The sequence below is a fragment of the Wolffia australiana genome, chromosome 18 (genome assembly GCF_029677425.1).
Source record: "Wolffia australiana isolate 7733 chromosome 18, ASM2967742v1".
NCBI classification, from domain to species: domain Eukaryota; kingdom Viridiplantae; phylum Streptophyta; class Magnoliopsida; order Alismatales; family Araceae; genus Wolffia; species Wolffia australiana.
The window spans coordinates 5446205-5518293 of NC_135852.1; the positions used below are offsets into that span (position 1 = coordinate 5446205).

The window sequence follows — 72089 nt, forward strand, 5'->3', positions numbered from 1 at the left end:
AGTGAAAAATCTTAACTTTTTATTTAATAAATGTAATTCAAAACCTTCTCATCAAATATAAAGTATCTTAAGTAATGAATATTAAGTTCAATGGCTCTGTAATGATAAATCAGATTTGTATTTCTTAATGAATTACTCATCTTTTAATTTTAATTAAAATTGATTTTTGGCATCTCTATATGATTTAATAATTTTAATGTATATATTCATAAATTTCAATTTTACAACTTTCCTCAATAAATATTGCAAAGTTAAAGTATTTATCGCCCAGGTTTGTTAGGACAAGGCTACTAAACAGAAATTCGAAGGATTACTTTTCAACTTACATACTTCTTGCTGTCTCCTCTATGTGCATTTTTATACATCCTTGAAATTGAATAATTATTCACTAAAATCAATGATACTCCTACTTAATATTAATTTAAATTATAACACAATTTTATGAGAAACCGCAGAGCTGAAGTGTGATGAGCCCATAATTTACTATGTTACTTAATAAGTTAATAATTTAAATACATTACTAAAAAATCAGTATTCTTGAAATTCGCTATTATAAATTATAACGTAACGATTCAACAATTTAGTAACAATCCTGCAAATTCTAATAAATCAAATCATCACATTTTAGTATCCTTAGCTGTACTATATCAACTAGTAAGCCCACCTCGGCTAGAGTTTGACAGTCCCGGTCTGGTCCGGTTTTCTGGCATGGACCTAAACCTTACCTGAAGTTCGGTCTGGCTCCGGTCCGCTTTTGTTCAGTCCCGGTCCGGTTTCGGTACGTGGGGTGGCAGAGGAGCACGGGGGTGGCGGAGCCATTGTGCGCGTGGAGCAGTGGCGATGAGCGCTTAGGGCGGGTGATGGGAAGGGCGACAGGAAGGGCGACGGGGGGTGGCAATCGGTCCGGTCCGGTTTTTTGGCATGGACCTAAACCTTACCTAAAGTTAGGTCCAGTTCCGGTGTGGTCTGGTTCCGGTCCCAGGTCCAAAATGTCAAAGCCTAAACTCGGCATCTTTTCTCAAAATGCAGGGATGGGTGACAGGACTGGGACTGGTCATGACTAGGGAAGGACACGGTCTGACCGAAATTCGGTCAGACCGGACCGAACCGGACCATCGGTCAGAGTTTTTAGGGCTGACCGGACGTTCGGTCCCGGTTCCGGTTCGCCTGCTCAGACCGGACCGAAGACCGCATCCACTGCCTCTCCCCCTCTCTCAATCTCTCCCCCGCTCTCAGTCTCTCCCCCTCTCTCGTTATCGTTCTCTCTCCCTCTCTCGCTCGCCTTCTCTCCTTCTCTTCCTCGCTCCCTCTCTCTCTCCCGCCCTCTCTCCTGCTCTTCCTCTCTCCATCTCTCGCTCTCGCCGTCTCTCCTGCTCGCTCTCTCCCTCTCTCCACGTCACCCTCTCTCCCATTCTCTTGTTAGTATTGTTGACTTTTCTAAAACTTTTATGTCGGTTACTATGTCGGTTGGAACATTAGTTCCTATATATGTACTTAGTTTGAAAATAAAAAAGTAAGTTTTACATTTCATTTTCTGTGATATGTGTTGTGTTACATATCCAAGAGAGTAGTGAGTTTTGTTCTCAAGACCCAACAGATTGGTATCAGAACTAGAGTTTTCATAAGGATTGTGGAAGAGAAGTAAAAGCAAAGCTCCATGAGAAGTAAGATAAAGTTGAGCTTATTTTTAGTTTTGATTTGGTGTTGTTTTTCTTTTAAATGGCTGGGAAAGCACCTTGGGAAGGGTCTATCATTACTGCAACTCCTTTTAATGGAGAAAAATATTCTATGTGGAGTTCCAAGATGAAGTCCCTACTTAGAAGTCAAGATTTATGGGATATTGTTGAAAATAGTTTTATACCAGATGAAACAAAGAAAACTGAATTTAAAAATTTGAATAGAAAAGATGCAAAGGCTTTGTTTATTATTCAAGAATCTGTTACTGAAAAAGTGTTTACAAAAATTTCTGAGGCAACTACAGCACATGATGCTTGGTATATTTTCAAGAAAGATTTTCATGGAGGTGATAAAGTAGCAATGGTAAAATTATAAACTTTGAGAAGAGAGTTTGAATCTTTATCTATGAAGGTTGAAAAATCTGTCCAAGACTATTTTACTAGAGTTTTCTTAATTTTGAATCAAATGAGCAGATACGGAGAAGATATTTTAGAGAGAAAATAGTGGAGAAGATCCTATGAAGTTTGCCCACTAAGTTTGATTATGTTGTTGCTGCAATTGAAGAATCAAAGGATTTTGATATATATACTCATGATGATTTGATGAGCTCTTTGATTGTTCATGAAGATAGAATGAACAGGTCAAAGGAAAATTCAATTGAAGAAGCATTTAAGGCAAATATTGATTTGTCTAAAAAAGTAGATCAGGCTATGTTGTCACGCTCAAGTCCATTTCACAGAGGAAGAGGTAGAGAAAGATCGACAAGAGGAGGCAGACAACACAATAATCAAGGAGAATATTTTAATCAAATGAGAGGATTTGGAGAAGGATATGAAACAAGTTTTAGACGCAGAGGTTTAAGCCGCGGACGAGGTCAAGGTCGAGGAAGATATCAATGGAATAGAAGAGAGGATAATGCAAATCCAGAAGGAAAAAGAAAATTTCAGTGCAATTATTGCAAGAGATATGGGCATCTTGAAGCATACTGCTATTCAAAACAAAATTACCAAGCCAATTATGTGGAAGCTGAAGAACATGATGCATTTATGTCTAATATTACATCTTATTCTGATTTGAAAGATCTATGGTTTCTTGACTCAGCTTGCAGCAATCATATGGTTTTCAACAAAAATATGTTTGTTGAATTTGATGAGACACCAAGAGGAGAAGTTAAAGTGGGTGATGGAAAGAAAGTAAAGATTGAAGGAAAAGGAACAATTGAAGTTCAGACTTTAGGAGGAAAGAAGAAACTGGAAGATGTATATTTTGTTCCAAATTTTCATCATAACTTATTGAGTTTGGGACAACTGATGGAGAAAGGTATGAAATTTCATTTTGAGCATAATACATGTATTGTTAAGAACCAGATGAAGGAGAAGCCAGTCATGTATATTAACAGCATTGGAAAGAGGATGTTTCCTGTGAAATTAGAAGAGTTTCTCAATCATGCAATGATTTCAGAAAAGATGAATGATACATGGTTATGGCATAAAAGGTTTGGTCATTTGAATTTCAAAGCATTAAAAGTTTTAAGTAAACGAAAGCTTGTAGATGGCTTACCATTTATTTCTGAAGAAAATAATATTTGTGAGGGTTGCATTTATGGCAAGCAGAAGAAGAGAAATTTTTCAAATGAACATCCATGGAGAGGAAGAGCACCCTTGGAGTTAATTCATGCAGATGTATGTGGTCCTATGAAAACCTCATCTTTGAGTGGAAGTAAGTATTTCCTACTATTTGTTGATGATTACTCAAGAATGTGTTGGGTTTATTTTTTGAAAGAGAAATCAGAGGTATTTCATAAATTTATTGAATTCAAAGCAATGGCTGAAAATATGTGTGGACATACTTTGAAAATTTTACGTACAGATAGAGGAGGAGAATTTCTTTCAAAGCCATTTGAGGATTATTGCAGAAAAATTGGAATTCGTAGACAATTGACTGTAAGAAAGTCCCCTCAGTAGAATGGACACTTGTTGAAGCTGCTAGGAGCATGATGCATGAAAATCATTTGCCTAATGAATTTTGGGCTGAAGCTGTTGCTGTTGCAGCTTATATTCAAAATATTTCTCCCACGAAAGCCGTAAATGATATGACACCTTTTGAAGCTTGGTATGAGAAGAAACCAGTTGTTAGCCATTTAAGAGTATTTGGATGCATTACTTATGCTTTAATTGATCAAAGTGAACGTGGGAAGTTGGACAAGAAAAGTGAGAAATGCATTTTTGTTGGATACAGTAATGAAAGCAAAGGTTACAGATTATATAATCTTTTTAAAAAAAAGGTGATTATTAGAAGAGATGTTATTTTTGATGAGGAAAGCTTTTGGGATTGGAATGAAAATCCTACATATCAAGAAGGAGAAAGGAATTCAGAAATACAAATAATGAAATGGAGAAAGTATGGTTCTATCCTTGATTCAGATAGAAATTCTGAATCAAGAGTAATTGAAGATGAATCTCCATTACCACAAACAAAGACAAAGTCGATAAAAGAATTATATGAGACAAATATTTTTGCACTTCTGTCACATGATGAACCAGTAAGCTTTGAAGAAGCTAAAAGCAAAAAAGAGTGGAAGAATGCAATGGAAGATGAAATTAAGTCTATCGAGAAAAATGACACATGGGAGCTTGTGGATTTTATATCTTCAATTAAACCTATTGGAGTAAAATGGGTTTACAAAATCAAGCATGCAGCAGATGGGAGTATACATAGGTATGAGGCAAGGTTAGTAGCCAAAGGTTATGCACAAAATTATGGAATTGACTATTTTGAAACATTTTCACCTGTTGCAAGACTTGAAACAATAAGAATTTTGTTAGCCATTGCAGCTCAAAAGGTGTGGAAAGTATATCAATTTGATGTTAAATCTGCTTTCCTGAATGGTATTTTGAATGAAGAAGTTTATGTTATGCAACCTGAAGGATTTGTGATTAAAGGAAAAGAGGACAAAGTTTACAAGTTGAAGAAAGCTTTATATGGTTTAAAACAAGCACCAAGAGCATGGTTTGGAAGGTTACATCCTTTTTTGATAAAGTATGGTTTTCAAAGAAGTGAAAATGAACATACCTTATACATCAAGAGGAGCAAAGGTGATATTATGATTGTGAGTATTTATGTTGATGACATGATTTATATGGGATCGTCTGATTCCCTTATTCAAGAATTCAAGAAGCTAATGATGTCTGATCTTGGTTTACTTCATCATTTCCTTGGTCTTCAAATATTTCACGATGAAAAGGGAATATTTATCTCTCAAGAAAGGTATACGTCAGAAATGTTAAAAAAAATTAATATGATATCATGCAAGTCGTGTACTACTCCTATGAATTCAAATGAAATTTTGGTCGATGAGAAATTTTACAGAAGCATGGTGGGATGTTTAATGTATTTGACAAATACAAGACCAGATATTATGCTATCTGTGAGTTTGGTATCAAGATTTTTGAGTCATCCTTCTACCCATCATTTTGGAGCAGTGAAAAGAATTATGAGATATATATGTGGAACCAAAGATTATGGATTACTATATGATCGATCATCTAATCTTCAGTTGAAAGGATATGTGGATAGTTATTGGGCAGGAGATAGAGATGAAAGAAAGAGTACGAGTGGATATATTTTTCTCATCGGCTCAAGAGCTGTTTCATGGAGCTCAAAGAAGCAAGAGACAGTAGCATTATCTTCTTCAGAAGCTGAGTATGTAGCTGCAGCAAGTGCAAGTCAACATGGAATAATGCTCAAGATGATTTTGAAGGATCTTGATGTAGATCAAGAAAAAGCTTTTATTTTGTTATGTGATAACATGTCAACAATTGCTATGGCCAAGAATCCAGTATTTCATGGAAGAACCAAACATATAGAGATAAAGCATCATTATATTAGAGAACAAGTCAATGTCGGAGCAATTATTATGAAACATTGTTCATCTCTTGATAAAGTTGCAGATGGATTTACCAAGGCTTCGGCTCAAGGAGGATTTGAGAAATTTAGAGATCATCTAGGAGTCAAACAGTCAACATTAAGGAGGATATGTTAGTATTGTTGACTTTTCTAAAACTTTTATGTCGGTTACTATGTCGGTTGGAACATTAGTTCCTATATATGTACCTAGTTTGAAAATAAAAAAGTTTTACATTTCATTTTATGTGATATGTGTTGTGTTACATATCCAAGAGAGTAGTGAGTTTTGTTCTCAAGACCCAACATCTCTATCTTCCCGTCACCCTCTCTCCTGCTCGCTCTATCCCTCTCTTCCTGTCACACTCTCTCCTGCTCTCTCTCTCCCTCTCCCCCCGTCACCCTCTCTCCCGCTCACTCTTTCCCCGTCACTCTCTCTCCCGCTCTCTCTCTCCCTCTCTTCCGTCACCCTGTCTCCCGCTCTCTCTCACTCTCTCTCTCACCCCTCAACCTTTCTCCATATCGTTCTCTCTCACTCTCCACCTCTCGTTCTCACCCTCTACCCTGCTTTCCCTCTTCTTCTCTCTCACTCTCTACCTCTCTTCTCAACCTGTATCCTGCTCTCCCCCTCCCTCTCCTTCTCTTTTACTCTCTCCATCTATCCTGCTCTCCCTCTTTTACTCTCTCCATTTCTCCCTCTATCTCTCTCACCCTCTATCCCGTTCTCACTCTCTCCATCTAGTTCTCTCCCTCTCTCTCACCCTCATCCATCTCGTTCTCACTCTCTCTCGCTCTCTCTCTCTCTTTCCCTCTCCCCATCTCGTTCTCTCCCTCTCTCTCATCTGCTCCTTTTCTCTCTCTCTCCTCTCACCTGCTGCCTCTCTCCCTCTGGCAGTCCCTTTCCTTTGCACTCTCTCCCTCTGAGTTCCCCCTCTCCATCTTTAAATCTCTCACTTTCTCTCCCTCTCTCCTCTTTCAATCTATCACACACTCTCTCTCCCTCTCTCCTCTTTCAAAATCGCACTCTCTCTCTTAGTCTCGCCATCTCGCTCACCCTCTCACCCTCGTCCTCTCGTATTATCTCCATCTTGCACGATCTCAGGCTTACTCTCCCTATCTCTTTCTCCCACTCTCTCCTTGTCTTGCTCTCATTCTCTCCTTGTTTCGCCCTCTCACTCTCACCCTCTATCACTCTCACATTATCTCCCTCTCACCCTCCTCCCTCTCTCCCCTTCTCATTATTTCCCCTTTTACTGTCTTACACTCTCATTCTCTCCCTCTCTCCTGTCTCTCTCTCTCTATCATTACCAAACACTACTTCTGCACCTGAGCTGACATTCACATGGAGTCTAGTTTGATGCAATGAGTTTACCAAGTCAACCTGACATTAAATTTCACCTTGGCTAGTCAACATGACCGACCGGGGACCGGACCGAGACCGAGACCGGACCGAACCGAGACCGAGACCGGACCGAACTTCAGGTCTAGGTTTAGGTTTTTGACAAAACCAGACTATGACGGGACCGTGTCCTTCCCAGTCATGACAAACAATGGGACAGTTTCGTAGATTGTCATCCGTCCCGTCACGTCGAATATGGGGCCTGACGTTCCCCACTAACTAGCAGTCCAAGTACGGGGCGGAGGCTCTCGCTTTGATTAATCATAATTCATAAGTAGACCTTAATTACGCTTTTTGGGGCGGTCTAACACGTGGGTTTATCACGTAAATAACACGAAATCGGCGCCTCATTCCGAAAATTCAAACTGGAGGCCCCTCTCTAGCGCGCCAATTATACCGCAGGCCACTCCCCCTATTCGCTTCATCTTCTTCAGCGAAGAATGCAAGCCGATCGCCGCAAATTTCCCGGTAAATCTTTCTCGCGATCGCTCTTCCTCCCCAAGAATTTCGTCGAAGAACAACTTTCGCGGTGATTCATCCTCGCGATCGCTCTTCCTCATCAAGAACTTCGCCTTAGAACAACTTCCCCGGTAATTCCTCTTCACCATTGCTCTTCCTCGTCAATAATTTCGCCGCATGACAAAATTTCCCGGTAAATTTGTCCTCGCGATCGTTCTTCCTCGTCAAAAAACTGGGATTTTTCACCCTCTTCCGATCGGATCAAACGCAGATCGAACGCGCAGAGATGCCGAGCCGAAGATCGGCGTCGCCGCTGCTGCTGAGACGGCCCGCCACGGGCTGGCCGGTCTCCTGGTTCCGCCACAAGAGGGATGAGCCCAAGCACCCCATCTTCGACATCCCAGCCGTCGATCTCCTCCACAGCCCGAGCCATGAAGTCGATCCAACGGCGGAGTCGTCGCCGGACCTGACATGTCTGCTCTCCGACGAGCTCCTCCAACGCGTTCTGTCACTTCTCCCTGCTCAAGCTCGCCACTCAGCGCGGCTCGTCTCCAGAAGATGGCTCCGGCTGTTGGGCCAGATCACACAATCTCTCACTCTGCTAGACTGGTCCTTCCTCCACTCCTCAGCCAAGATGACAGCCCAATTCCCTGCTCTCGCAGAGGTGAACCTCGTCCCTGCCTCCTTCAACAGCCAGCCCCTCTCCGTGGCCGCCGGCATCGTCGTCGTCGTCACCCGCGGCGCCATCTCTGTCCCCATGGCACCTTCCCTTAGCCCGTTGACCCCATGGCCCGCGGCGGCGGAGACCGTTGACCGGGGCCTGGAGACCATTGCCCGGGGCTGGCCCAATCTGAGGAAGCTCTCCATGATGGCCGTTGGATCGGAGATGGGGTTGATGAAGCTGGCTGAGTACTGCCCCACCCTGCAGGAGCTTGACCTCCATTGCTGCACTGACCAGTCCCTTAGAGCCATCTCTGTCTTCCCCAACCTCCAAGTGCTGAGGCTTGGAGGTGCAATTCAGGGACTGCAGGCCAAAGCCGAGGTCACCGACGTCGGGCTGACTATCTTGGCGCACGGCTGCCGGCGCCTGGTGAAGCTGGAGCTCGGCGGCTGCGGCGGCGGTTACGAGGGGATCGCCGCCATCGGCAGGTGCTGCCTGATGCTGGAGGAGCTCACCGTCTCCGGCCACCGGATGGCCCCCGGCTGGATAGCCGGGCTCGCCGATTGCGCCAATCTCAAGACCCTGAGAATTCAAGGCTGCCGCCGGCTCAATGACGAGCCGGAGACGAGCGCGGCTCAGCTCGGGTCCTGCCTTGCCATTGAGCGGCTGCACTTGCGGATATGTCAGCTACGGAGCAAGAGAGCTCTCGCGTCTCTGCTCCTCGTCTCCCACACTGCAAAGGAGATTGTTTTCCAGGACTGCTGGGGCCTGGACGACGCCGTCTTCGGCTCCCTGGCCGTTTGCAGGTGCGTGTTTTGCTCTGGTGAAGGCTGCTTGACTTTGCGCAACTGCGCGTATCCATTTTCTCTAAAGGCTGGGGTGTGCAGGAGAGTGAAATTGTTGGCCATGGAAGGATGTTCCAAGGTGACGACGGCGGGATTGGAGGGGGTGGTTCTGCAGTGGCCGGATCTGGAGAGGCTGAGGGTCGCCTCTTGCAACAAGATCAAGGACGAGGAGGTCACCCCAGCAATGTCAAACCTCTTTGCCCGTCTCAAGGAGCTGCAATGGCGGCCCGACTCCAAATCTGCCCTCGCAGGAACCGGCATTGGAAAGAAGTGTGGCCGACTCTTGAGACGCCTCTAACTTCCAAGGTCCCCCTCTCTGTCTGTCTACTAATGGGTATCTTAGATTATCAAATTAATATACAAAATCAAAAACTTACACCTCGTGGTTTGTTGGTCAGAGGCTGGGGTCAGGAAGTGCGGCGGTGGTGCCCATGGCGTCTTCGACGGGCTTGGGACCGCCACAGGACCTGGCCACTGACTCAAAAAGCTTCGCAATCTCCGGTACACTGTGTGTGAAGGACCTCTTCCAGAAGGCGTATCGTTCGTTCTACAACCACCACACTTATCAACAAATTATAGTCCCAAATAAAAGATGAGATGTTTATGATGGTGGATGGATATATAACCTTGATGAGCTCGATGAAGGTGATGAGCAGGCCCCAGGGGTGGGGCCTGTTGACGATGAGCCTCTCCAGCAGCACCCTTGTGATCTGCTCCTGGATAATCTCCTGCATAAAAAAAACCAGGTGGTAAGAGAAGGCGAGACAGACAATGAGAGACAGAGAGATGACGACGATGGAGTAGAGGGAACCTGCTTGGCCTCATAGAAGAGGAAGAGGAGAACGAAGGAGAAGTAGTGGGTGTGGTTGTTGGGGTAGCGGAGCTGGTTGGCGACGGCATTGATGAAGAGGTAGCGGCCCTCTGTGTCGAGGTCTACGGCGAGAGTGCGGAAGACATCCATGGCGACACCCCCCATCACGGCATCGGCCGGTCCCGGGTGACTCGTTGGCGATGACGGCACGTGCTGTGGTGACTTGCTCTGCAACTGCTGGATTGCCTGCCAATAAATGCATGGTTTCAGTTGAAACACAGTCATATGATTGATTTTTTTTTTAATTAAGAGAAATGAGAACAAGAGATGTTGGCAGCTAGAGAGACATGCAGATGAGAACACAGATGGAAGCGGATAGAAGAGAGACAGCTATAGATGCGAACAGCGGAGAGAGAGGCATGGAGATCAATCAAAAGAGAGGCATGGTTAAGATGGTAAGACGAGAGATAACCAAAGATGAGAGATATGGGGGTACAGATAATAAATAAGTTGTGAGTTACTGGATAGAGGCACAGAGAGGAAGTGGGGGAGAGTTCACCTGAACACCGACATAGAGAACGAGGGAGTTGATCAGGGGTACATTGTACTGGGTTCCTGCCAGAAGAGCTTCACTGGGGGGGAGCAGCAGCCTCTGCTTAAGCTCGGATAAGAAGGTCGACCCTTGCGGCCTCGTCTGTAAATTTCACAGGGAATTATCAATTGGGAAAAAACCAGAACGATGAAGAGTCGAGGGGAATTTAAGAAAGAATAAAGTTTTATCTTATCCACCTTGAGATACTCGTCCACGTCGGCTTTCATCATCTTTGCTTTCAGGGCGCCGTCAATTTCAGAGAGGATGCGTGGTGGCTGGCTGATCTCCGCCAAGAGATCAATCTGCATGCACACAAAAAGATAAGCATGATGAAAAAATTATACATCATTAACAAATAAATTGATTCATCAGGAATAGAAGAAAGCAGTAAAGGGATCCGTGGGGGTCATGCATATTATTTCATTTTTGGAAGATCAAATGGGAGAAAATAAAGAACTGTAAAAGACCAAGATATCTATAACAAAAATATATTTCTTATTTTAAACTCCACAGAATAGAAAAACAATCGATCGATTATTCCCGGAATTAATGAAACCAGCAGAGAGGTTCCAACATGCTAGCGCAAATTAACCAGTTGAATTGGGAAAACAAGAGGAAGAAAATAAAGAAGAGTCAGAGGCCAATTATCGAGATCTATGTTAAAAGTAGAACTTAAATTGGTAATAGATACAATTTTAAGCAACCAGAAATAAAAAAATCAATTAATTTTTCCAGAGATAGATGAAATCAGTATAGGGAGTCATCGATGGTCATGAGAATCAATGAGATGATTTGAAAGAACAAGTGGAAGAAAATATAGAATAATCAAAGGTCAGCATTGAGATAGCTAATTCATATTTAAAGCCCTGTATTGATGTAAAAAAATAATAGAAAAATATTAGAACCATACATGGAGAAAAGAAGTCGAAGAGAGATTTAATACAACAAAGACAGAACCAATAATATACATATACAAACCTTCAAGTTGGGGGTAGAGGGATCGGGCAATCTCATCTTGGGAGGGAAGGCGCTGAGAATAACGTTGCGCATCTGAATGCAGCTGGGGGGGATGACATCACAGAAGCTGAAGTGATAGTCGCACAGGAAATCCGGGAAGTCATGGAGCAGCACAAGCAATACTCTCAACGTGCCCTTGTACAGGAAGCGAACCTGCACCCAAGGAAGCCAAGTAAGCCATTCCAGGCTGAATAAGAAAACGAAAATACCCACTGTTAAATCAAGACACCTCTTCCAGAACCCTATTTCACGCTAAGTGAGAGAGGAGAAAAGAGATGCGAAGAGATAAGAGAGAGAGAAAAGAAAAGAGATAAGGGAGAGAGAAAGAGGAGAGGAGCGAAGAGATGAGAGAGAGAGAGAATAGAGAGTGCGAGAGAGACCGGTTCTCCGAGTTCTGCATTTCTCAAGCACGGCTCCATGAATTTGAACAAATCAATGAGTAGGCGATGGAAAAGAGTCCACCCTTTGTTGGCACTGCCGCCAGACAAAAGCCTGGGCATGAAACTCCTGTGGCTGATCAATTCCAGCCATGCAAAGCTGAAATCGCATGAAATAGTAGTCAGCAGCAATACGAGTTGGAAATCACATTAAAAAAATATATTTCAAATTTCCAAAACCTATTTGCTGACCTGAAGCCAGGAACCTTCAACGGCTGAATCGCGTGGAACGCATTTGCAAAAGAAATCAACACCTGAGGTAACCAAATTGGAAAGAGTCAACGTACTGGTCAACGATCAGCAGCCATCGAATCCTTAATTACCTGATAATTGATTGTTTCAATGATGTCCGTGGAGTTGAACTCCCAAAGCCAGTAAACAAACAGTCTGAAGTATGGCCTCGGATTGAAGCCAGACTTCTTCTCCTCAGCATCCTTCTGAATAATGTTCACAACGACAGACAGAATCTGCGAAGACGGAAATATTATAAACCAAAGAAATCATATTACTAGGGAGGGAGGCACTGAGACGATAACCTTGGCCAGAAGAGTGACTTTACCGGGACCCTGTTCCAGCAGTAAGTACTGTAAAGAGTAATAATTGATACATTAGAGGGGCCGAAAGTACGAGGACAAATGGATATTATAATATAGTGATAGGAAAATATTACTTTGAAGAAAATATAATTTCCCAAAGAGAGAAATTACCTTTAGAAGCAGAAGAACAAGCTTTGCGCACGCATCGATTGCAGAAAATGACAAATGCTGCATCTGGTGAGGTGACTGCATAGACAGTTGGCCTGTAGTAACTGTCTGCTCGCTGGAGAGGCAATGCGCTACAGATATTTCCTGCACGAGAAGGAAGATTAAAATTAGAAAAATGGTAATGAAAACAATAAACAGGACACGCTGAGCCGCCACCACGGTACACAATGACAACGGATAGAAGACAATGATGAGTCATCATCCAAGACTAGGACGACAATTCAGCGAGCTTCTCATCGGTGCTCGAGATGAGGAGATGACAATGACGAATCATCCTTGTCATCTGTCATCATCGAAGACTAGGAGGACGATACAGCGAGCTTCTCATGAGAACTCAAGATGACGAGAAGACATTGACGAATCATCCTTGTCGTCTGTCTGACAGGATGACGAAATGATGACAAGATTGTCATCGTCCAGAATAACGATGACGAAATTGTTGTCATCATCGTCACACAAGCTTGAGACAATGCCAAAAAAGATGACAATTTCTGGAGGGCATTGATGACTTTGTCCTGGGAGGGTGAACACTAACCGTAATAATGCGGAAAAAACTCTCTGTTCGTTCATCCCCCTTGAGAAAGCCATTTTGCTGAAGCTGAGAGATAAAATGGGTATATGCCGCATCTGTTGCAGGGAGATCATTCAGCCTGAACCATTCCGTAAATAGAAGAGACACCTGGAGAGAAAAAAATCCGCATAAATTAAATTAAAACACAAATTTCAATCCAGAAAAAAACTGGGCCGAGGGTTTTAGGGATAACCTGGTCACGGAAACCGGGAGGATCTACCGTCATAAGTTCCACTGCATTGGCACCATCCTTGCCCGTGACTGGGCGAATAGGAACACTCTGATTGTTTCTCAAGTAATATTGAAACATTAGAAACCGAAGAAACCCTACCGATGTTCTGAAATAAGAATTTAAAGTTTACAAACCTTTTTCTCTTTCAACTGTCTCAATTTTTCTTCCTTGGTAGAGATAATACCAGGAATGGATATGTTATTGTTGTTTCTTAGGTTGTCAAATAACTGAACTAAAGACTCTGGTGATCCTGGCCGTGTCAAAAGCTGTAAAGCATCAGAAAGAAAAATAAGAATAAAAAGGAAAAAATAAGTCAGAGAGTAATGAATAATTAAATAAGAAATGTGAATACCTTGGACAATGCGTCAATAGTGTTATAGAATTCCGCGCTTAATGAAGATTCTTGCGAAACCAACGTCTGAACTAAAGCTATAGCGAATTCTGTCGCAGCTTCTGCAAGAGTGTAAAGACAAAATTAGTGACTGGAGCATAGGAATATGACATGAGTATAGATAACTTACTATTCCTCCCTCCATCAATAAGTTTTGCAAGATGCGCGTTGTACTCCGCCAAATTGAGTAATTCTGAGTATATCAGACCAACAGCAATATCTTTATTCAATTTGCGTTCCTCATCAGAGTAAATTACCTGAAACAAACAAGACAGCATTGATTAAAAAGGTGATAAATATAAAAGGAGATAAAAATAGATGAATCCAAGGATGTGGTCGTACCCAACTCGTTAGCTCCTTGACGACCAGCTTGCAAACATCCCGAATAGCAGAAAGAATAGCAAGGTGAGAAGTAACATGGAGTTTATTGGAAGCATTCTCGTAAAGACCTTTGAAAACCTGTCTCAGGCACATGCAGAGTCATTCAAGGAGGCGAAAAATCTTTCAAAAATGAAAAAACGCAAAATACAGGATAGCTAGAGGTTGACCTTTTGTGCGACAGCTAAGGCTGCTTCATCTCGACTCACACATTTAACAATGATCTCAGGGACCTCAGCGATAACTCCCTAATCAAAGAAGAGGGGAAAAAGAAAGAAGGGAGAATAAATAATTTCCAACATGAAAAAAATACTGCCTGTCACTATTAGACTCGCTATTATACCTGAATATCTGACTCCCTGGCATTCTTCGCAATCAAAGATTCGAGCTGAAAAAATAAAAATATTTAGAAATAATATATACTGAAACGTTCCAAGTACGACATTAAGGATCAAGGCCAATGAACAAGGTTTCTCGCCACACGTTGTAGTTTTGATCTATTGAATGAAACCATTCATCGATAACCAAAAAGTCAGAAACCCAACAAATAACCTATAAACAATTGTTTCGGTGTCACTTTATCTTGCACTGTGTTTTCTTTTGTTTTAGTTGAGAGAATCATAAGAACAAAATTGACTAAATACCCCTACATAAGCAAATCCTACAGAGATATATTAGATCAGATCACATTTGATTTAAAAAATCAATCCGGGTAAATCAAATTCAGTTTCTAAATCTTCTACGTCTCTTCTCTTGGATAAAAACTACATCTAATTGGGTATGCTACTTTATTCTACTAATATGGTTATTGAGTTGATTTTTTATTTTTTTATTTAATCATTAATTGATATTTATAGTAATACAGAAGTATTTTTAAAAATGGAGGAAGGTCATCCGAGAACCTCCCGATATGATTAATTAGTTGAAAGGTATAAATATACCCTTGACTAAAGGAGTTCCCATACCCTCCGTTCACATCCCTCTGAAACACACAGAGACTAAACTCTCCACATCGTGTACTCAACCGACCAGTAATACAGAAATAATTAAGATATATTTTACTACCATAATATCTAATATACTCTGAACTTAGTACTAATGTAAGGAATTTTATAGTAATTGATTAAATAGTTTATAACTTCATTTGACCAGAATCTGATAATATTGAATAAAAAAATAGAATCAAGCAAGTAGCTTAGTTACCTTCTGCGCCAGCAATTGGTATTTCTCTAACGCATCTCCGGTGCTCAATGGCTCAGAAATTATAGAAGTCAACCGATCCGCAGGAGTTGGTGAAGGTGGCACAACGGCACCCATCTCCTGAAAAGACTAAAACGACCTCAGAATTAGGCATCCAAACACAAGCTCAACCCCAATGAAGTAACAACAGTTTCGCACTTTAACAGCAAGAGGAGGTGAATCCACCACATGCAGTTCAGGCGTCGCTGAAAAGGAAGAGCTGAGAGCACCGACTCCAGCATCAGTTAATGGCCCATGGGACGAAGCACTGAGTAAAACAACAAATAAATCATTAAAATCCCGAAATTCAAAATTAAACAGAAAATCAAAGAATATCATCAGCAACCTTAGCTCCATTTCATCGGAAATCAAGTCTAACTGCTGAGCTGATTGTAGACCAGGAGCAGAAGAATATATTTGAGATGCAGCTGCAACAGGATTAGCAGAACTGATAGAGGAAGAGGAAGGCTGCATGGCGCTCGAGCTCTGACTCGGGGGACTCTGCCAAAGAAACCTTACAAAATCCTACATTTACAGAAAAACAAGTGTCAGCCCGGCAGTGTTCAACAGTCTCTCAGGGTCTCTTTTCTTTTTTATTTCCGAGTAGTATTTGTTAACCAGAGCCTCGTTTTTATGTTGTGTTCCGTTCTCTTTATGTTACAGTTGTCTTCGTTTTTTGCACCTTTAGAACCCTATAGTTACTGGGCATGCCCCATTACCAATGTAACCTGTATACATACAGGTTACATTCTGTTCTTACTCTCCCAAAAAACCAAGCCGCCAGGCGTTAATAGAGAAGACAATAGGATCCAGCAAGGATCCTGGCAGTATTATCTATTAAATCCTACTTGCTCATATCAGCAGACTCAAAAGCATTCTTGCAATAGGTTCGGTCCGACAGGGATTGTAACCTATATTTATACAGGTGTTGGGACCATAAAGCACTGAATCTTTCTCGCAATGAACCCTAGTGTGGCAGTGCGTCTCGCGGCGAGAATGTTGTCTCTCTCATGGTATCAGCACACAGGAGTCACCTGAGGACCTGATCCTTTCCCTTCCTGCTTCCCTGTAGACCCAACTTCCTATATTTTCTGCACGAGTGGTCTTCATGGAGAAGAGTATTTTTTTGAAAAACCTCATTGAGAAGAGTTACCAACAGTGTTTGTGGACGAATGGAATCAAGTCAAGAGACCCAGGACTCATCCCATGTGATCTCCCAGATTTATCCGAAGAGACCGCAGTTATTATTTGGTGACAGTGGGATGAGGTTGTGCTGGGAAGAGAACTTGCCGACCACCTGACTTAGGAAATGACCGATACATCCCACCCTCCAAACGTGGACAGCAAAAGAAGTGTTGATTCATGGGTGGGTGCTGAACTTCATGAGAATGGAAATGTATATAAACTTCCTGTTCATCGGCTCAGTCAAGAATCTGTGGAACCAGAACCAAAAAAAGACTGAAAAGAAGCAGAACGTTCGGCCAATCTATGGATTGGCAGTGAAGGTGGCTCAACTGTCCAAGGAGACAAATCTATAACAAGGTATGCATGTGCCCTAAAGGTAGTGTGGAGTGAAATTGGCCACCACTGCCCAGTGAAAAACCCTCAGAGTGTGGAACGCATGTACACTCAATCTAATATGATTTCTTTATGGGACTCGGGCCAGAGTTTGAACGTATTTGAAACCAGATCTTCCATCGGTAGAATCAGAGAGGACGATATCAGCCACCAGGCAATGAAAAAGACAACTTAATTCTGTTTTGTTTGAAAGAAAAGGTGCCACACCAAAGGGACGTTACAAATTCCATCCCAAGGAAGGGAAGGTCTATATGGCAGTGGCTCAGACGACTGAAAACGATGATTCACTACCTTCTGGCACCAACGAAGCTCCAGGTGCTACACCGAAGGAGCTGAAGAGGCTAAAGAATGTTCAGCACTACATCTCTGGCCTGCTCAGGTAAGCAAAATATTTTCCTAGGTTCTGTTAAATCTTTTGATTCTCACGAGATTATGTGGGAGTTAAACAACCGATCATGTCTCTGACTATATCAAAATTTTCCACTTACCGACATGTGTTGGTCAGAAGAAAGTCTCAATTGCAAGGGGAGAGATTCTAAAGATGCGCTGGGATATGCGACCTCGAAATTAAGGTCCTGGGATGGCTTAAAAGTGTGTTATGTGTGCCGCAGCTCAAGGCATTTAATAACTCCACAAAAGCTTCTTCAAGAATTACGTTATACACTAATCCTGACAATGATGGGTGTTACTTATATGACAAGGTGGGCTCAGTTACAGATGCAGACTATGCCAGGTACATCGTTGACCGGCAGACATCCTCTGGTTGGAGCCACCATAGTATCCTGGAGAAGCAAGAAACCGGATGTTGTTTCCAGATCCTGTGCTGAATCTGAATTACAGGGCGTTTGTGACAGACTAAGGATCAGGTATATTCCCAAAGAGTTGGGACGTGGGCCATTTAAACCAATCAAGCTCCAATCAGCTTTGGCGATTGTTGATGTTCCAGTACGGCACGAGCAGGCCAAACATGTCAACATCAACATACATTTTTTGAAAGAGAAAGTAGAAGGCGGAACAATCACATTAGTCTTCGTCACTTCAGCAAAGCAATATGCAGATGTCTAACATTAGTCTCTGTATTCGCCGAAGGACTATCAGATTAAGCTCTCCAGAGAATGATGATCAAGTTTGGAATGTCTAACATCCATACCAAGCTATAGGGCGTGTTAGACAGCATCTTCGTGTCTCCTTTCTTTCCATATCCGTGTTGTATTATGATATCCTCGTCTGGAGAGAGACCTCAAAAAGAGTGGATCTGAGTCAATATCTTCAAGTGCTAAACCTATGAGTTGTCGTCAAGAGATAAACAACAATCGATAGCAGACACTCAGACTACCCATATGTTCGAAGGACCGTACTGGCTATCGTATTTGTAATTATCCTCTTACGATGGTCTGTCATGTCAGCAGACTCATGTAAAGCCATTCACGCAAATGGGGTTGACCCAATAGCTATTGTAACCTCATACAGGTGTTGAAACCCTAGTGGAATGACTTTTCCTCTTGATGAAACCCTTGTGTGGCGGCACATGTCTATCCGGTAGTTGGTTGCCATCTTTCTCTCAGGCAGGGTTCATCATTACCTACGTTAGTAGGGTGCTCTCTACAAAAGTGTAATATCCTGTCTGGCTAATTAAGGTAGACAGAACGTTAATCAAATTGAGCAAATTCTGGGGTAATTTCAAGCTCCCATGGCGATTGCCTGCCTCCTCCCGTCCTCCATTAGTCCAAAGATCGACAAAAAGAAATTTGTTAAATAGCCCAGATTTATTGATGAGAAACCCACCTCGTATACTCTTTGCTGGGCCATAGATAATCGCCCGGGCTTGGGACGCAGTGCCTCCGGCACACGGGCAAAAGGCCCCTGAGTGTACGTCCCCGCGTCAAAGTATGCAGAACCGACACCTTCTCTCTGCTTCCTCCGGAAACCAAGAGCCGAAGATATTTCCGTATCAATTGTTTGTGATGCCTGCCAAAATGAAGAAAAAAATTAGAAGGTAATCACGATGACTATTAATTAAATGATGAAGGAATTTTCACATGGGAGCCCAAAAAGGAATCTTGGCTGCAGTAACTAAGACTGGAAATACATCTCAAACTTCAAATTATTTGGCCCTAGCATGATAAAACGAAAATGAATTGAGGAGACCATTCATTGGCCGGAGATAACAGCCTTCAAAGATAAAATTGCTCAACAATTCACAGGTAAAATAAGGGGGAAAAGTATGGATCAATCAAACACAACCAAAGAGCCAAACACGAATATAGGTTTTTCAGGTCACTTGAAAAGAATAAAGAGGAAAAACGTAAAAGCAAAGATAATAAAAAGGTCGCCCAAACTCATGATTGGCAGATGTTTCCAGATGATGAAAGATAATTCTGCATCAGTTCTTTGATTGATTCAAATCATACTGAAATAAAAACATCTTCACAGAAACTAAATTTAACAAGAGTTCAACAAGAGTCACCAAATTTACTAGTTCAATTACTTTACCTTCTCCGTTGCCGCCTGTTCAATTACCGCACAACCTAGGTCAAGGTTATCGTTCGTCACAAGCTGAACAGCTTGTTCAAGAAGCTCATTACTAACACTTAACGATTGCAGCAGCGTTCGGAGGTTGGCCGACATTGCAATACGTAGAGGTTCCTGCCAAAAATCAGAAGACACCAATTTTTTTCTAAGATAAGGCTCTAAAAATAAAGAAGAAATACCGAAAGTTCCCAAACAAGTTAGACGCTCAAACCTTGCAAGTGACATGGGCCAAACTTCCTGCTAAACCAGCAACCATCAGGTGCGCTGCATTATATATTCGGCTGTCATCAGACTCCATTGCATAGTCCTGCAGCTCATATGATTAGAAATCTGCAAGATAACTACTGAGACAAGTACGAATATGGCTGGGAAGTTAAATTTGCCGACGAACAAAGATTTGATGGAGTTGCTTTGTTTTCATGGTCGTGTTTATGTCCAAAATACCAGTTCATCTTCAAAATCCAAGTTCCTTGTCGTCCGTTTGTACACATAAATGAACAAATCAAACTACCAAACCCTAGTTGGAGAGGAGAGAATCAAGAGAAGTGGGTTTTGCCAAGAACCTTTTGGGTTTCATTTAAAAAGGAGTCTTCGTCATCCATCAAACCATTCATGAACGGTTCGTCATTCATGTTTAAGTCCAAAGTACATGTTAGGGTTCTTGTTCGGTTCTGTGTTCGTGAACGAACGAACCGAACTTCCAATTCCGAAATATGAATATGAATTTACCTTTAGAACGAGCTCCCTTGTAGTCTGGCTGGCAATAGTCACACTTCGTTGTACAACAGGGGAGATTATCTCTCGAATAGCTTTATCCATTGCAAGAGGAAGGACCCTGATGTTTCAGAAGAAAGATAGATCACGTTGTGATAAACAAATCAGCACCAAGAAACAAAACAGGTATATGAGGAAGAAAATGACAATAATGAACCTCTGAAACTGCAAGTGCAAACCAAGGGCATTGAGTTTTTGGTTCACCACAACATGCATTCCAATGTTGGGAAGAATAGAAGTCTGCAAGAAAAAAAAAATTTGAGCCCAATGATGGAAAAGATATATACAGAAAGTATAAAACGAATTCGAACCTGAGTTGCTGAAAATTGGGTCTGTGAAGGAGAAACTTGAGCAAGGCCCTGAGCAGATGGGATGCGATCAGGAAGGGATAAAGATCCCATCTTCTCTTCCTCTGCCATCGCATTAGAAGCCAATTGTAATGCCGAAAACTGCGAAAAAATAACTTATGTCAACAAAGCGGAAACAACTAACTAAATCTAACAAAAGGAAACAACCTGAGAAAGAACGTTGGGATGGACCCCCACATGTGAAGAACTAGAAGTGTCTGGTGGAAGTTCAACAGGACTTAAAGTAGGAATCATTCCTGAGTTAACATCTGCCACAACTGCTGTCTGACTCGCACTCACGTCCTTAACGGAGAAGTCAGGACTACCTTCAAATTCACGCCCACGATCTTTGAGAAGAATTGAGGGCTTTACTTCTTTCAGGTCAACACCAAGGTTCTTGAACAGAACCTGTGCAGAGCGAGATAAATGGACTGTATCAGAAAACAACTTTTCTAATTCAAAGGGAATTACAGAGATGCGTGAAATGATGAGAAAAGGATACCTCAATGTCAAACCTCAAATTCAACTTGAGATTCGGCAGATTATATATCTCAGAGAGCAGACTAAGGATCCCCATAGTCCACGGATTTGGGGGCTTGTATGCGAGGCTGCTCTGGCAAGGCTCCAAAATCTGGAGAAGGAAACATTAATAAAAAGGAATGAAGAAATATATTACAAAAGGGTGCAAAATTTGTCAAAGGTTTCACCTTCGATGTAAATGGGATCACAGCGATCATCATTCCCTTCTCATAGGCCTATAAGAGAAAGAATGATAAGAAAATGATCAAATCAACATAAATTAGAATAACTGCTTCGCATTCAACAGATCGATAGACAGAAAAAAATTCTTCAGACGCCTTCTATTCCAATGGACTTGAGTAAGAAGATGAAGTAGCAGTCAATAGAAAACATCCACATATATTAACATGCAACAGATCAATAGGACTACGAACTTTCACATCAGTGAGCTTGAAAGCTAAACTAATTATGAGAATCAGAGGGCAAGTCCATCATTTCTTTTTATTTTTTGGACCCAAAAGATTTAAATGTACTGAGGAAACAGACGTAAAAGCAACGGCAGGTCCAAGGTTGGAGCAAAACAATGCGTAATAAGACTAATAAAAAGGAGCACCTCAACAATTAGAATTTTTGGATCTATTTCCCGGGCTCTTAATACTTGATTCCGGCCAATGGTAAACTTTCCGAGCCAGCTACCAAGATTTTTAAGAAGTGACCGCTCCTCTGAACTTGATTTGATAAGTTCTGATCCCAGGAGGACCTGAAAAATATTTGAGGATAAGATCATTAATACTGTTTCTGAAAGAATGGTAAGGTCATTCAAATATATGTGAAGACAAGTAACAATTTGTTCGGTGAGAAAGAAATACCTTGCAATTTTCATAAGTTGCTTTGAGAATTTCCTTGTTTAATGTTTTCGAATTTATTTTATCCAAGAACTTCAAGTACAAGTCATGGAAATTGGGCTCGATGCTAGCCCTGAATATCAAATAAACAAAGATAAGAAAAACTGAGGTGAACCAACATATTGAGGAACATAGCAAGCGGAATATTACCTTTTCATGACCATATATTGCGCAAACCAAGGGTAGTACGTCTCGCTCAGAATCTCTGAAAAATCCTTAGCTTTCGAATCCATATTTGTCAGAGAAATATTGTTTATCATAAACAATATCTTGTCTTGAATCTCAGACGGAGGAGCCTGCATAGATACACACAAAACTATGTTAGCCATAATTTCTTTCATTGATATCATTTTTGTATTCTTTCTTTTTTCTCACTTATGTAAGAGGACCACAGGCTATAAGTGCCCCACCTAAATCAGCTTGATTACCGATCTTAGGGGATCTTCATATTTCCTAACAGAAAAAGTGTCCTCCCCCTTGCTTCTTTTATTCCGTTTTTTAAGGACTTCTGTTAGCAATTCTTATATTCCTATTTCCTAATATATGTAACCCGCATCAGCATAATTACTAAGTACCACATGGGACATAAGTGACTTAACTTAAATGGGCCATGTCCCATTTGTAATTTTTTATTGGGCCAGATGTTTTTAGGTTCTAGAAAAGGATTTCTTGTGATGTATTGTGAAACCCTTCAAGCAAGGCTCTGGCGATGCTGGCGAGTGGAGCTTCCGTCCACAGGGAAAGCTTTATTTTGACAAAATAAGTGACATAAAGCGAATGATTAGATAACTAGAAGATGGTAAGTAAAATGTTGAACCTCAATGGGAGTATCTCGTCTTTCTGCAGCAGCAACTAGAGTTCCAATGTTCATAGCAGCACCAAACCCTGGGTTATAAGAAGGCTGCCGATGTATCCCTATCAAAAGAGAATTCCACAGATAAATCCACAATTCAAAGTAACTCGTTGTGAAGACTAAGGGTTAAAAAAGTACCAGTTGATAGCACACCACGTGATGTCCGTAAAATGCCAGGAGAAGAAGATGATGCCGTTGCTGACGCACTAGAAGGATGATGCTGAGGCAGCATAATTTTCAACCACAGTCAATGGAAAAGAAATCCCAGGACTCGATATAAACGTCAAAAAAAGCAAACATATAACTATTTGAGCACCTGAGATATAACTGAGTCATTAGTAGAAGGAACCATAGACAGTTGTCCCGCCACATTTGTGTTAGAGGACGCTGTAGACGTCTTACTAGGAGGAGGGGCTTGACCGGCTTGCACAGTGCTCAGACCACCAGATGGCCATGCAACTTCATTTCCCTGAAATCTCAATCGAATCACAAGATTACAAAATGAATGATATAAACAATAGTCAATTAGTCTGATATAGAATAGTACCTCGACACTTTCGGATGCTTGCAAGTCAGGATTCTGATTTTGTTCGGAGGGAATGATGCCTCCTCCATCTGACTCCGTTTGACTTAAAGAGATTCGTGCAAGAGCTCGTTCAATAAACAAAACCAGTTCAGCATGAGTACTTCTCAAATGAGATATTTGCACGAGATGGTTACAATACTGTGGCCATTCTATGAGGCGATCAATAAATTGTTCCAATGCTTTCGCGCCAAACAAGAACATCTGCAAGATGCCATTATCGTCATTTAAAGAATAAGGAAACGATGCAAACAATAGGAAAGAGCAGGAATCAAAAAAATTGAGATAAAACCAGCTACAGACCTTTGAATCAACAGATTTTCGTAACGCATCAAGAACAAAACGCAAAGCAAGACCAAGGCTCAGGTGGGTCACGAGCTGATGTTTGATTAAGGAGCCTGGAATGGAAATTCTAATCAAGCTAAAATTTTACGAATAAGATCCAGAGTAAAATGATAAACGAATAGAAACAGAAGTAAATCACATTAGAGCATCAAATCAACGAAAGCAACCTGTAAAACAGAAAACATAAGGTATTGGACAATTAAATAATACAGGAAAACCTAGTTTTAGAAAAAACAACACCAAGAATCCCTATCAATAGTCGCTTCCAGAATAATATGAATCAGAACGTTTAGGTAAACATGTCCAACCACAATAAGATTCCACCAAGCATAATTTTTTATCTAAATCAGGAAAAAAAAGACCAACGCCAAAATTCAGACTTCCGCAATTAGAATCGATCAAAATTCACCGAACAAGATTAACAGTAATATTGTATGTTCCTCAATGTTGATGAATGAAAATTTGTCTCGTGAATTCTACAATGTTGGTGGCGCAAAATTAGGGAGGTAATCGGTATCATCTGAAATGCACGCATGCTCTTTCAGTCTGCAATCTACATTTTTACAGCTACCTGATAGCTGCAAATTAAAAGATTTCGTGTAAAGGTGATGTTATTCGTTTCTCCCAATCTTTCCCCCCAAAATCAGTCTTTCACAGGAAAAAATATGAAAATTTTCTGTCAAGCATAAAGAAACTAGTGTGCAAATAGAAATAAGATTCACATGTTCGCACCTAGCCAAACGGACGAACTTCATTATGCATTGTTTAAAACATAAAAAATTGAAGTTTAATAACATCAGGTGACAAACAATCCCCTACCGAACAAGACAGCAGCTATTCTCAAATGTCTGTCGGGATATTTAGGAAAGAACTTGTACTCCTCAAATAAATTTCCAATCATGCATTCAAAGACAAGATGTTCCCTGTCAACAGTAAAAAACTTTGTATCAGGCATGAGATATTTCCGGGGAGAAAAAAAATCAACTGAAAGTAGAAAAGAGGGAACTCTTCATTGTAAACCCTTGGATAAAGAAAACAGAAATTACGATAAATATGTATCAAAAAAACAAAAACAACGAAATAAATAATAATAGCACATGCGTCTTATCTCCACAGTATTGCAACAAACGACGGATATTCAATGCTCCAAGAGTTATAATAAATAAATATAACTCTTCAAACTTGTACATTGCCTTGGGTTGTACCGGAAATATTTAGATGTACTCACACCATTTTAATAAAGCTTCAATGATTTCAATGTTCCAAAGAACCATAGGAAGGAGACGGGGAGTTGGAAATGTTATCAGAAGGACACCGGGAAGTGTCATAGCCAGGCTAGAAGGGAAGACTATCTGCAAGGGGCCGGAGGGGTGACAAGAGACATGGCAATCAGAGAAGAGTGAGGGCGCCAATAATACTTCGGAAATTCTGTGCTGTCTTTCAATGTCGAGGGCTACAAGTATTTAAAGGGAAACTGATAAGCATTTCAGTCGAGCCTTTCAGAGAAGACAGTTCAAAAGAGCAGGAACTGTTATGACAAAAGGCAACTGCAGCGTCACCCATCGGTTATAAAATAATACGCTGGGGCAAAAGAGGAAGGGCGGTATTTTTCTCTTCATCTGAGGCCTGTGCGGCGCAGGAGCTGGAGCAGTCGGAGGGAGCTTCCCGGCGCCCAGTTGGGGGATCTTAGGATCTCATCTCTTTTCTATCACCTTCTATTTCGAACACTTGTCAAGATTTGTCGCGTCGATCTTCAGTGGAATAGTTATCGTCTTGATTCGGTATACTGAGACCATCGGGTCGACGGTGTTATTTCTACCAGAGAAGAGTGAGAGCGCCAATAATACTTTGGAAATTCTGTCCTGTCTTTTAATGTCCAGGGCTACAAGTATTTAAAGGGAAACTAAAACGAATTACTATAATGGCCCAGGGAACATATTAGAGATCCATCAAGGATCCCCTTATGACCTAGAAATGGGCCCTGCCATGCTATGATAGCTCAGCTTTCCTAACTTCGCTATATTTTTCTATCTTTTAACCATGTATCTTCTATTGTTGTGATATTCTCCCTATGAGTCCCTGCACGAGAGTCTCCTATTGATTCAACGATGCAGCCCATATAGAGTATGGGGTGTCGTTTGAGTGAGGAAGATTTTGGGTGTTTTCTCAACCCTCGTCTAATTTAGGATTCCTGAGTGAGAGACAAGTCAGCAGATTGCGGCTGATGCCAGGAGGTGGATATCGGCTGAGTGATAACTCCATGCATGGAAGAGAACTCACGAACACTCGAGGGGATCGAGACATCCGGAGGAATATCTGTGTTGAAACTACACGACCACGAGAAAAAGAGTTCTGAATCATAATGAAGGACCAATTCAAATCTGACGATGCAAACTATTTTTTAGTGAAAGTTTGACTTCTATTTTCTTGGATCCTGGGATACTGCCAGAATCGTCTTGTGTAAATACTCCACAGCAGAATAGAGCTGCAGAGAGGAAGATTGGTCATACGGTTGATATTGCAAGGACCATTTTTCTTCATCAGAATCTACCAAAGAATATGTAGGGAGAGTCCCTGATACCTGGAGTTCACCTGATCAATCGACTTCCATCAAAGGTATTTGATTATGTTAATCAAAGGGCCTACATGTTCGTCATTATATTTCATTCTGTCATAAGTGACTCATGTGACCTGTGTTTCAGTGACTTATTCCCACGTGAGAGTAAGCCTCTAGTGTTAAGTGGTCCAGACCAAGTCTAAAGTGACCTGGCATTTAACCAGCTTCTATTATGAATCAAGTAGACCTTTCAGTTTTTTTACGAACCCCAGGTCAACAAACAAGAGGTGGAGCTGGTGGCATTCAAAAACTTTACCGCATTTAAGATTATCAGAAGACCTGCGGATCTCATCTCCAAATTCCTTCTCCTACTAATCTGGGGACAAATTTAAAACCTCGAGTCGGTGATTGTACGGTATTTGTTAATTTGCACGGCCCAATGCACAAGTTCAGTCCAAGAGGAATTGAGTGTGTCTTGTGGATTATTCAAAATCAAAGATCGGACAATTGTTATGATCCCAACTCAAGAAAGTTTTTATCTCAAATGATGTGACATTTAAAGAACATGATATTCTATTCTTCGAGTATAAAAGAAGCTCCAGTCCCATCATCTTCCCAGGTTGATCTTCCCTGCGTTTACTGTGGTCAAAGACCCATTGGTCGTATCTGTCAACCAAGATGTATGTGCTGAAGAGAAACAGGCGGCGAGTACCACACAGCCAGTTGAAGCAGTATTGAGTGACACTAGAAGAGGGGTCCAAAAAGAACAACACGCACAACAAATACAAAGTCATACCTCTTATCTGAAGACTCTTTAAAGCGTGCGAGGGTTTGAACCATTGTCTCAACTGATAATTGTTCCGAGAACATTAACTGGAAGTAGGTGTCCGCTTCTTTCTCGATATCCTCAACGTTAGTGTCAGCTGATGAAGCTTCTGGCTCATCAGTATTCTGGATTCTAGGTTTCGCAGGATTGTCTGTCAACTGTAACGCCTTAAACTCATCATAGAGTTTTTCAGAAACAATTCCCGAGTGAGTTTGAAGAACCTAAAAATTGAGCAAAAAAAATTTTAGCACGTGACGCAGTTCGAACATAAAACGAGAGATCAAGATTTTCTTGTCTTGAATGAATAAAATATCCATCCATAGGAAATTGAAATGACCTTTACAAAAATCAGCTTCAATTCATCATAAGCATTTACAGAATCTACAGAGTGCCCCAACGGATGACCATTCATTCCATCTCCAACAGTTTGCTGCAAAAATTGTATAGAGGCCTAGAGAGGAGCATAAACAATCAGAATACTTCCACATTAAATATCATCAATAAAAAAACCATCAAATAAAGCCAGAACACAAGATACAATGGTTACACAAATGCACCAAAGTACCTGAAAGAAGGAGTCTTTGTACATGCACAGGTTTTCAGTCAGCCATTTCTCCAGACTTATATACTGTTTCAGGGAAGCAATGGCAGCAATTTTGATGCTGAATGAAAATGGGGTTGTTTCTAAGACGAAAGATAATATCTGAAACGAAGCAAGAACCAAAAACTTATTCTTCAAACAAAGAACCAAAAAATTAATTCATACATAATCTCGAATAAATAGACAAGAAACCAGTTCTCATCACAGATGATATTGATAATGGTATTCAAAGATGTTTCATTAGAGTATACATACTGAAATTTAGCCTTCAACGGCCTAAGACAGATTTTTTAATCTTAATATTTCTCAGAAAGCCAAGATGATATTTAAAAAAGTAGAGGTGAGAGTGCAAGATAAAATGTGTTTCTTCTTACCTTCAGCTCTTGACAAATATCCACGATTCTCGTATCACTCTCAGAATCACTATTATGCAGCTCCATAAACCCACGCAACACAAGTTTAGGATTAATTCGCCAGAGTAGGTCGACGATATTGCCCGTTGAAGAATTTTTGACGACTAAAGGAAAAACCAATGAAGATATCTCGTACTGAAGAAGGTTATAGGCACTCTGCAAGACATTAGAACTTATTAATTCCACAATTAAGCGATCAAGATCGAAGGAAACAAACATTTAATCAATCTAAATACAAGCACGGTGTCGAAGATTAGAATAGAATGCCTACATTGATATGGGCGAATCCAAGAAGAAGAACATCAGGTAGTTGCTGAAGGGGACTCTCAAGCATTGCCCGAACAGAATTTGCATGACCCCTTTCAGCAAGCTGAGACAACAAACTTAAAAGGTCGAGGCAGTACCAAGCCTGATTACCATTTCCACTAGGACCTCGCGCAGAGTCGATATAAGCCTGATTTAAAAATTACATATTCATTAATGACGATGAAAATAACTTAAAAAACAAAAAGAGACAGGTTAAAAATACCAGTTTGTTCCCAGAGTACGCAAACGTAAAGATCTCTGGCGGTGCTGCGACTGCATGTCTAATAAATGACAATTGTCCGTCGGCATTTTTCCAAACTGATCCGCACACAGCATGGAGAGGAAAAGGCGCCTGCAGGGGAAAAAATGAGCAAAAATGAATGGAAGTTTTTTTTTTTGAAAAGTCAAAAATGGATGGAAGTAAAACCTCTTCCCTTGAAAACCAAAGTCATCTTCTGAACTCACCTGACATGCACGAGTAAGTAAAGACATAAAAATTGAGAAGGATTTCTCGTCTGGAATCCAGAAGAGTTCATGGTCCATATTTTCGATAACTCGTATCCAGTTTGTCTCAGGAGCCTAGTCAAGAGAACAAAAATCAGCAATGAAAGAAGAAGTGTAAAGTTGACCTCATAGCTGTGGAAATTAAAGACTTACAAGATGATTAATTGTATTAATGACCACATCAACATTCCAAGAAGTCAATGAGGGCAAATCTGTCGCCAAATTGATGCCAACGGCAGAGCAGAATGTAGAGTGCGCATTCTGCTGAGCGTCCTCGTTACCAACATGGGTAGAAGCGATTGTGACAAGTATTTTACAAATTGTAAGTTCATCAAGAGGAAGAAAAAGAGAAAGCATCTCTTTACAGTGTGCAACTGTGGCAGTGCACCCGTAACCCAGTTCCCTGATGATGTCAGACATGCTCATCTCTCTCTCAATTTCCGCCAACGCAACATCAAAATCATTGTGAGAAGATCCATGGAAGAGATCAAGGCACCTGCCGTAAAAAGTACTCAGATTTAAGGAATAATGAAAACTTAAAATATCCACCTAGCTTTACCTGAAAGACTCATCTCCTCTAAAATCATCCTCCAAAACAGGTTCTAAAACAAACTCTAACTTCTCCAACTGTAATAATGACAGCATCTTCATGAAAGAGTCGATGTGCTTGGAGAGACCCTCCGATCGATAGAGGAACATGAAAACTTCCTGGATTTGTTTCTGAGAAAGCTTCGGGGTTGGATTTGAGCATATTTGTTCAATTTGGCCAACGCAAAAGCTCGTCCCTAAAGTGAAAAGAATAGCCATTATAAATGTGTATCTGCAGAGTTCTATTGACAGAGAAAATACTTTTCAATGCGAACCTCTCGATCGGTAATCAAAATTTTCTGAATCAGACATGGCCAGTCCGATAGCAATCTTCTCAGATATTGATAGATTCAACATTGTTGACAGGTTTGCCAAGAATCCATCATTGATCCATTCATTTCTAAGAGCTTGACAAAACACTGTACTGAAGGAAGGTTTATCCAACAAATGCCGAAACACAGAGGACAAAACTTCTGGCTTCGGTTGCATTTCTTGATTATCCGTATTGCAAAGATTCAACGCGTCCAAGCAGGTTTGTAACAAAACAATTGCACTATCAATCCCATTTTCTGCGACCTGGAGTATGAGCAAATAAATTAGATTTCACGAAAAGAATGAACTATTTTCTAACACGATAAATTTTATCCGGCATTAAAATAAGAGCTTACTTCTATGTTACGGGAAGTGGAAAATAAGAGTCGGAAAAAAGTCACAACATGGAAAAAATTTAAATAAGAATCCGAGGTAGTTAACTTTTTAGCTAGTCAAGATATGACACCAATGGATCTTATAGCAACAATGAAAGATAGACTCTTTGAGGAATGATCGAACTGAGTGCCACAAAGAAACATGGATTATACAATCAGACGCCCAATCTTCAAGAAAAAAACAGACAACAAATGTCCACGTAACTGCGTAACTCGAACACCTTAATACTTACTCTTTCGAGCTAAAATAGATTCTTTGCACCGCCGAATCGAATTGAACTCGTCCGAAAGAATTATTGATGTAGAGATAAACTCGCAAACACGCGTTCGGGTGAATAGATAAATCTAAGAAATGAGCCAGACAGCAAGAAAACTCCAAAAAGGGTACCAAAAGATCGCCTCAAACAACAGAAAAAGCGAGCCGAATTCGCGACCAATGTGTAACAAACACGCAGAAATCGGCAGAGAAAGAAAATCAGAAATAAATAAACAGAGAGACACGGGCCTCGATCGCACAGCCTTCCCATGAAATCATGAAATCGAAACACCTAAAACCAGGAACAACAGACGGATCGCTACCTGGCAGAGTTCGCGAACAACAGAATCGACATCGGAGTCTTTGGAAATTTCCAGAACGCAGCGAATCTGCTTCGCCGCGGCAGACGTAAACCCAATCATCGCGTCTGGATTCGTCCAGTTCTCCTCGGCCTGAATCTAGGGCTTTACAAACGACGATGCAGTTCTAGCGAGAGGCCTTGAGCGGGAAGGAAGAGGGCCGGAGAATCGAAGAACTGCTGCGGGGTTAATCCTAGCGATGAACCCTCCCCCTCCCCCCTCTTATTTATGTGAATTGATATCCGTAAACAGCAGAGTTTACAGCAAAATTTACAACTAGGTAAATTCAAGCCCCTCCCTTAGTTTTTGCAAAGTATTAATATGAATGAATAATGTTTTTGGTTGTTTGACTTTTTAATAATTTGTTGTCCTCTCTCCCTTAGTATTGCTATGAATGAATAATGTTTTTTTGGTTGTTGACTTTACAATAATGTGTTGGCCCCTCACTTAGTTTTGGCCAAGTATTCATACGAATGAATAATGTTTTTGGTTGTTTAAACTTTTTAATAATGTGTTTTCCCCTACCTTAGTTATGGCAAAGTATTAATTTGAATGAATAACGTTTTTTGGCTGTTGACTTTTTAATAATGTGTTGTTGTAAGTTAATTTCATGCCCAGGTCACCTGAAAAATATTCGGTAGATGTATGCTGTTTTGACACGAATTATAAAGTTAGAATATCAGTGTGTATGATAGATATATTTAGCTATTGACTTTCTCACAGAGTATCGATTTATTTGTGCAATCTAAGGAACTTGTGCATGTTCTTGTCTCACGAAGTATCACATCTATATCGGTAAACACCAAAGTTTAAAGCAAAATTTTATGGATGGGTAAATTCAGGCCCCTCCTTTAGTTTTGGCAAAGTATTAATATGAATGAATAATGTTTTTGGCTGTTAACTTTTTATTCATGTTTTGAATTCCATTAGCCATTATGTTAGATCACCTCAAAAATATTTGGCTGATGTATGCTGTTTTAAAATATTTTTTTTAGATGTTTTAACATCAATTATAAAGTTTGAATGTCAGTCTGTATGCGATATATATTTATTAGTCATTGACTTTCTCAGGGGGTATTGATTATATGCACAAACTAAGACTCGTGCATATTCTCGTCACATGGAGGAACTTCTGGTGTGGTTAAATGCATACATTTTCAATATCAATGAATCTCTTGATTATATACATTTTTATGATTTTCTCACATATTCGCTTAGACATTCTCTCATTTTGATCCTTAATTTCTTGATTATACACATATTCTCTTAGATCTTAGACATTTTTATCAATGATTCTCGAAGGTTTGTTCAGATTAGCAATGTATGTTCAAGACAATTCACACGTTGCATCTCAAATTTAAACAAACATTATTAAGGAGAAAAGAAATACAATATGCATGTTGAAACTTTAACATCATTCATTTCACAGGTTCATTATAATAAGAAGATTCGAGCTAGCGTATCATAATGTTTGAAATTATTAAATATATTTGAACAGTGGTTTTATAATTTTAATGGGTTTATGTATTTTAATGGAATTTATCAATAGAAGATTCATGAATAAAAAGTTTAAGTTGGAATTTTTTTGGGTTTATTCAATGGTATATCTTTTTTTTCTTTTATCGTGGTGAGGATGTCACAACACTGCGTCATAATTGTATAAAGGTAAATTTAAGTTCAATAAAAGATAAATTCATCATTTTATTTGTTTAAGAATAAAAATAATTGTGTCACAAAATCTACAACATATAGAAATTCATTTCGACGAGAGGATTAGGATTAAAAATACAACATCATGTCCCCAAAGTGTATTCAAAACTTAAAATTGGCATATTTAAAGTGATGGTTTTGACCATTTTTACCCTTCTTATTTGATTTTAAAAATATGGCATTTTCAAGTTAAGTATACAATTCTCTGTCCAATGACTATGACTAAAAATTGAAAAAACTTCACATCATGTCACCAAATTTTGCAGTCCCGTGATGGCTAATAGATTTTTTAATTTTCTTCACACAATGAAATGTAATATTTTTTAATTTTCTTCAGTCCAATAATTGACAATCTTGGTTTTCATGCGCATTTATCAACAATTTATGCTCATAGATATCCATTTCTCTGCTGATCTTGGTCAATTTTCATTTGGATTTAAAAAGAATAACAAATATTTTCTTGCATTTTCATTGTAATTGGCCCGCAATACTTGAATGAGATGATTAGTGTGTTTCCTTTGAATTATGTTGGTTATTCAGAGTCATTATAGTTATTCTAATCCCATTTGACTACAATGAAGTTAATTGATATGATTGTCATACACTCTCATGTCTTGGGGTTTATTTGAGGGAAGGCATTGATCCATTTTATATTGATTTTCAGAGAAAAATGAGTGAGTAAACAGAGACCTAGGACACGAGCAAGGACATGGACATGAAATGATAAATCAAATCCTTCTGACCATCCATGTCTGGGATGATGAAAATATATGTGGCCGACAAGCCAATCACACATTCCACAACTCGTTCCATGTTCATTAATAGAACATATTCATTATAGTGCACGTGTGATGCTTATAATAAAGTCCATGAATACATTATTGGACTTAGTGAATTATGATGAGATTATAATACGGAGATCACTAGCCTTTGAGCATGTGTTCTAAATATTCCTATTCGAAGGATGCGTGATATGGATATTGAAGTATCTGGATAGAATAACTCTATCTAGCCTCACTCATATGATGAGTATGGCCATTCTTGTAGTCATTAGTGTGGAGATACTAAGGATAGATAGTGGGTGCTCTTTAGTTGAAAGAGTTCACTTAATTAATCCGTACGAATCCCTGAATGGTATTATACAGAACTTTCAATCAGGTTGATTCACGTCATGGTTGTGTGAGTGGTCCTTAGACATGAGACACCAAAGATGTATTGTGGACGGAAGATTGTACTTTGGCCAAGGACAACGAGTCTCTAATGATGGGATTCTAAACAGTCTTAATTCGGGTACATCAAGAAGTTCACGAAGATGATTGAGTGGTCAAGAGGTGATGACGCGATGAAGTCCTTGGCCAAGGCAGTGAAATATCAGAGAAGAGTTCTCCGATGATTTCTGATTGCATCAGTATTAACTTGGATGATCGATTAGGGTTTGATAGTTGACCATACCCTAAGTCGTCCAAGGAGCGTCAAGTGGATGAGGGACTATACATACACGGTAACTGATGACGAACAAGTTCCATGAGTCGATACACATTCCTTTGTATCTTCTAGGACACGAGGTGTAGCTTGGCACACCACGTGTTAGAGATTCGACCTATCGATTGGGTTAAATCGATCCGACATTAATTAATCTATATGATGATATAGTTAATTAATTTGGAAGGCTAATAAAGGTTATTGGGCCACTGAAGTCGTTAACTAAACTGATACATAGGCCTAGAGGGGCACATGCAAATGGTCTTTTGGACGTCGAAAGATATACTTAAGTTTCGAGGGTTTTTATGAAAAATACCTATTTAGTATAAATAGGGGAAGGCCCTGAACAAAATTCACCCAGGCCAGAATTGTTCGGGGGCCTTTCCCTTCTTCTCCACTCTCCCCACACCCCTCTCCATGCCCGATGCGATCGGAATGACGTAACGGCGACAGTGGAGGTAGAACGGTGCTCGTCAAGGAGAAGGAGGAGTTTCAACGTGCCGAGGATCACGTGGATACGTCTAGAGGCTGCACACGTGAGTAGCTTGACTCGTTTCACTCCAGGGTCCAAGAAATCACGGATGCAATCTGTGCAAATGTACATTGTTTCAGTGGTTTTGTTGATGCCGTTCAATTCGTTCAAGTTTCCACTGCGAATCATTTTGATTTGTTTATCCAGATCTAGGCCTCTAGAACCCAACATGGGATGCCAGAGTTGAGGAAGATATGGAGATTGTACATTGCATGATATAATACATTTTTCTTCTTGTTATACATGCTTTTGATTCTTTGCATGACAGAGGATCTAGAAGTGAAATATTGATTATCTCATACTTCACTCTTGCTCGAGAGTGTTGGAGAGGAGAGTTATGGAGATTTCCAATGAGATAATGATAACTATTACCACTTAGCTCAGGACAATAACCCCAATGACATTGGTGCCTCTTATGTCATTGACATTCAGTGATCATCGCATCTATGCAATAGATTAGAGACTGATATCATTATATATTAATTAAGATTCAACAATTAATTAATATATTTTGAGGATAAATGTGAGTGTGTTAACTAAATAAACTGCTCATAATGAATATTTAACTTCCTAAATTGATTTCGTCAATGGCGGGATGGATGCTATGTGTCGCCAAGCCAATCACACTTCTTAGCCATGTTTAAGTTAATTGAAATAAATATTGTATTCATTATTGTTCTCAGATGATGTTTATAATGAATTCAATCATCTCATGAGACAACTCGACTAATTATGATGAGATTGTAATACAATGGTCACTAGTTCGTAAGCATGTATTCTAAATATTATTATTAAAGTATACTCAATAAGGACATTGAACTGTGTGGAAATAATATCATTATATGATCCTACTTATATGATAAGTACGACCAATCAAATGGTCACTTGTGTGGATACACTAAGTATACATGGTGTGTGCTATTTAGAGAAAGAGTTCAGTGAATTAATCAGTATGAAACCCTGAATGGCTTTATACCCACACGTCAATCAGCTCAATGCAAATTATTTCAATACATTAAATGTGACCAAATTTTGAAGTCAACCTGGATTCCCCCCTGACTTTTGACTTTAATTGACTATTTTGATGATATTATAATTTTATAAACATTTTATGTATTTTAATATTTAAATTGATATATTCTCATGTAATTCTGAAGTGACATCATCCTCATGACTAGATTGAGGTTCAATGAAAACCAGTAAGAAGAAATTGCATTGTTTACCTAGTTTTTATTTTCCCTTTTGACAATATGATATTAGTTCATGATATCATGTATTATTAAGTTGAAATGAAGCTATTCATCACCACGGATGATTTATGATTTACCCCTCTTATTAGGGAATTCAGGAATTCTTAAAATAAACTCTAATCTCTAAATTTTGTTCTAAATATTAGAGTATATTTTTTTTGTCTGAATTCCCTAAAAGTATTTACTTTTAAAATACTTCATTTTAAGTTGGAGGCGTAAACATATTTGTATAATTCCTTTTCATTATCCACGCTTTTTTTATCAAGTATGACAATAGTAATTTAAGTTTTGATTTTACTATGTTAATTAAACTGACAAAGGTGCAAAGGTTTTTTAACTTAAAATGAAGGATTGGTGAAGTACTTATGGGACAATGACAATGTAGAATAATAGTATCTTAAGGAGTTGATTATGTTAGAGCTGAGGAATTTTGTCACATGGTACATATTTAAACCAAAATTTCAGAACTGACATGCATTGATGAGAAAGATTGGGAACATTCATTATTTTTTATGTAACCTAATTACTACGAGGAGAGGGTTTTTGAGACACGAGCTAATTTCCCAAAACAAATAATAATTAGACATGATATTATGTTATATTCCATCTATATATTCCATCATACAATTGGTCTATATGTCTATATTATCTTAATGAACTTTTTTATCTTTGCATACATGTCATATGCACTTTTTGTCCATTTTAATTTTTATCTATTTTGTTGAACGCATATTAAATATAAATATTTAAATAATGCACGAATGCATTTTTTACCTATTTATTCTGTACTCATTCATATAATTTATTTTTTAATTTAATTCACTTCAAAATTATTTATGAGTACTTATTTTTGGCCTTTTTAAAAGTGTACCAACACTCGTATGTTAAAGTGAAAAAACAGAATAAATGTTTAGTTTACTTTTTCAACTTATATGATATTAACATATGCAAGGTATTGATAGACTGATTTTTTAATAGAACAATTGAATCTTAGGCTGTTTACCCTGTCATCAATAATTGATTTTATTAAATAATATTTTATAAAGTACCTTCAATATTTAAAATAAAACTATATAGTTCTGAGAAAGAGTATTCTCCTTAAAGAACATGGATTAGGGATTTAATTTATCTTTAAACGGAAATTAGGATTAGCAAGATATATTTTGTGAAATAATTTCCAATATGAAATTACTGAATTAGCTATGTGGCAATGTGTCCCAATGGAAAAACTGCTAGATTTCTCTCAAATGAGTGGATGTTGACTCTCCAAATGTGCACCAATACACGGGATGATACAATTAAGGTGATTAGTTTAATATCATGATTATGATCATTATATAAATTTTTAGGTAGAAGTGTGGACGTGTATGTGAGATGACAGCCATCGAGGGAGCATGGATATTTACACCAATCACAATGTGTCAATTAGAGAAAATGAGGATGCAGAAAGCCTTGCAGTATGGAGATGGCATGGAGGAGAGAGAAAATAGATAATCAAGAAGATCCAACATCCCACAATTGACTACACTTTAATATACGAAATCTAAGATGTAGATAACTCTCTTACCCTATAGAATCTAAAACATACGACCTATTAAAAGAAACAAGGGAGATAGGGAAAAATGTTTTTAGAGATGTCTCCAGCTCAATCGCCCAGGAAGGACACAAGTTGCTTCAAATCCCAATTGGAATTGCTTTGCCAATTTCAGCTCCGTTCATTGAGGTCTTTCTTGAATTTTCTAAAATCACAAGGCATGGGAAACATGTCCAGACCTTTGAATATCATTATTATTTAGAGCACTACATTCTTGTTCATGAATTGTGTAAACAACCATAAAAAAGTCTTTCAGGGTGTTCTTGATTCTGACTGCAGGATTAAACTTCTAAAATTGATTCAAAATGTGTCCTTAAATCATTTTGTCCCATTTTTTATTCACTTTATATATATTTTCTCAGTGATATATATATTTTATCTCTTAATCCAAAATTTTATTGTTGAAAGTCTAATTTAATACCATCCATCTCCCAAAATTTCTAAAAAAATATTAAGTTTTCTCGTCCAATTTTCAATTATGTTTTTTCCGTTCATCTGTGTTCTGTCCACATTCCAGCTGGCTACTTCTCTGTTTGTCCTCCATACTATTTTGAAAACTATTTCTGAAATTTGCCAAATATTGATTACTGAAGTTTAGAATTCCACTTCACTCTCTCTCCTTTATGCACCATCGATGCTGCACCTATCTTTGTTGTTGCACACACTACTGCTATCAATCAGTGGACACGCTGTTATCACAAATCTCCACACAAAAGAAAACAGATGAATTTTAGAAAAATATTATTTAATCCAGATGTTCGTTATTTCTACAAAAACAAAATTTAATCCAGGCTTTTGTGGAAAACTGGATCTTTGTGTTTCCACCCCTTTAATTGAATTGCGCCGGTTATAATCGATAGGAAAATGGGAGTATAAATATTATTTCATTAGTCTGAACAAGTGCTGGTTTGATTCAAATTAAATCACCCCAGTTTTGACTTATCAAGGAAATTGGTTGGCTTAAGGAGATGTTTGGCAAGGATATAGCCTCCTATACCATACCTGTTTTAAGAGATAGACCAGTGCAGAGCCTATTTCTTACATTCCACTATCGAGAATAGTTCAAAGCTCGAAGTGTGGGGGATTTATTTATGGGAGTATTAAGTGCCAAATTCCATTGATTTTTTTTATTTTTTATGAGACAAAGAACATTTCAATCCGTTTTATCAGGAATGAAACACATGACAATGATGTGAGGAAACATAAAAAGACACAGAAATAAGAACAACATCAATTTTCGAATAGAAAAGACTCCTATGGCATTGAATTCACAAAGCCTGGAAAGTTCTATTCTGTCTCATCCAGAACAGCTGCAAAAACACCTCCCCCCCCCCCCCCCCCCCCCCCCCCCCCCCCTTCACATTTTCTATAGATTCTAGAAATTTTGGTTCAAAATTTATTTCTCATTTTGTTTTCTGATCTTTCATCTCGGCAAGGTAGTAGAGGTTTTTTTTTAGTGTCGCCATCACCTCAGGATTATTTTTTAAGAGGCAAATATTTTCATCTATAGAAGCAGCTTCAAATCGATGGCCTACCTGTAACATGAAAATAAATAATCTGCACTGCATTCGATGAAAACCAATTACTGTTCATTGAGTTTAATTTTTGTGCATAATTCTTGGAGATTCAACTTTCTATGGTTCTTATCTATTTAAAATATATGAAACCAAATTTGAAAAAATGTTTGCATTGGAAATCCAGCACCAAATACAGATAATTTGACTAAACCAAGAAGCTATTCTTCAGTGTTCGTGGATAGTGCTAACATAAATATGCAAATTATTTGTTTCAATGGGAAATAAAAAAATTATAGTGCTCATCAAAATTACATAGAAATGCTCCAAATTATAAAATACTTTTCACAAAATTAATTGAGAGGGTAGATTATTCCTATTTTGAACTTGGAAAACTCTCCGTAAAAACGGAAACAGCTTATTGTTTTTGGATTTATGTTTATAAGAGAATAAATGCCAAGCAAGAGAAATATACTGCGTTATATGCCTTGCGATAGAAAAAATTGATATCATGGAATTCGTTATACTGAAAAGAAACGAGGGTACATATTCTGGTAGGGTTTTAAAGATTATTTTATAAAGAAGTATTTTAGTACATAATATGCGTTATTTTATTTCCCTAGTGGGGTTCATAGAGGCCTATAATGGGATGGAAAAGGATACCTTAATACTTTTTGGAGGAACTTCTGGATACCAGCTAAGCCTAACATTAAATTGAAGTTTTAGGTCTATTTGACAGATACAATAATTTTATTTGCAACTTGCTCCACGCTGGGTCAGTGGGACTTTGACCTCCATTCTCTTCGTTTTGCTTCTGGATAAATGCCTTTTCATGGAAAAAAATATGCTTGAAACTTTTAAATAAGATTTAATATACCTATATTTTACTGAAATATTTCTGAATATTGTGGAGGAGTCAAAAACCTTAAAAATAGTATTAAATACAGTTCTAATACTCACGCTGTGTATGTTTTAGTCAGTTTCTCAAATATATTGAAATCAGGATGGATATGATTTGACACGATATTTGATTATTGAAGTTTTGAATGCTAAAACAAAATTTTAGTTTATCATTTGAATTAAGATAAATTTGGAGCTATCACCACTATTCCTCTTTAGCTGTTCTAATGCGAATATCGAAGTTTAATTATCCAAATGGCTTCTCTACTGGTATTGATTGTGATTTCCTCATCGTTTCTCGTTACATGTTCTTCACATGGCGTTGACTGGTATTCTCCCGGTCCTCCTCTTCCAAATATGACATGGAGAGAGAAAGAGAGACTGAATAATTTGTTTTTTAGTTATTTTGCGCATGATCCTTTGTGTTAGAGATTATTCACATGATAATTTAATGATAAGTTTAGAATGTAAATCCAGTATGAGGTTTTTCGTTGACCTGCATGACCTTATATCTATCCTTATGTCTATCAATGACTTTCAAGATAGGCTCCCTCAATGCAATGCATATTTTGAGAGATCTTAGATAGTGCTGTAAAATCTGTAAATCTAAATAAAATATATGAACAAATCCAAGGCTTACACGTGTTCTTTCGTCCGACGATCGGTCAACGTAACGAGGGACCGCAGGACTCCAGCGTTGACGCTTCCATCGAGTGCGCCCATCTCAGAAATCACCAAAGACTTCTCCTTGACGAAACTCTGAAGCTTTTTTGTGCTATAGTCGAGCCGGCTTTGATCTGACCCACAACCAGATTTTTAATCAATAATAAATAAATTCTCCCCAAGTAACAGATCAAAGAAATTAAAGAGCAATGATTACAGATTTAAGAACTGATCCAGGGCAATAAAAAGAAAAAAAGTTTTTCAAAAGATTCACTTCCACTGCCATGACAGATCAATGATATGCAAGAACAAGGATAGAGCTAAAAAACAGAGTCAAAGATGAAAATACACTTGAATTTCTAGAGACTCGATCACACCACAATGGCAGATCAAGGAAATAAAAGTTCAACGATCAAGCTCAAGAACAGATAGAGGGAAAAATAAGATAATGGCTTGCAAATGAAGCAGCCTCTCCACAACGACGGATCAAGGAAAAACAAAAAACGATGATCGACCTAGACAAACAGAGTCAAAGATGAAAAATACAGTTGGATTTCTAAAGACTCAATCCCGCCATTATAGCAGATCAAGGAAATAAGAATTCCATGATCAAGCTCGAGAACAGATACAGGGGAAAAGAAGATCACGGCTTGCAAATGAATCAGCTCCACAGCAATAACAGATCAAGGGAATACAAAAAACAATGATCGACCTAAAATACATTGTCAAAGTTGAAAAATACAGTTGGATTTCTAAAGACTCATTGAATTATAAGGAAAAAGAAGTTCATGGCTTTCAAAAAATAATCAGCTCATCCGCAATAACAGATCAAGGGATGGAATAATCAAGGAATCGAGCTAAAAAACAGAGTCAAGGAGAAAAAACACTGATTTCTAAGGACTCAAACTCCACGACAATATCAGATCAATAAAATATAAGTTAAAGTAGCTAGCTCGAGATCCTTGAGCTCAAAAACAGAGTCAAGGAGAAAAAAAAACAGGGTTTCTAAACACTCAACTCCAGCGTAATAGCAGATCAATAAACTAGCTAGCTCGAGAACAGATCCAATGAGAAAAAAAGAAATCATGGTTTGCAAAACTCACATCAAGGAGATGAGTGATCAAGGGGTAAGCTTCAAGAACAGACACAACGAGAAGAAAAGATCATGGCAAGCTAAAAATAAAAAAGAAAAGGGGCCGCACCTTCTTCCAGCATGACATGGGCAGCGTGGAAAGGAACACTGCAGAAGATATCAGATCCCGGAAAGATCATCCAGGTGGGTTCAGCCGGCTCGTAGGTTCCGCAAGTTGGGCAGATCTCCTTCACCAGTGTTCTTGACCTAGCTCCGAGATCCTTCATCATGGCGTCGAAGGGGGAAGATTCTACGCTGCTCTTGGTGGTGCGGGCTCTCCGACGAAGCGCCGTTAGCGCTTCCCGATTCGCGTTCCTCGCTTTGTCGTTCTCCACGAGCTGAGATTCTTCGATTTCCCCAAATAAGATTTCTGTGCAGATTGTTGAAGATGAAAGATGGGTTTTTTTATTACCTCGTGGCGAGCTAGAAGAAGATGTTCGGCTTCGGCTTCGATCAGAGCTAGCGTTTGCTGGAGGTTCATCATGCTGGCGTCCATTGAGCTCTTCTCAAAGAAGAAAGAAGATTTTGAGAAGGAACAAAGAAGAATCTTTGTTTGCTGGATTATATATGGATTTTGATATATGCTGTATGATGGATTAAGATAATGCATTATCCATCTCTGGCCAGAATCATATGTTTTCTGTTACATGATTCTTGGTTGCTGTTTCCAAGTGGATTTGAGTGGGGTTTTACTTTGATGATGATCTTGAAGGACAGTTTTTTTTTATTCCTTTTCTTTGAACTATTTTTCTGTTAGACGATCCTTGGTAGCTGTTTCCAAGTGGATTTAAGAGGGGTTTTACTTTGATAAATGCATTATCTTGACCCATCATACATCATATATTATAATCCATTCACAATCCAGCAAACAAATAATCTTCTCAGAGAAAGAATACAAATTTGAAAAGGAACAAAAAAGGTTCTTTGTTTGCTGAACTATATATGGATTGTAATTATATGATGTATGATGGGTTAATATAATGCATTTATCCCTCTCTGGCCACTATCATACTTTTTCTGTTATATGATTCTTGGTAGCTGTTTCCAAGTGGATTTGAGTGGGGTCTTACTTTGATGATGATCTTGAATGAAAGTTTCTTGATTCCTTCTATTTTAACTATTTTTGTTCTCCATATTTCTAGTTTCACCTTGGGGATTCCTTGTGAGGTGGGATATCACAAAAAAACCAATTAAGGGGAACCGGAGTTGTTGTTTGTCCTCCTAGTGAAATACTGTTTGCACTCCAAGTCTTGCCTTACCTTTGTTGATGAGCTATGTTTTGCTCTGTCTTTAGATTGTCACCTTGTCATTGTGTGTCATAATTTTCAATTCACTTCATCCCCCCCTCCCCTCAAAGGTGTGTGTCACTTATTGGTTTGTAGGCTTGGTTTGTGCTAAGGAGAGTATCAGTTTGAAGAGTATCTACTTCATGAAATACAAGTTAAAAGTAAATACATTGTCCACATCAGTTAGGTTGCGCAGGGGCTTCCCCAAATGGATTAGGGGGCAGATAGTGTATCCAAAGAGATGGAACTATGGATGAAGATGATAAAGTGAATAATAAAAGTAGATGAGATGTATTGGATGATGTGAACTAGGATAAGATGAAGGTTGACGATAGAGGCCAGCGGACTGACCATAGTGACACATCATTATTAATTATGGGTTTTTGGAGGATAAAGCTATCGATTAGGATGGACATGGTATGAATCAATCTAGGGTCTTAGCAAAAGCTCAGGGTTAATCTAAAGAATACTCTAGGAGACATCCTAAAGAAAAATAATCAGGGTAACTTACCTTATGCCCTTTAATATTAGCAGGGCTGGGGAAGTTTTCATTATTAAAAGGCACACATAACGCATAGATACGATATTGATATCCAACATGTAAAACACCAAGACAACCAATATAAGCAAGGGTTTTAATCCAAAAATGAAAAAAATGAAAATCTCATAAGGCTAGTGATCCCAGGCTTCTCAAAAATATAATTTTAAAATGTTGGGGTGTGAGATATTCTTAAATTATAAGGAGTTGTGTCAATTGTAGACGTCTCATAAATGCATCATAAAAGTTAATGTAAATACACAAGTATGATAAATGCTAATGGTAGAAAAACTCATATATCTCACGTAGTAAGCTAGATTAGAATAAATAATTTTTAAAGGACATAATTCACCTTTTGTAAGGTAATACCTCAGCCACCTAAACTAACATAATAGTTTTCACATAAAAAATTATGTTTTTGACTTTGAGATATTTGGTGATATGGAATTATAGATTGATTAATGAGTTAAACTTCATGTGGAGAGATTTGATTCAAGAAATGCCGCACTTTCTGTTGTGACGATGGTTGTGATGAATCATTGTGCACCACATGGCTGATCACCATAGGAGACAATTTGTAAGATATTCCATAACGAAAAATGAAAATCCTCAAAAAACGACTAAATTGTGAACATGACGTGTTGAATTTAACTTAAGCAATACACGTTAGAAAAGAAACATGGAAGCTCATTAGTGAATAAAAATGATATGTAATTTATCTAAATAATAATCAGTGATTTAAAATTCGTAATTTCAAGAAAATATACTACAGTGACGTTTCATAGAAATAACGATGAATATTCAGAAGAAGTAGTTATTGCAAAGTTTTTGGCTAGTGTCATGAAGTCAACGAAGATGAATTGATGATTAAACATTTGTCATACTGATATATGTCATTGCCTTTATATCGTAAATGAAATCAAATACATTAAAGTACAATTGAGTGGAAAATAAAAATGTCCGTGCTGAATATTTTAGAAGAAAATCATGTAAGGCAATGAACATTTAGTAATTCTTTTCTTGTCGAATGAATATTTTGATAAATTGGTTGTCGATTCTAGCCTCTTTACAAGGAGGCAGACTCTGTTCAATTTGATGGCACAGTGTGCATTATATTCGAGGAAAGCAACTATTTTTTTATCAACTAATATGCATGTTCAGAGCTGGAAGAGCGAAAGTCTAGGCACGGAGAGAGATATCAGTTCCAATATCCGAGACTTGCTACGATTACAAGATCCATTTAGGGAATGGCACATCCCAGCTGTGAACGCTCGGATGTGACGGGACGGATGGGAGCGTGACGTAGAGTTAGTCACGTATCCTGTCCTGTTACATGCCCCATGATTTTTTGCAAATACCTATTTATATGCCTCTCCATCTGATCTATGATATCTATAATTTAAAGAGAAAACTCAAATCTAATATAATATAATATTAAATAGCTATTATTTTGATTGTTAAGAAGTCAGCAACTTGGAGCCATATCAGCTTTCCAGTCAGCAGCACAGAGCACTATGCAAACTAATAGGATTTGATTTTAAGATTAGCTAGTAAGAATTGAACACATACCCTTTATACTCGTGAATTTAGCGGATAGTACTCAATGTAAGGTCAAACCAAGATATGATTAAAGATAGACCGTAAGGATTCAACCTAGAGAGGAAATAATCCAACAGTATGGCATCATCTAGATATAACCATTATAACTAATTATAATGGGATAAAAATATTTCTAACGTTAGATATACTACATGTTCATGTAGTACAAACCAGTGTACACTGAATATTTTGTGGAAATACAGCAATTTCTAACCGTCTCTCTTTCTCTTTGCCTCCTTATCATCTCTTCCCTCTTGTTCTTCTTCAGCGTGTTGGATTTCTTTCATTGATATCTATCTATTATGTTTGTTTGCCAGATGAATATGTGGAGCTCTATTTGTTTATCTTGCTGCCTATATATCTTCCCAAGGAAAACAAGAGACAGATAATATAAGGAAGAACCAATGTCTTCGGAAAAATTCTCGATTTCTATGATGGGTACCTATCTATAACGTCTGCTTGCCTGATGAATATGTGGAGCTCTATCTTTTTATCTTGCCGTTTATATATCCTCCCAAGGGAAATAAGAGAGAGAGAGATAATATAAGTAAGAACCAATAGTTAGAATATGAGGTAAAGAGAGAGTGACAAGATAAAATGATCAAGGATCTATTGAACGTAAAATGGAATAGATGAGAAGAAGAGAGCTGGTTCGAAGTGTACAAGGTGTGGCTATTTGTAGAAGAAGAAGGAGGATGAACGTTGGAGTGAATTAATGCAACGGTAATTATGGCGTCGTGGCTCGAGGCGGCGGCGGGCTGGACTCGAGGTGGCGGATGGATACGCCGGCTGATCTTTGTGACGTCGGGCTTCTAGAAGATTCTGGTGACGTCCTGCCACCTGGCGACGAGGCGTGATCATTTGAGGAGCCAGGTGGCGGACTATCCTTAACATGCCCCCGCAAGCTCAGCGTCGAGTGGAGGTTGAGCTTGGACCGAAGGGGGAGAAAGGAATGTTTGGGCAGGCTTTTAGTGAGAACGTCAACGAGCTGGGACCGGCTGGAGATGAATGCGATGCGGAGATTGTTGGCGGCCACTTGCTCACGGACGAAATGGAAGTCGATCTCAACGTGCTTCATGCGGGCGTGGAAGACTGGATTCTTGGCCAAGTAGGTAGCGCCCAGATTGTCGCACCAGAGAGTGGGAGGACTTTGGAATGGAAGATGAAGTTCCTGCAAAAGAGATTTTATCCATATGAATTCGCTAGTAGCGTTAGCCATGGACTTGTATTCCGCTTCCGTGTTGGAGCGGGACACGGTGGTCTGTTTCTTGGAACTCCAAGAGACAAGATTAGGGCCTAAATAGATAAGGTAACCGCTGGTGGAGCGACGATCGGAGGAGTCCCCGGCCCAGTCGGCATCGCTGTACAAAGTCAAAGAGAGGTTAGAATGGCGAGAATAGAGTAACCCGAACTCGGAAGTGCCTTTCAAATAGCGAAGGAGATGTTTGACCGCCTTCCAGTGATGTGGTTCTGGTTGATGCATGAACTGGCAGGCCTTATTAACGGCAAAAAAGATATCGGGGCGAGTGAGTGTTAAGTATTGCAGGCCGCCGACGATGCGACAATAAAGCGCCGGATCGCATGGAGGACCGGAAGCCGTGCAGGAGGAAACAGAAGCGGGAGTGACGGTGGGCTTACAGTCACTCATATTGGCGCGGCGAAGAAGGGTGGAAAGATATTGAGATTGAGATAAAATGAGACCATCAGGATGGTGAATGAGTTGGATGCCGAGAAAGGTTCGTGCGGGACCAAGGTCGCGGATAGCAAAGCGTTGCGTGAGAGAGCGGAGGAAAGTCGTAACAGCCGAAGGAACAGAACCGATAACGAGAAAATCATCGACGTATATGAGAAGATAAAGACGGTAAGTGGGGGTGATTTTGAAAAAGAGAGAGGTATCGGTGCGAGAGTTAGAGAAACCGATAGATAGAAGATAAGTGGATAATTTGAGAAACCAGGCACGCGGTGCTTGTTTCAAACCGTAGAGAGACTTGCGGAGAAGGCAAACGTGCGAAGGTAAGGTAGGATTGGTAAAACCTGGAGGTTGGCGCATATATACTGTCTCCGAGAGGTCACCATGAAGGAACACATTGCTGACGTCAAGTTGATGAATACACCATTGGCGAGAAACAGCAATGGCGAGCAGAAGACGAATTGAGGTGATCTTGACCACCGGGCTGAAAGAGTCAACGAAGTCAACTCCGGCCGTTTGCCGGAAACCTTGGGCAACGAGACGAGCCTTGTGACGGTCGATGGAGCCGTCTGGATGAAGCTTAAGGCGGAAGACCCATTTGCATCCAAGGATGCGAGCGTGGCGCGGCGGTGGGACAAGAGTCCAAGTGGAGTTGCGAAGGAGAGCGTCGTATTCGGCGCGCATGGTAGCGCGCCAGGCGGGATCAGTGGCAGCGACGCGGAAGGAGGAAGGCTCGACGGAGGAAGTGGTAAGATGGAGGTGGGCAGGGTCGAGAGGATGGGTGCGAGCGTAAATGTCATGAAGAGAATGAAGAGGACGAGGGGGAGAGGTATCGGTAGGGACGTTGGCAGGGGACGTGGACACGGTCGAGGGGTGAGAGGGAGGTGTCATGGCCGATGCGGGGCGGAACGACTGTGGAGGTGGAGAGGGGGATGGTGTCTGATGGGGTCGGAGACGTGGAAAAAGAGGGAGCGGAGCAGTAGAAGGTGGAGGTCCGAGGAGACTTGGGGGCGAAACGACGGTGGGAAGGCCAGGGAAGACTGATTCGTCAAAAATAACATTGCGTGAAATAAAAATCTTACCATAAAGAGGAGAAAAACATCGATAGCCATTGTGATGGGCGCTGTAGCCTAAGAAGACGCAGCGTTCAGACCGGGGCGTCAGCTTGTGTGCTGCATAAGGGCGTAAAAATGGAAAACAGAGACATCCGAAGGATTTTAAGTGAGATAAGGAAGGCTTAACTTTGTGGAGAAGCTCAAACGGTGACTTGTTGCCGAGCGCGGGCGATGGCATGCGGTTGATGAGGAATGTGGCCGTTGCCGCGGCTTCATCCCAAAATTTCTGCGGCATATTGGCGTGGCTGAGTAAGGAGAGTGCGGTTTCAACAATGTGACGATGCTTCCTCTCGGCCGCGCCGTTCTGCTGGGGAGTATGAGGGCAGGAGACGCGGTGGCGAATCCCGCATTGCTGAAGGTGAGTGCGAAGGCTTTGGAATTCACCGCCCCAGTCAGACTGAAAACTGAGAATTTTGGAGGAGAATTGCCGTTCGACGAGCGATTGAAAATGAATGAAAGTGGCGAAGACATCGCTTTTTAGTTTCAGCGGATAAAACCATGTATATCTGCTGTAATCGTCGATAAAGATGACGTAATAAGAGTAATTAAGATGAGAAGATACGGGGGACGGTCCCCAGAGGTCGGAATGGATTAATTGAAGCGGTTTGGTACTGCGAAGATGAGAAGACGTGAAAGGAAGATGATGGTTTTTATAAGTAGCACAAGATGAGCAAATAAAGGTTCGGGAAAGTTGAGTGGCAGGAAGTCCAAAACGTTGAATAGTTTGGTGTAAAATACGGATAGAAGGATGACCCAGCCGATGATGCCAAACATCAGTTGATGCACGTTCGTTCAGCAGAGCGAGGGGCGAGCTGGTCGGAGCAAGCTGATACAAGCTGCCGTCAGTGCGACCCGTGAGCAGAACCTGTCCGGTGGTGATGTCCTTAACAAAACAACGATGGGGATGAAATTCAAAATAAACGTTATTATCTTCAGCAAATTTTCTAACAGAAAGAAGATTTCTGGTTATATTAGGAGCGTGTAGAATTTTTTTAAGATGTAAAGAACGTGTTGCAGAAGATAAAACTGAGTGACCTGAGTGGTGAATGGGCAAACCTGAACCGTCGCCGATGTAAATTTTATCGCTGCTAGAGTAAGCTTGTGGGTCGTTCAGCAGACTGGAATCTGAAGTTACGTGATGGGTGGCGCCGCTGTCTGGATACCATAAGGCTGAAGGGGCGACGAAGGATGTTGTACTATGTGCTTGTGGCGTGGGTCGGAACTGATGATCGTGCATAGCTGGACGGCTATAGTTGCTCCGATTGTCGAAGTGCTGTGATGTCGTAGAGTGAGACCTAGGGTCCTGCGGAACGTACGATCGGTTGAACCGGTCGTAGCATTCCATTGCCCTATGACCTGTTCGCGAACATATTTGACACCGTGGCGGTGGCCGGTTTCCGCCGTTGTATGTGCCTCGTCCAGTGTTACGTCCGTTGCTCCTGCCAGCATTATGTCGAGTTCGGTTAGAGGTTTCGTTTTTACCTTTTGAGTTGTCGTTGCTGGTGTTGGAATGGGCGAGGTTGGCCGTTGCTGGAAACTTGGAGGGTTCCTTGTGGAGAGAATGGCGATTCAGCATTGCCTCATGGTCACGAAGATGGGAAATCACGGTTTCAAATGACATGTTTTCCGATGACGCGCGCACGGTGGTGATGACCGGTGCGTATGGTGCTCCTAGGCCCCGAAGTAGAGCTCTGACCAGTGTTTTCTTGTCGACTCTTTCTCCGGCTGCTGATAGAGCACTGCTTAGTGACCGGACTTGGGAGATGTACTCCTCGAGACTTAGATTTCCCTTCGTTTGAGTATGGAGCTTTCCCAGCAGCTCCTGGACACGAGCTTCGGCAGATGACGCAAAATCTTTAGCGAGAATGTCCCATGCAATTTTCGCCGTTGTTGCCTCTGTAACGAAATTGATGACTGCTTCTGTCATTGAGAGTCATAGAAACGCCAATACATGTTGGTCGTAATACCACCACTCATCCTCAGAATCAGAGGCTCGTGCTGGTGGTTCGTTTAGAATATGGGAGAGCAGACGATGGGATCTAAGAGTTGGGATGACCTGGGTTTTCCAGACGACGTAGTTGTCCTTGTTGAGCTTCACAGTTGGCACTAAGGCTCCCGAGATTCTCACAGGGCCGGTGCGACGATGGCTTCGTGCCGATGACGAGCTGTCGGAAGCATCTGACAGGCAATCTTCTCTCTCAGGACTGGCGTCGGAGATGAACTCCGACTTTGGCTCTGATACCATGTTAGAATATGAGGTAGAGAGAGAGTGACAAGATAAAATGATCAAGGATCTATTGAACGTAAAATGGAATAGATGAGAAGAAGAGAGCTGGTTCGAAGTGTACAAGGTGTGGCTATTTGTAGAAGAAGGAGGATGAACGTTGGAGTGAATTAATGCAACGGTAATTATGGCGTCGTGGCTCGAGGCGGCGGCGGGCTGGATTCGAGGTGGCGGATGGATACGCCGGCTGATCTTTGTGACGTCGGGCTTCTAGAAGATTCTGGTGACGTCCTGCCACCTGGCGACGAGGCGTGATCATTTGAGGAGCCAGGTGGCGGACTATCCTTAACACCAATGGATTCGGAAAATTACTGATATCTTTGATTGGTATCTATCTATTATGTCTGTTTGCCTGATGAATATGTGGAGCTCTATCTATTTATCTTGCCGTTTATATTTCTTCCCAAGGAAAACAAGATCAAGGAAAACAAGAGAGAGAGATAATATAAGGAAGAACAAATGGATTCGGAAAATTAGTGATATCTTTGATTGGTATCTATCTATTATGTCTGTTTGCCTGATGAATATGTGGAGCTCTATCTATTTATCTTGCCGTTTATATTTCTTCCCAAGGAAAACAAGATCAAGGAAAACAAGAGAGAGAGAGAGAGATAATATAAGGAAGAACCAATGGATTCGGAAAATTAGTGATTTATTTGATTGGTATCTATCTATTATATCTGTCTGCCTGATGAATATGTGGAGCTCTATCTGTTTATCTTGCCGTCTATATATCTTCCCAAGGAAAAGAAGATCAAGGAAAACAAGAGAGAGAGAGATAATATAAGGAAGAACCAATGGATTCGGAAAATTAGTGATATCTTTGATCGGTAATCCATCTATTATTTCTGTCTGCCTGTTGAATATGTGGACGTGGAGCTCTATCTGTTTATCTTGCGGTCTGGGGTGCCTTCCCAGTTTCCTTGGGATGCGGAGAGAGATGTCAACCGAGAAGGCTCCACGGCGACGTGTCAGCGGCCATGCAGAGAAGGGGCAGAGAACCCTTTCTCTCTCTCTCTCTCTCTCTCTCTCTCTCTCTTCACCCTTGCGTGCCCCTCGCAGAGCAGTCGTATGCATTCCCTCACAGCAGTCCCACGTCAGAGCAGCGGGAAAAAAACCTGCCCCCCTCCGATACATCTGCTACATTCACCCTCCGCCCCTTCTTTTTTTACCGTGAAGAGTGTCTGTGTGTGTGTGTGAGAGAGAGAGAGAACAAGAGAGAGAGTAGGAGAGAAGGAGAACACAAGAGAGTAGGAGAGAGAGAGCGGGAGAGAGAGAGAAAGAGAAAAAGATTAGACCGCGTGAGAGGTAAAGAGAAAGAGAGAGATTGAGACAGAGAGAGAGAGAACAAGGGGGAGAGAGTGTAAGAGAAAGAGACTGAGACCGCGAGAGAGGGACAGAGAGTAAGAGAAAGAGATTGAGACAAAGCGACAGAGAGAGAAAAGGAAGAGAGTAGGAGAGAGAGAAAAGGTAGAGTAGGAGAGAGAAAGAAACAGAGAGAAAAGGAAGAGAGTAAGACAGAGAGAAAGAAAGAGAGAGAGAGAGAGAGAGAGAGAGAGAGAGAGAGAGAGAGAGAGAGAGAGAGAGAGAGATAGAAAGAGACAGAAAGAGGTAGAAACAGCTATATGGAGAGATAGGTAGATCGCTAGATAGAGAGATAGATAGATAGATTAGAGAGAGAGAGAGAAGAGGACAAGCCTGCGACCAAGCAGGCGGCAATGATGCATGGCCGACCTGTCATCTTCTTCCACGGTCCCTATCCCTTCCTAGCCCAGACCCCTCTCTCTCTCTCTCTCTCTCTCTCTCTCTCTCACTCTCTCTTCTGTAATCAATCCCCCCCCTCCCCCCGCAAGGCCAGAACCAGCCCGCTCTGCAGCCTCGTGGGCCGCTGCTATTTCACCCTTCAAAGTTCAAACCCTCTCCTTCTCCCTTCCCTGTTTCCCCTCCTTCCCTCCTCCCCTCCTCTCTCGCATTTACTTCTCCAGGTACTTAGCCGCTGTCGGGCAAGAAGAATAACAGAAGCCACCCTGCTCCGTCTTAACTCCTCCATGCTTCAAGGCCTCTTCAACCAGGTCCCCTCTCTTTCTCTCTCTCTCTCTCTCTCTCTCTCTCTACTTTCTCTTTCTTAATCTCTCTTCTCGCAGCCCTTGGATGAACAAGGACAAGCAGCGCTGATGGCCGCCCATCCTCCGCCGGAGGTCGGCGCTTTCCAGCTCTTACTACGCCTTCAAGAAGAGCGCCTCCGCCGCCATGTGGCGGCCCCTCCGCCGCCGCCGCCGGCAAGCGCCGCCGCCGCCCCGTCGAAACGGAAACGGAAACGCCCCCGTCGGACGGCCAGACACTCGGACGACGTGGAGAGCCAACGGATGACGCACATCGCCGTCGAACGCAACCGTCGCCGCCTTATGAACGACCACCTCACCGCTCTCCGCTCTCTCATGCCCGCCTCCTTCGCGCAGCGCGTAAGTCGCCGCCGCCGCCAGATCTCGATCCGACGGCCCCGATTTCGTTGACCTGTCCTCCTCCGCAGGGCGACCAGGCCTCCGTCGTCGGCGGCGCCGTTGACTTTATCAAGGAGCTCGAACAGTTGACCCACTCGCTGGCGGCGGAGAAGCGGCGGCGCTTCAGATGGGAAGGCGGCGCCGCCGTCGACCCGCCGCCGGGCTTCTTCCTATCGCCGCAGTACACGACGTACACGTCGGCGGAAGAGGCGGCTGACGTGGAGGCCACGCTGGTGCAGACCCACGTCAACCTCAAGGTGCTGACGAGGCGGCGGCGGGGCCAGCTGTTGAGGGCTATTTCCACGCTGGAGAGCCTAGGGCTGACTGTGCTCCACCTCAGCGTCACCACTCTCGACGACGCCGTCTTCCTCTGCTTCAATCTCAAGGTAATTCGACTTACGTGGCGTGAGGAAGTCAAAGTTGGGTGACGTGGCTGGTGACGTGGCAGGTGGAGGAGGAGTGCGAGATGAGCACGGGGGACCAGGTTGCGGCGGCGGCGCACGAGATATTTGCGTTGGCGGAGTCGTCGGGCTGACTGCGGGATTTGACTGCAGTAGTTAATGGGAGGGCGTTGACTTCGGGCAGAGATTAGGGTTCCGGTCAACGGTTGAAGCAGGAGGGAATCTTGGCGGTTGAGCCGAGGACTGCCTCGCTCGGAGTACTTTCTGCTGTGCGTCAGATTCCCGATGCGGCCTCCCTCTCTCTCTCTCTCTACATTAATCTATCTCTCTTTCTCTCCTCGTTGCCATAATGCCATGCTTCAAATGGAGGGAAAGTTTGATCTCTCTCTCTCCTTCCCATCTCTCTCTACACATCTATCTCTCTTTCTTTCCTTCCTGTCATGTGTCAAATGGAGGGAAAGTTTGATCTCTCTCTCCATCTCCATCTCTCTCTGCACATCTATCTATCGATCTATCTATCTCTCTACTTCCTGTCATGCGTCAAATGGAGGGAAGGTTTGGTCTCTCTCTGTGTTGATGTCTATCGCTATTCCATCTGCATCTCTCTCTCTCTCTCTACATCTATCTACCTTTCTATCTTTCTCTCCTTCCTGTCATGCGTCAAATGGAGAGAAAGTTTGGAATCTCTCTTTCTCTCTATCTCTTTATTCTATCTCTGTCTATATTTGTCCAGCTTTCCTTGCTATGCGTCAAATGGAGGAAAAGTTTGGTCTCTCTCTTTCTCTGTTTCCATCTCCATCTCTCTCTCTCCCTCTCGATGTCTCTTTCTCTCTCTGTCTATCCGTCTCTCCTTCCTGTTATCCATCAAATGGAGGGAAACTGGTCTCTCTCTCTCTATTGTGTTGATGTCTGTTTTTATTTCCATCTCTATCTCTCCCTTTCTCTCTCTATATATCTATCTTTACATCTTTCTTGTTAATGCGCCAAATGGAGGGTAACTTTGGTTTCTCTTTCTCTCTCTTTGTCGATGTCTGTCTATCTCTATCTCTATCTCTCCCTATCTTCATGCCTTATCGGTCACTCCATAGCTGTCTCTGCCTATTTCCATATTCTCTATACTTCTCTCTTACCTTTTATATCTCTCTCATTCGCTATCTTCCTCTTTTCAACGTCTCTCCACCCGTCTTTCTCAATCTTTCCGTCTTTATCTCTTCTTACATGCTCTTTTGATTTTTCTATCTTTTTGTTTGTCTTTCTCCATCTCTTTCCTTCTTTCTGACATTCTTTCTCAATCCCTTCAATCCTTTTTCTCTTTCTTTTCTACTTTCTGCGGGAGAGAGGGAAACTTTGTCGTATCTATCTTCATGCACCCATTTTTCTATCTCTCTCTCTACAACCATCTCTCTTTCCTTATAGAAGCGAGGTTACGGAGATCTAGCCATTAGGTTTACTGCAGCAGTGGAGTGGGGACCAGTGACAGGGATCTATCCATCTTTATCCTATCTCTGCTTCTCTCTATCTCTCTCTCTATGTCTCTCTACGTCTCTACATGTCTCTCTCTGAGATCACATCATATCGCCTCAAAAGCTTGAAACTCGGGAAGTGATGTGTGGCGTCAAATCGGAGACCAAGTATCGTGCAGAGTTTTTTTTGAGTGGATGAGGTACGAAATATTTTATTAAATGGAGTGCATACAGAGACTATCATGGGATCGTTGCCGTGTACGCAGACAGACCGACAGAAGAAAGAGTTCAAAACTGTGGATTGCTGAAATAAGATATTCGCATTTATAATGGCCAAATCCTTTTTTTATCCCCTAAGAAACGGAAAGAAATAAATGATGTTGAGTACAAGACAAACCTTGCTTTTATGCTTCGCCCTTCATGGGTTTTGTTGCCTTCGGCAGCATTTCGAGAATGATCTAAATTCTGTAGATGTTTTGATAAACATTTTTTTTTGTCTCATGAGAATACTTATGATTGTTTGGATGACGCATAGGGGAGATTTGATTTATATATATGTATATTTATGATGTTTTGTGGAAGTGTGCGAATTCTGCTGTTTTCAAATAAAATTATATTTCATATTTAACTCTTTTTACAAATATTGTAAACTAGACGATAATATGAACCTAGATTCTCTGATATAATCTGAAGGTTAAATTTTCCGTTTTCTACTTACACTGCCAAGCAAGGGAAATAGATTCTGTTACTTGGTACATACTGAATATTATCTTAGTAGATCATCAATTCATCTATTGTATTTTTTGCTTTATCCTGCGTACACTAATCAGCATGGAAAACACTGAGACAAACATGTAATATTGTAAAGTTAACAACAAATATTAATATATTTTTCTATGAAATGTGGATTTTATTATATATTTTGAATACGTCATTTAATTTTTTGTCATAAATCTTCTTAATTAGAGCATCAATGGCTGAATTAGAACTGAGAGTCTATGAAAAAAATATTATCCGTAACTTATGACTGATATCTCCTTAACTTTAGCTATTAATAATTTTTGTTTAGCATCCACATGATGATTCAATGACTTGAGAGGAAAAGCAAGTTTTTTTTGATAGAATGGATATTGATTCAGTAAATATTAGTTTCTATTCCTGATTGAAATCCATCATTCTCTAGTCATGAATTTTAAGGTTATCATATTATTCTTTGTGTCTGATAAGATAAAAATCGAAATAAAGACTACATGTTTCAGTGGCAAAGTTAGTTTTTGGGTTTTCTCTGGTCATTCAATTTCCCTTAATTATACAGTGTCTAGTATTAAAAAAATGATGGACATCTCAAAAGTCAACTAGTTCATCAAAAAAGTTATCTAATTTGCAATGGTAGTTAAGGATATATCAGATATTCAACTAGGTCATCTCCCAAAATTCATTGATATTCATATAGTTTCACCCGATTGATATTCAGGGATTTTAAATAAGGACTAAACACTGGATATATTTCAAAGGAAAATACTTTGAATACTAAAAGAAGAGTATAATTTGTTCAATATCACTTGCTTTTATCTACCTCTAGATTCTATTGTTCCATTCTTGTTATCTATGTCTACGCTTGTATACCGATGCAGATTTAATACTTCTCAGGATCAAATTCACCACTTATTAAAGATTTTCAGTTGTAAATATTATTTGATTAAAATCTTTCTAGACATTGTCCATATTTTTCCTCCTCTTGATTCTAACTTAAAAACTGCTGCTAAAAATTTCAAATATTTTATCGATGGAATTAGGATAACCTGAAGAATAATCAGATGTTTATTTCTGATGAATGTTCAAGTGAGACTCCAATAAATCATCCCATTAATTAACTATTTTATTCTTTTGTATGAATTCATAATTTTCTCTTTTGTTCCCCTGCAACGTTATTAATCCTGTTTTAAATGACATAATTCTAGACGTTATATATGTTTTATATGATTATTAGAAATAACTTCTTGTATAATAAAAAATCCAAAAACTGTTCTGGCCAATGTTTCTAATTATGTGAATCCTAAGTCAACATGATGCTCTCTTTGTAACTTATCCAATCCTGAATCAAATTGCATGATTCTAGATGCAAAACATTTGTGTTTGATTTATCAATGACATTTATGTTCACGAAAACTTCAAAAACTATTTGTAAAATATCTAAGTTATGTTATTCAGACCAAGGTTGCTGATGGCACAAATTGTGGGTCACACTCTTGTCCTGCTTATAACTTCTTCAATCCGGCATCAAATGATATGATTCTAGATGATATGGATTTTATGGATGCTATCAGGGAGATTCTTGTTCAAAAAAACTAAAAAAATATTAGGAAAGTATCCGAGTTATGATCTTCAGACCAAGGTTGTACAACACAACATAAAATAATAGGTAGATGGGATGATGTCATAACCAAATGTGTTGAAGGCAATATCTGTTGATTGCTCTATGTGGTGCAATTTTTTTAACCAAAGGAGAGAGGAAGTACTATAAAATTAGGAATAAATATGCTATATGGGCTTGAAACATGAAAGGAGAAAGCCTTTAATTTTTAGAAATAGCAAATGATCAAAGACTGCAAATATGATAGAGAATGATCAGGTATGTTAACTACTTTAATTTTGAACTGGGATAATTATAAATTTGATATTTATTTCACAATGCATAAAAGATAAACTCAAAAACTGTAGTTCCTCTGTCAATTTAATTTTGAAAATTATTGAAACATACTAGTACATATTTGAAATTATATTCTTCAAAAAATTAAAATATTTAAGTTCATTGTTCTATATTTAATATCTATAAAGTAATCAATTAATTCGGATATAAGTTTTTAATGTAGGTACATATGTCCATTCCGGTCATCACATTTAAATGAAAAAAATTCAATATTTAACCAATAAAAATAGTTACTCGATATATAACTTAGTTCTCAAGATTTCATAAAAATATAGAGTTCTGACTCGATGATTTGGCCCACATCCAAGGTGCTTAAATGTATGAAGGTATTCATCTTAAGTTTTGAACCAGATGAAGTCGGCTACCTTCATATCATAATTCCTGATATGAGAAAACATGTGTGATATGATGTCAAACCCATTGAATGAGGGTGTCTTGGCATAATCCATTTTGAACGTGTTGGGTTCTTTGCCTTGGTTCAACCATAGAAAACATGGTTTCCATGATGCAGAAGTGTATGAATAGATTCATAATCGATCTTTTAAATCAAACATCAAATGTACCTTATGGAAAATTTGTTCCACCCATGACTTTGAGGCTCTGAGATTGTTCTGAAGCCATTCACGTGTTCGTCCTCTAGAAGTATCCACGCGATCCCTTGGTGCTTGGATATCCTTCTCTTCTTCTTTAACTCTCCTAAAAAATCTTGAAGATCTTCTCACCATGAAGATGCTCTCCTTGGTTGAACGGAGAAGATAGTGGAGAAAGGTGGGGCTCTCAAATGTGGCTGGCCTGGGTTCTTGAAATGAGTACCCATTCTCTATTTATATTTTACTTAAGTTTTCTCAAAAACCTTACAAACTAAAATATATCTACCAATGCCCTTATGACCTAATGTGTGTGACCCTCTAGGCCAATGTATCACTCTAGTTAATAACTTTAGTGGCCCAGTAAAATTTATTGACCAACCTTATTAATTAACCACATCAACATATAGAATAATTAAATAAGGATCAATTTTTCCCAATTGATATGTTAATTTTCTAGCCCGTTGGGTGCCAAGCTACACCTCATTCTCTAGAAGATACCGAGTAGTGTTTGAACTCTCTCATGAAACCTTTACCACCATCTGTTACGATATATGTATAATCCATCATCTGCATGAGAGTCTCAAACGACTTAGAGTATGGTTTATCTTAAACCCTAATCCATTATTCGATTAGTATTGATGCGCAACAGGGATCATTGGATAAATCCTTCTATAATATCATCAGTACCATGACCAGGGATTTGTTGCATCGTCTCCCTTGAGTTAATCTCCTCTTATACCAAGGGTGAATGATCGTGTCTTGACCACTCAATTATCTCCACGAGCTTCTTACTACATCCGAGCTATGAATTATTTGAATCCCATGATTAGAGGCTCTTAAGTCATAGTCAAAATGTAGTTGTCCATTCACAAGATGTCCTTGGTGTCTCATTTCAGTGGATCACTTATACAACCGCGACATGAATAAAATTGATTGACGTTTAGGTGTAATACCGTTTAGGGATTCATATGGATCAATTCCCTGAACTCTTTCTCCATAGAGAACCCACTATCTGCCCATAATGTTTCCATACTAATAGCTGATGGAAATATATGTGGCCGGCAAGCCAATCACATATTCCACATCTCGTTCCATGTTCATTAATAGAACATGTTTATTATAGTGCACGTGTGATGCTTATAATGAAGTATGTGAAGACATGATCAGACTTAGTGAATTATGATGAGATCGTAATATGGCGATGACTAGTCTTTAAGCATGTATTATAAACATTCCTATTCGAAGGATACACGAGAAGAACATCGAAGTATCTGAATAGAATAACACTATATAGCCTCACTCATATGATGAGTTTGGCTGGTCCCGTAGCCATTAGTGTGGAGACACTAAGGATAGATATTGGATGTTCTTTAGTGGAAAGAGTAAACCAAATTGATCCGCACGAATCCCTGAATGGTATTATACAGAATTGTCAATCAGGTCGATTCACATCATGGCTGTGTAAGTGGTCCTTAGAACTGCGACACCAAAGACGTCTTATGGACGAATGGATGTACTTTGACTATGGCCAATGAGTCTCTAATCATAGGATTCTAAATGGTCTTAGTTCGGGTACATCAAGAAATTCACGAAGATGATTGAGTGGTCAAGATGGGATCATGCACCCTTGGTATAAGAGGTGACAGCTCAAGAAAAACTATGCGATGAAGTCCTTGGCAAAGGTAGTGAAATATCGGAGAAGAGTTCTCCAATGATTTCTGAATGCATCAGTACTAACTCAAATGACTGATTTGGGTTTGATAGTTGACCATACCCTAAGTCATCCAAAGAGCGTCAAGTGGATAAGGGATTATACATACAGGGTAACTGATGATGAACATGTTCCATGAGTGAGTCGATACACGCTCCTTTGTATCTTCTAGAACACGAGGTATAGCTTGGCACCCCACGTATTGGAGTCTCAACCTAACCTAATCGATCTGACGTTAATTAATCTATATGATGATATAGTTAATTATTTTTTAAGGTCAATAAAGGTTGTTGGGATGCTAGAGTTATTAACTAGACTGATACATGGGCCTAAAGGGTCACACGTAAATGGTCTTTGGACGTTGGTAGATATATATACTTAAGTTTTGGGGGTTCCTATGAAAAATACCCACTTAGTATAAATAGGTGAAGGCCCTCAATGAAATTCACCCATGCCATAATTTTTCAAGGACTTTCCCCCTCTTCTCCCTTCTCCCACACTCCCTCTTCACTCTCGATGCGATAGGGACGGCGTAATGATGACGATGGAGATTGAATGGGCTCATCAATGAGAAGGAGGAAATCTAATGTGCCGAGGACCATGTGGATACTTCTAGAGGTTGCACACTTGAGTAGCTCGACTCGGCTCACTCCAGATCCAAGAAATCACGGATGCGATCTGTGTAAAGGTACTTCGTTTCATGGTTTTAATGATGTTATTCGACTCACAAATGTCTTCCACTACGTATCATTTTGATTATAGTGTAGGGACATGAACGAATGAAATTTTTGTCCCCTAGGATGAAAATCGTCCCATCCATGAGGGTCAGACAATTTTTAGGATGAAAAATCGTCCACTAGACGGTGGGACGGGATGATTTTTGTCCTATTGGACGAAAATTTTGTTCGTCTGATAGGCCTGGACGGTGGACAGACAAATTTGGACGGTAAAAAATTGGAGAATTAATTATTTGATCCTCGAAAAAATGTAAGGATTATGAATTAATCTAAAATTCCTGCTTCTGGGTAACTAGTTTTTTATTAGAATTGAGTTCATTTCCATTTTAATGAATCAAATTTATTTGGGTAGTTTAATAAATCAAAATTAATTATAGATATGGAGAAATATTATGTGTATAGGTTCAATTTCAATTGTTTAACTATAGATATGGTGAAATTAATTCTAGGATGGCTGTCGGTAATAAGAAATTGCACTGTTACTTATTATTATATTGCATGACCTATTAAAATAATATGTTTATGGGTTCAATTTTGATTACTTTAATCAATGAATATTGAAAACCGATACCTAAAAGGGCGGCTCCCTAATTAATAAAATTTATATTGCTCTTTCTTGAGGTTAATTACTCGATCTGACATCAACTTAAATGTGCAACAAGTATTTTAAGTATTTTCAGTACGAGGGAAGTATACGAACAATACGACGCAGAAGGGAACAGAAAATCCTGCTGAATATTTTAAATTTAAGTATCTTCAGTATGAGGCCGCTAAGCACTATCGCCGCACCGTAGCCGCACCATAGCCGCCTCCCCCACGACCAAAGGCTGGCCACTTCCTGAAGGTAAATAGAGTGATCGATGTGAGTTTTAATTGACTGTCCAATAAGAACCAAAATATATCACAAAATATATCTCAACCAAAATATATCTCAACGGTTCCGAATGTGTTCATCGGAGGGAAACACATCTGTGGATGTGATAGTAAGCACCGTTGGTCCCGCATGTTCTTACGTGCTCGGATCGTTGACTTTGACTGGTCTTGTAGCGTTGATTTTGACTTGTTTGTAGCATTGATCGCCATACACGGTGGGGGGAAGCTTGTGCCTTTGTTGACCGAATCTGGTGCCCTTATCAGTCTAGCAGCTTAGAGAAACAAGCATGGTATCTTGTTCTCCCTCTATTTATATGAATAAAGCTTGATGATGCGTTGTTTCCATGGATTTTCTGTACTCCTGTTCGAGGTTGTTCATTGCATGGAAAACTGGGAAAATTATTTGAGCGATAAATTCATGCTGGAATATCTCAACTTAAACTAATTGGCCATTTAGATCACCATTGTGAGATATTAAAAATTGACAACACATCAACATATCTCGACTAATTGGTCCATGAAACAAAACCCTGTATTTCTCAAACCTTGGATTCCTTATGTTTTAATGGCCTTTCATAATCATCATGACGTAAATGAAACTATTGATACACAAAACCATCTAATCATCTTCAACGGCAAAATTTGAAGAGAAAAAACTGAGTCAAGTTTATCTTAGTCTTTGTTTTTAACCAAAATTGAAACAATAATTGAAATAGAAAGAGTAAAAAAGAAACAGGACTTACAATGAACGTTAGACTGTATGAGTGAATGAGACAGTGCGATCATGTTGTCCCCCCGTTACTCTGTAACATGGAATATAGAGAGAGTTAGTCAAAGAGAAACATGTTTCTGAAAAATGGAAAGCGATAGAGGGTAACCCACAAGCACCCGAGTTGTCATCGTCGTCGGAGTCATCATCAGAGTCGGAGGAATCCCGCTCTACACGACGGAACCATGCGCGAAGCATCATCAACATCTCAATGCTCTGTGCATCAAGCTGTGATCTTTGGTACGTTGTGATGCCTCGGCCAACTGAAAAAAGCCACTCCACCAGTGCGCTGGTCGGACTCACCATGAGAAATTGGAGAGCAATTATTGTCAAATTTGGCAAGTACCGCATCCCGACATCCTTCCACCAACCTAGAGGGTTGTCCTCCTCATCAATGCATGGGATGTTAAGATACGTATCCAGCTCTTGCCTCGGCGTTGAACGTGGTCGTTGACGACTACACAGACACATATATTGCTGCTTGGACGAATATTGCATCGGATGCCGGCTTACCGACAACACTCCCCGCTCAGAGTCACATTCAGCTGCTTTTGTCGTAGCTGCAGAATCCAATAAACTGCCAAGATAGAAAAGCACACTCTGTCTACATGACGGATCAACCACATCTAATTTTGAGAACAGATCCAATGTTGCCGCTATAGCGACGGTATTATTGCCCCAAATTACCGTTGCATACTACAATTTGTTATGCATAACACCACACACTGACCGCATGGCATTCCGTCGCTCAACATCCAATGCTGTCCCTGCATTGTTGGTGGCATGCTCAAGGTGATTCGTCATCTCCGTCACTAATGACGTTACTTCAGTTATTGGCAATTTCTTTGCCGAGCACACAAAGTCAGTTCCCTGGCATAGTGGGCCTACGACGCACATGTATTCGTCTATCAATTCCCAATCCTCCTGACATAGGTCGTAATCTTTGGCAGACGTCGAAAGGAACTGCATAGCCATGTGGTCCAGAACATCTTTCTTAACCAAGAGCACGCTCTAACATCGTGAAAGTGGAGTTCCAACGCGTTGGGCAGTTGATCTTTATCTTGTTCGAATTCTGTAAATCAAACATCTTGCACATATCAACATATTTTTCCAAACGTTGTGTGGATCCCTGAATGGCATTCACAATAGCTCTCACGCTTGAAACGGCTTCTCCCAAAGGTGCAACTATTGCCGCAATATCTTCGTCGACATTTGAATCAGTTGGGTCTTCCGTGTCCAATGGTGTTACAAGGCGAAGATCTCGGACACGTATCAATGTAAGGGGTTCTGGATTGCGAATGACCTTGAATCCGGCCTGGACTACGAGGTTCAGTACATGGGCAACGCATGGTACATGTCCATCCATGGTGAATTGGGGGTTTACTATCTTCATTTGATCCACAATGGAAGCCATCATTGTTCTGTTGTTGGACGCATTATCCGTGGCGATGACACATATCTTCGACTCAATGTCGTAAGATATGCAACTTCCATGACGATAATCAATAACTTCAAGTTGCTATGGGGTCCCTTGATTTATCGCAATCTTAGAAGAAGCTCACATAGCTTCCAATCGTTGTCGCTCCAATGGGCTGTGATTCCTAAAAGGGCGATGTTGTTTTGGGATGTCCAAGCATCCACGGTAAGTGATACGCTGGAGACGTTTGCAAACATCTCCACTAGCTTCCCTTGGACATCTCTGTACATCCTTTTAGCCGTCGCCTTGACCACATCTAGACCAGGGATGTCCCCCACCACCTGTGTCCCGTAGAACCACAGTCTTCGGAAAGACTTCTTCTTCACAAGATGCCAAGGAAGATTGTTATCGCAGATGAACCTAACAAACTCTTCTTTTGTCTACTCTATGGTGATGCCGCGTAAGTACAACTTACGGGAGAGTAGTTCGTGGTGGAGAATGGTTCTCTACTTTTGCTTATGTCCCTTAATTTTGTCGTGAAATTTACGGTGCACCTTCTCCAGATGTCTCCAAAATACGTTTGTGCTCTTGTCTTTATTCCTCTTGATGATGACCTTACGATGGGGTTCTCTGCTTGACATAGCGTGCACTGATACTCGTCCGGGCCAACTTCAACAAAATGATCTAAAACTTTTGACCGATTGCGTCTTCTGTACGAGTTGATAGGTTGTCATCAACCTCTATTGCGATACAATCCGCGGACATCGACGGCATAGCCTTAGCCGTCAATTTTGGGGTAGTAGCAGATGTGGACTCCATTACTCTACCTAGGCAGTTAACAAGACGCAATCATTTGTAAAATACGTGTCAGTTACAGTTACGATTAAATTCCGTTGAGCTGGAATTTCAGTAAATATTTTCAATCACATGAAATCTTGTAGCTATTTTCCTCATACAAAAATACATTTGCAATTACCATGGTTGCTTCTTTAACATTTACAGAAATCCTTAAAAATCATATGTACTTTAAACAAATTGAAACACCACAATCAATAAAGTTGAATAATACATTCAACTAAAAAATTCATACAATCTCAATCCATCATAGGCAGTATAGGACCAAAATTATTCGAACAAATTAATCGTTATATCGTTTTCTCAACAAATAACTTATGTTTATACAAACAAAACTCTCCCAACATACAAACCACCATAGACCATACAGACCAACAAAGAACCCAAAGAAGAATGCGTATACCTGATTACAAATCAATGTCAATCCCTATAGAGGCCCCAAGAATGTGCTTGCTGAAGAGCGTGACCAAGACCTGGCCGTACCCGCGGGGGGGGGGGGGTAAGACTGCATAAGACAGAGTGAATTTATGAATTGAATTGCCACATCATCAAAATAAGATCGCAAATGAAAAAGGAAAAACGAAAATGAAACTAAAGGATTACACTTAACAGTCCAGAAGGAAAAAAAACATTAATTAAAAAAAGAAGATTGGAAGATGAGAAAGAGAAAGAAAAACAAAGACACAAAAAAATCTGTAAATAGAAGAATGAAAAACTGAAAGAAGATAGAGAAGAGAGGGAGATCAGAAAACAGAAAGAAGAATAAGATAGAAAGAAACAAATAAATAGTAGCAAATAAAAATAATACAGAGCAAAAGATGATGAAATTAAGATCGCAAAAAGAATACAGGAATACAGGAAGAGAAGAAGGAATGAGAAGAAAGAGAAGAGGGCAGAAGAGAACAAGAGGACAAAATCATTACATTAATTTACATGGACGTAGGTCATTTTAAATCGTCGATTTTAAAAATAAAATATTAAAGCCTCGACGAAAAGTTTCATCCACAATGAAAATTAAAATAGGAGAGAATGAATTAATAAGTTGAAATAGCAATTCATCAGTACATTTCAGTACATGGAAGAAGTTCAGTTTTAAATAGTCGATTGTAAAAATGAAAGATGTCATAAACCTCCATATCAGTTAATCCACAATGAAAATTAAACTAAAAGAGAAAGAAAAAAGGAAAGAAACTCTTTCCGCGGTGTTGAAATGGAGGCATCTCCCAACACACTTAGTATAAAATCTAGAGATGCATTAAACGCCTGTTCCATAAATGTCTCGTAAAAGTATCAAAATGAAACTAGTATAACTAAGAATTAATCTAGGACAAAAAGAAGAATAAAACCATTGGTAATCCACAGAAGGGGACGATGTAAACTAAGATCAGATGAACTGCAATGTCACCACAATATTGTGTAGAGGATTTGGGAAGAGATAATATTATCAAAAATGGTAAAAATCGAGCATTTATTGCCTCATTTAAATTCCCAAAAGGATACTAAAATGAATTAAAAGGCACTGATAGGAATTAAAATTTACAAAGAGGAGTATCCCGTTCTTACAATTATTAAAATCATCAAGTATCGGTAGTGAATCTCATAAGCGTCGATTTCAAGTCACAAATAAAGAAAAGAGGAATTAAAGAGCACCTTTAGAATTAGATTGACAAGACAAACATGAAAAAAATATATTTCTAACAGGTGGTATCGTGGACAATGGATTACCTAATTCCAATAGTAAAACCCACAGATATATTCTAAAATCTCCAAGCGAGTTATTCAGAAGATATTAGTGATTTCAGACCTTAAACATGTCAGAAATCAAACTCCTAGAATATGGGAGATGATCTGAAGGTGAAACTCCTGTCTCTCAATTTAGTTCTGGCTAATGCATGGTCTTAGATGATGACCAGTTACTACGTTTCAATATCCCAATTCCACATTACAGACACATGATATCTCTATATTTCTCATCGCTTACAAAAATCAAAAGACTCTGGGTTTTTGGGTTTTTCTTTTAGAAAACCAACGTCGGTACCTTTATTTTACTGAATTTATAAATTAACTCAAAGTTAAAAATATGTTGGCAATTGATATGACTTTCCATAGGTATTCATTGTATTTTTCCTTCTATCACTTTCCCCAAAATATTTTTGACAAAAAATTCTTTTATAAATTTGAATTTAAAGAATAAATTTCCTCGTCATATGTGGAGATACAATTGAAAAACAATATATGTAAGGAAAATATTTAGTAGAAAACTGACCAATAAAAATTTATGAAATTAAATTGTGATAACTTTTTAACCTTCCATTACAGATTCCACCACACTATGCTTGTGAGAATCCATTGTATTTCAGAAAACTCATGTTGGAATGTCGTTTTTGTGTGACTGTGTGAGTAATGAAATAAATGCTGGTTTCATGGGTATGAGAGGATTAGCAAAATTTGAACCCAAAATATCAATGGATGAATGGGAATTATCGTCCATAAATTAGAGATCTAACAAAAAAATACTACATAAAATAATGCACTGAATTCATACAACATCCGTTCTCAAGACAACACAATTATTTGTTCTCAAGACAACGTTCCGAGAAAAAAAATCTAATACTAGCTGATGTCGAACATTTCAGGAACATTAAGCCCTAGCAATGACGTTTAAAATTTCAATCGTTCCCCCAATAAAAATTTCTCCAACACAATGGAATAAAAATTTCTCAAATTGTACGTTTTGGAATTCCACATATTATATATACAAAAGAGGTTAGTGCGATGATCACGACACAAAGGCACCAACGCACATATCGCTTAACGGCGCAAAGGAATGGAATCAATCGAACTATGAAAAAATGGGATGCTATACAGAGACATAATAATCAAGCCATTGAAAGAGATAGAGACGGAGGAGAATATTCAGAGACAATCAATCTGCGAACCTACCTCGACGTCAAATAAGCGGTGGAGGAGTGCCCCTGCGCCTGGTGGTCTTCTTCTTCCTTCAGAGTTCTAGAGGATGCCCTAAATCTGTCGGGCGCGGGAGACTTCACGTTTCCTATATTATATTTTTTCGTCCGGGACGAAGAACAGGACGTAACTGAGCCCGGAAGGGATGAAAAACTGTCCCGATATTACTGGATGGGAAAGCTTTTTTGTCGATGGACGAAAAACTGTCCCGTCCGTCCCTACGCTAAAATTGGACGTATGACGGGATGAATTTCGTCCCGTCCCATCCTCGTCCCATCCCATCTGCATCCCTGCACTATAGTTTTGATTTGTTCATCCAGATCTAGGCCTCTAGAATCCAACAATATCCACAAGATCAACTATACTTATTGTATAAGTAGGATCAGTTAGTGCCATTCTATTCGGATAATTCGATGTCCATCTTGACTATCAATCAAATAGGAATATTTAGAATCCATGTTTAAAGACTACTGATCTCTGTTTTATGATATCATCAGAATTCACTTGGTCATTGCATATATTCATGGATCTCATTATAATCACTAGGTCATTGCATATATTCATGGATCTCATTAAAATGAATGTAATATTTTATCCAATAACCTTAGATAAATATGGTGGTGTAATTGGCTTGACGTCCACATAATATCCATCAGAACTTCCATTGATACACAAATTTAGGCATTTGCATTAAAGTGCACTAAGCCTAAACATGTCCTCAGCCCCTACGCTAAGTTCTTGAAATTTTAAAAAAATTCTAAGTGGACTCAAAAGAAGCTAAATTTTGAATGAAATGATTAGTATCATTTTGTAAGTATAAAATAAATAAGAGATTGACAAGCTTCTATGTTTGCATTTAAAAAAGGTGTGATGTCACTCAATATTTCACAGTAGACATCATAATTCTTTCTTCAATTGTCGTTGCAAATATATTTTTATAAGGAAAATGATAGGTCTTATGGATAAATTTAGATTTTTTTTTCGAAAGAGCATCCGCAATCTCAGACTAGTGTCTCCAAATAGGTTTGGATCGACCACCCCCATCATTTAAGAAAGAATAAATCACAGTATTACTATGGATAATCTAGATTCCTTTCTTAAATATCTGAAGAATATAAATACTAAAGAATTATAACGATCTTAAAATTTTGTAATGATCATTATTTGTATTATTGAAAAAAAAATTAGTTATGAAATTTGTTATTATATTGACACGTCATGATTCCATCAATCTCCAACTTGTTCAATAACCAATCAATTTTAGAGAACATGCATGGGATTTCTCAAGTGGTACTCAAACACTGTAGAGTTAGTGACTTCATTAGTGGATCTTATATATTTTTTGTTGATGCAAATTATCCATCGTGACATCTCCTCAAGAAATGATATCTATATTCAAGTAAAAACACCTTAGAATGATATTTAATTATATATGAGACCATGTCTCTTTTTCTTGTTAACAAAACAATTGATGTCACATATCAATGGAATAATATCTAATATCAAAGTAATCATACCAGGGTAGGTAATGAAATTCTTCGACTACACAATCTCCTTGGTGTTATAATAAGTAGCAATATGATGAGATCCAATCACCAAATCTATATTGGCCATCCAGCTATAAATTTCTCCAACAAAATGTACCTCCTTTTTATTCATTAGTTTTGTAAAATATTCAGGTATCTAACCTCAATGTCTCATCTGTATGAGGCCTCTTATAGAGTTATTTATGAAAAACCATTTGGCCATGGTCTCAGTATTCATGGATTGGGACAATTATGATAACCTCAATTCCTCTCAATACATATATTTTCATAATATGTAGGTTTCTTCTCCCGAATTCTTAATTGATAAGTTCTTTCATAGCCTCTCCTTTACCGTGGACAACATTTCTATGTCATGACAGAGGAGTAGATTTGTATCTTCAGCAAGGATCATAAAAGTGATCGTGCTCCGGTCAGTCTTTGTGAAGAAAAAGCACTCATATTCGTTCTTAATGAAGTAATTATATTTGATAGCTTTTTCAAAGATTAAACTCCAATTCTGGCAAGATATTTTTAACATATAAATATATTTTTGTAACTTGAACGACATGTTTAGAAATTATTTCGATGCATAACTTGCAGGTTGTATCATTGAGGAAGGTGGTCTTGAGATCCATTTTCCAGATATTATAAACATGGTGAGTCGCATTCTAATTGAATTTATCATGGCTATTAGCTTCATTCCTACAGATATGAATGAACAGGAGACATTGTCATGGCTGTTAGTTAATTCCAACAAATCTTCGAATTAACTTAATGAGCTTTTGGTTGCTGAATATTCAGATGACCAATTAAAATCTTATCACATACTCTATTTTTATTTGACAAATACACCAAAAATTGTTCTCATTTTCCCAGGATTATTTGAAAACCCCTCTGAGATGAAAAATCTATTTTTTGCAACTCCAAATGGGAAGTAAGTCTTCATATATTATTGGTGAAACTGACTCATGGAAATTCAACAGACCCTTTGCTTTCTTCCTTTTTCTTTTGTTCTTGAGAAATAATTGAGATATGACCCAAGAGGGGGTTAAAACTTTTCAAAATCGAATATTTGATAAGAATTTTCATCCCAGAGGGCTTTCTGAATAATCCTTGGGGAATGTGAACGGCTGATGGCGTATTTGTCAAATAAAAATAGAATATGTGATAAGATTTTAATTGGTTAGTTGGATACTCGAAAACAAAAAAATCATTAAGTATAGTTAGCTCAAAGATATATTCAGAAATTAATTTTTTTTAAAATATTTTTTAGGTCAAATATAGTTAAATACGTGAGTTATGGTGTTCCTATCTAGGGAATGATATGTAGGATAGGTTAGTTATAGTTACTTGTATACAGGTTAGGTTGGTCCTTAATATTGCTCAAGGGTATTGAGCTTCAGGTCATAATGAACCGCAAAAAAGTTTTTGTGAATGCCCAAAAGAAAAATACTTGTAAAGAAGGCATACCAAGGATACCAAGACTATAAAAAGGCAAGAAATCTTTTTCATCATTCACCCAAATTTTTCCAAAAAACAATGGCATTTGAAATATTTTGACTTGGTTCCCAAGCCTTGTTTTGTTCAGGTACCAAAACTTTCTAGGAACTACTTTGATTCTATTTATTAAGTTTATCCAAACACTCATAAATATGCAGATAAGTTTCTCTAGATAGATATTCATTCAATAATGTTGAATGCCACTTAATCACTGAATTCATTTCATGAGAAAATATTTTGAATATTCAATTAAGTATCAATATATCTGCTGTTGCTTTCATATACATCTCCTCTGATAGTATCCTCCCTCTTACGTTTAATTTCAAAATGCTGGAATAAATATTTCTAATTAAGTATCCACAGAATTAGGAGAAACTGAATAATAAGTATGAGTTGATTTAATGATAAATCATTAAGTGAGTCTCCGGTTAATTGTCATACATGTTGGTTATTTTATGTTCTCTGGGATATATTAGTGTTCCCCCTTTTTCCTATGTAACGTGTTCAACCCTGCATCCATTGATTCAACTCTATACGTTATGCAATTTCACAGATATTACAAGTAACTTTTCTCCTCGATTTCAATTCAAACTTTTTTATGAAACATCTTTAAGTGAAAACACAAGACATGTATTCCTCCTTTTATATTATTAAAAAATGTACCAAAAATAAATTCCCAAATACTATCAAATTTTCATGGTCTTTGAAAGTATACGGCTTAAAATTTTTTCTCATAAGTATCCAATATTTCTTCAGAAAGTGAGATCGCTTACTTGCTCTATGAAATATGAAAATGAAAGGGGTAACTCAATAATTTTCATTAGTATTTGAAAATTAAATTATTAAATGTGACAGAAAAATTGAGTTGGTAGTATCCCACTTCATTTCAGACTTATGTATTCATGACTTTTTACTTTGTTAAAAGACCTTAAGGATGGAGTCAATAATAGTCTTCACTCACATATTTTGGGTTCTGAAAATTCCATATAAGTTATGTTATGTTTCCTACATTGGTGTTAAAAGTATTAAATGAAATGAACTTATTATTTTGTTATGCTCTATAAAATAATAAATGAATTTAGATATAAAAATCCATTATCAATATATGTATGGATGACCTGTGTTTATAGTTAAATAATGTTGATTGACCTGTGTATTTAGTGAATTAATACTCAATTTATACAACACATATAAATTTAAATCAAAATCCAGCTTTTTCATATGTTGAAGGCATGATGAAAAATCATTTTCCTTCATGAGGATGAAGGATTCAATTTAAAATTTTACTCAGTCTAGGTCCAACTCGTTGACTTGGAGTTTACTTGGTATATGTCAGTCTGAACATTCACCAAAACACACACGTATGCATTTTCACTAAAATTTGGATAGCATTAATCTTCAATGGATAATGGTAATAAGGTTTTACCAAAGTCAACTTTTTTTCTTCAAAATAAAATTTCCCCACAAGCTTGCCTTGAAAGTGGCAACTTATCCATCCTTAAATATCTCTTCACACCCAATGGGTATAATTCCTTCAAGAAGGTCCTCAAAGCTCCAAACATTCGTTAGGTGCATGGACTGAATTCTATACTTCATTGCCCCCCACCTATTCCTAGAGGCAGAATATGAAATGGCTTCTTCCTAGGTTAAAAGGTCACCATCCTTGATATCCAGTGCTCAGATGTGATCTGAATCAGTGTAAAAAATATTTATCATATTTCATAGTTAGTCTACAACTGCAACAAAGTTATGTTTTGTGCATCTAAAAAGTTTTAATGCTCAAGTCCTCATACAATGAGGTCTTGTTGGTATTTAGATCTAGAATTTCTTCTAAGGTGTACTTTACTCCCT

General features: G+C 39.4%; 4 protein-coding genes across 5 annotated transcripts; 2 read left to right on the forward strand and 2 right to left on the reverse strand.

Annotated features, from left to right (window-relative positions):
- The first annotated feature begins 7014 nt into the window (after positions 1-7014).
- LOC144715251 (F-box protein At5g07670-like) lies at positions 7015-9244 on the forward strand. Its single transcript, XM_078590182.1, has 3 exons — positions 7015-7569; positions 7710-8905; positions 8987-9244. The coding sequence occupies exons 2-3, from the start codon at positions 7725-7727 to the stop codon at positions 9240-9242; spliced, it is 1437 nt and encodes a 478-aa protein (XP_078446308.1). The 5' UTR covers positions 7015-7569; positions 7710-7724; the 3' UTR covers positions 9243-9244.
- Positions 9245-9265: 21 nt separating this feature from the next.
- On the reverse strand, positions 9266-31134 carry LOC144715249 (transcription regulator). Of its 2 annotated transcripts, none has more exons than XM_078590181.1 (51): positions 30894-31134; positions 29883-30183; positions 29579-29804; positions 29173-29515; positions 28981-29094; positions 28739-28867; positions 28481-28663; positions 28171-28365; positions 27761-27823; positions 27533-27646; positions 27166-27416; positions 24632-24735; positions 23771-23865; positions 23432-23671; positions 23201-23353; positions 23023-23104; positions 22849-22946; positions 22182-22327; positions 21996-22104; positions 21740-21886; positions 21315-21362; positions 21110-21238; positions 20776-21015; positions 20572-20709; positions 20418-20500; positions 20216-20321; positions 19698-19793; positions 19448-19600; positions 18740-18922; positions 15723-15901; positions 15536-15644; positions 15341-15466; positions 14481-14525; positions 14308-14385; positions 14102-14218; positions 13890-14016; positions 13721-13821; positions 13503-13634; positions 13330-13416; positions 13101-13244; positions 12509-12649; positions 12338-12385; positions 12125-12268; positions 11994-12055; positions 11745-11901; positions 11326-11517; positions 10545-10649; positions 10315-10449; positions 9756-10001; positions 9571-9672; positions 9266-9491 (listed from the first exon to the last, which is right to left on the reverse strand). In XM_078590181.1, exons 1-51 carry the CDS (start codon positions 30990-30992, stop codon positions 9339-9341), a joined length of 7098 nt encoding a protein of 2365 aa, XP_078446307.1. In that variant the 5' UTR covers positions 30993-31134; the 3' UTR covers positions 9266-9338. The 2 variants fall into 2 exon arrangements, with proteins under 2 accessions (XP_078446307.1, XP_078446306.1); XM_078590180.1 differs by having other exon boundaries at positions 27761-27898.
- Positions 31135-40495: 9361 nt separating this feature from the next.
- LOC144715319 (P53/DNA damage-regulated protein) lies at positions 40496-42269 on the reverse strand. Its single transcript, XM_078590250.1, has 3 exons — positions 42119-42269; positions 41777-42044; positions 40496-40708 (listed from the first exon to the last, which is right to left on the reverse strand). The coding sequence occupies exons 1-3, from the start codon at positions 42200-42202 to the stop codon at positions 40548-40550; spliced, it is 513 nt and encodes a 170-aa protein (XP_078446376.1). The 5' UTR covers positions 42203-42269; the 3' UTR covers positions 40496-40547.
- Positions 42270-52077: 9808 nt separating this feature from the next.
- LOC144715323 (transcription factor bHLH57-like) lies at positions 52078-54130 on the forward strand. Its single transcript, XM_078590256.1, has 4 exons — positions 52078-52290; positions 52363-52680; positions 52749-53105; positions 53168-54130. Exons 1-4 carry the CDS (start codon positions 52267-52269, stop codon positions 53252-53254), a joined length of 786 nt encoding a protein of 261 aa, XP_078446382.1. The 5' UTR covers positions 52078-52266; the 3' UTR covers positions 53255-54130.
- The last annotated feature ends 17959 nt before the right edge of the window (positions 54131-72089 follow it).

Bases quoted from the DNA above. Each gene is read 5' to 3' on its own strand.
- LOC144715251 (XM_078590182.1), top strand. From the start codon at position 7,725: ATGCCGAGCCGAAGATCGGCGTCGCCGCTGCTGCTGAGACGGCCCGCC. The intron at 8,906-8,986 runs GTGCGTGTTTTG...TGGGGTGTGCAG, and splicing joins GGCTCCCTGGCCGTTTGCAG to GAGAGTGAAATTGTTGGCCA.
- LOC144715249 (XM_078590180.1), bottom strand. From the start codon at position 30,992: ATGATTGGGTTTACGTCTGCCGCGGCGAAGCAGATTCGCTGCGTTCTG. The intron at 29,095-29,172 runs GTAAGTCTTTAA...TCTCTTGACTAG, and splicing joins TTAATACAATTAATCATCTT to GCTCCTGAGACAAACTGGAT. The intron at 13,822-13,889 runs GTAAGTTATCTA...ACACTCTTGCAG, and splicing joins TATTGATGGAGGGAGGAATA to AAGCTGCGACAGAATTCGCT.
- LOC144715319 (XM_078590250.1), bottom strand. From the start codon at position 42,202: ATGGACGCCAGCATGATGAACCTCCAGCAAACGCTAGCTCTGATCGAA. The intron at 42,045-42,118 runs GTAATAAAAAAA...GAAGAATCTCAG, and splicing joins TTCTTCTAGCTCGCCACGAG to CTCGTGGAGAACGACAAAGC. The intron at 40,709-41,776 runs GTGCGGCCCCTT...GTTGTGGGTCAG, and splicing joins CCATGTCATGCTGGAAGAAG to ATCAAAGCCGGCTCGACTAT.
- LOC144715323 (XM_078590256.1), top strand. From the start codon at position 52,267: ATGCTTCAAGGCCTCTTCAACCAG. The intron at 52,291-52,362 runs GTCCCCTCTCTT...CTCTTCTCGCAG, and splicing joins TTCAAGGCCTCTTCAACCAG to CCCTTGGATGAACAAGGACA. The intron at 53,106-53,167 runs GTAATTCGACTT...GTGACGTGGCAG, and splicing joins TCCTCTGCTTCAATCTCAAG to GTGGAGGAGGAGTGCGAGAT.